The following is a 70,919-nucleotide window of genomic DNA, read 5'->3' as shown; positions in this document are numbered from 1 at the left end:
TGGAATACATTGGAAAGCATATTGTGGCAAAGAGTTTATCTTTATGGCGGTTTAAATGTCAGTTTATCAAACTTTATTTACCCCTTCTTTCCTGTTTGTGTACGAGTATCTCAGCACTATTTACTACCAAGTTGTATCCCCCGTTTTGTTTGGACTGCAATTAAAAATCAGCCAATTGGAACAGCCGGAAGGAGGGCTCGTGCGCCCGGAGCAAGGCTGGCGAGACCTGCCAATCACGCCCCGGGTAACCAATCAATGGGGACGCACGGGGTAAACACCGCGTCCTCTGGCTGGGAGATGGGGGCGGGACTACGCGGGGCTGTCAGGGAGAGAGAGAGCGAGAGAGAGATATAGAGAGAGAGAGGTGGAGAGAGAGAGAACAAGCGAATGAGAGAAGAGGCTCGCAAGCAGCGCCGTACACTGTTATACTGGATTGTACTTCAACGGGAGTTTGCGGTTTGGCAGGTTTATATACATCAAAACAGAACAAAGAGATAGGCTCTACAGTGCTATAAAAGAAGAGAGAGAAAAGAATAAAGCGAGGGAGAAATCTCGGCGACTGAATTACAAAAGAACTGAGGACACTCTGCTAATGTTTTTCACATCCAAAGGGGACATAAAGTGGGACTTTGTACATTGTGGAGAATTTGCAAGGCTTTTTTGTTTATTGCGGCCACCAAAAGTTTGTTTGGGACAGCGTGTTTTTTCGCCTGTATATTTGAATTTTTAATGTTCGCAATCTCATCTCCCAGCGCAAAACTTTCAAACCGGACTGCACATGGTTTCAAAGGGCTTTTGAAAACCTGGATTTTTTATTCGTCGATATCCATGCACAAGTGTCTGAAGTAGAATGTTGTAAATACATGCGGATTTTATTCAGTTTCTTGAGGCCGTTTTTTAAGCTTTTTTCTTTTCTTTTTTGGCGTTTTTACGCACGTCGATGGTATTTGCCAAAAAACTACCCATACTTTTAAAGTTTGAATAATTCATGAGATACAATTTGCCTGCTCGAAAGAAGTGACTGTAAAAAGGGAGGGGGGTTATCCACAAACATATTCATAAGGGTTGACGGAATGGCCACCGCGGCTTCCAATCCTTATCTACCCAGCAATAGCATCTTATCGTCCGGCTCCATCGTGCACTCTGACTCCGGAGGTGGTGGCATGCAGCCGGGCAGCGCTGCAGTTACCTCGGGGTCTGGGGGCTACAGGGGGGACCCCACAGTCAAGATGGTTCAGAGTGACTTTATGCAAGGCGCAATGGCAGCGAGCAACGGGGGACACATGCTGAGCCATGCCCATCAGTGGGTGACATCCCTCCCGCACGCCGCTGCTGCTGCGGCCGCAGCGGCGGTTGCTGCAGCTGAAGCCGGATCGCCTTGGTCGTCGAGTCCCGTCGGGATGACGGGCAGCCCGCAGCAGCAGGACGTCAAAAACTCCGGCAGAGACGATCTGCACACGGGCACCGCGCTGCACCACAGGCCCCCTCACTTAGCTCCCCATCAGACTCACGCCGGGAGTTGGGGGAGCACGACTGCGGCGCACATTAACTCCATATCCGGGGGGCAGCAGCAGCAGCAGTCGCTCATCTACTCCCAGCCGGGAGGCTTCACTGTGAACGGGATGTTGAGTCCGGGGAGCCAGAGCCTGGTGCACCCGGGGCTGGTGAGGGGAAACACCCCGGATCTGGACCACGGCAGCCACCACCATCACCATCACCACCAGCATCCGCATCACCAGCACCACGGCGGCGTCAACAGCCACGACCCGCACTCGGACGACGACACGCCGACCTCGGACGACCTGGAGCAGTTCGCCAAACAGTTCAAGCAGCGGAGGATCAAATTGGGCTTTACGCAGGCGGACGTCGGCTTGGCTCTGGGCACCCTGTACGGGAACGTTTTCTCTCAGACAACCATCTGCAGATTCGAGGCTCTGCAGCTCAGCTTCAAAAACATGTGCAAGCTCAAGCCTTTGTTAAACAAGTGGCTCGAGGAGGCCGACTCGTCCACCGGTAGCCCCACCAGCATCGACAAGATCGCGGCGCAGGGGAGGAAGCGAAAGAAGCGCACGTCCATCGAAGTGAGCGTCAAGGGGGCTCTGGAGAGCCACTTCCTAAAATGCCCTAAACCCTCGGCCCAGGAGATCAGCAGCTTGGCGGACAACTTGCAGCTGGAGAAAGAGGTGGTTAGAGTGTGGTTTTGCAATAGGAGACAGAAGGAAAAACGGATGACGCCCCCAGGAGTGTCACAGACGCCGGAGGATGTGTACTCTCAGGTCGGCAATGTGAGTGCAGAAACACCGCCCCCCTCCATGGACTGCAAAAGAATGTTCAGTGAAACATAGAACAGCACAGCAGAATATTTTATATGAAATTAAACTGTTTAAAAAAGCAAAAGCATACAGACTATCGCCAAGATAGCCAAATTTTTTTGATACTGTGATTGTGAGGGAATATGAATGAGACTGCAAATGTGTTATCTATTTTTCACCAGAAAACAGAACAAAAAGAAAGAGAAAAAAAAAAACAAACAAAACAAACAGCAACCTTCCCCCCTTTTTCCTCCCCTCAGAAAACGCACTTCTTCCAGGCCCTAAAAATGTCTTTACCTAAAAGGTTCCTTCTGCTTTTTTCTTTCAGGGGCATTTTTTAGTAGATTACTTAAAAGATGATGCAAGTGAAGCGAGCGACCAGAGGGTGACAACCACAAGTTCATTCCACCAGGTAATTTTGGCGCATTGAGACACACCAAGAGGAAACCAAGTATTTTTTATTCTTCTTCTTTTTTTTTTTAATTCTCTCCCCCTCTTCCACCAAAAAATTAAAAAATACAGTAAAAAAAAAAAGCATCACCCCTCATTATCCTGTGTTTGATTGAAGAAACAAAGGAGCAGGCATTTTTTTTGTATATTTAGAAATGGGACTGAACCGCCCCTTTCTCCTTCTCCATGCCCAACAATAACAAGAGGGGGGAAAAAACTGCACCAATATGAAGAAGAGTGACATCCACGAAGCTTCCTTTATGATTTACAGCAATTCTCTCTTTTTTTTTTCTGAGCTGGACTGCGTGGTTTCACATATGGAGGATTTGGGATTTTTCTTGTTTTTTTCCTCTCTTTTTTTTGCCATCTTGAGGCCCTCATGAGAAAGAAAAGACAAGCAGGACCAGGACTGTCCACGCCTGATCTGAAAAAAAAAAATAATAATATTTTCCTTCACGTGGGTTCCTTCATTCTAGCTATTATTATTATTTAATGGACACCACGAGTGGATTTTCTTCTTCATTTTTTTTTCTGCCCCAACAAATAGAGACATTTGCAAAGACTTCAGCTGCACTTATTTGAGAAAAGAAATCTGAAAATCTGTTGCCAAGTGTGACTGAGTGGGTGCTGTGGATATCCTATTAATGCTGCCCTTTGTAAGCAGCATTCTTTGGTAGGTTTTAATAAACAAAAACTCTGTAAAGCCGGCAATATAGATCACTAGATCAGATACTGATCTGAGTTATTTACTTTATATTTTTCATCCAAATGACTTGTTTTAATATTTTATTCGGAATACATATGAATTATTCCACACGGTAATTTATTTTCCCCCCCTCCCCTAAGGAACTTGTGTAAGATGCTTTCCCCTCTCTTGTTTTTATTGTTTGTTTGTTTTTGGGTTTTTTTCTTATATTTTGTTTTCTAAAGGAGCACAAATCACCATAAGCTGACCGTTGTTAGGTAATAAGGGTATATTTTGATGTGATCATTTGATTGTAATTTAATTTCAGTAGTGGTTCCGTACGAGCTGATTGAGACACAATAAATTTGTTAGAATGAAATGCAGTCATGTTGTGTTTTGAAATTTATATTTTTATTCGTATATTGGGGCTTTTAAAAAAAAAATCCTGTGTGCTATTATTTGTATGCACAGCATAATAATAATAATAATAATAATCTCCAATGCACGAACAACGGCTATTTTATCACTAAAACGCAGGCCTAATTTACTTAAACGTAAAATAAATAAAAAATAAATAAATAAAACAGGGCGTATTATTGGAATATTTGACATATTAAGAGTGCGTAAAGATTAAATAAACGTGCACTGGCGTTATCACCGCCATCATCACCACCACCACCATCATCATCATCATCATCCCATAACTGTGTTACCATTTAAATGAAACATTGCGGTCAGCTGCAGGCCTGCACAATGCATGCGCTCTATGGTTTGTTTACATCTGCTGCCTCTCCAGGCCCTGAAAAAAAAAGCAGGAAAATGAGTGTGCAGGATGGGAAATATGTTGTATTTAGAATTTAGATTTAAAAAGTTGGATTTTTTTTAAAGGCGTGTCCCTATGCTGTAATATATATATATATATATATATATATATATATATATATATATATATATATTGAGCTGGGTCATTGAGCTGTATTTTTTAATAATACAGTAGAATACTGTAGGTTCCTCTTGCTGATGTATGGAGCCTCCTGATGTTCTGGTTGTATGTTATGTAATATTTAAGCTCGCGGTCCAGATAAACACATATTTAGCATAATTTTTGTCCTGCTTTAATTCTCCTCAGTGCTGCGAACACAACACGGGGCTAATCCGCAGAATAATTTACTTAAATTAGAATTTATAAGCTGGCTCTGCTTTGCTCTCCTCTGCTTCATCTGCTGCTCACAAACACACGCAAACACCGATACCTCTCTCTCTCTCTATGTGTGTGTGTGTGTATTCGTGTGTCACACACACTCACTCACACACATATACTGTCCAGGTGTGTTTGGGTGCAGAGGCTCCATAAACTCGGTGGGGCTGACATGTTGTTTTAGGATCCGGGGCACCGGGTCACGGAGCTTTATATTGATTGAGTGTGTGCGCAGGCTGCAGCGCGTAGCTACCACTGTTTGCTGAGGATGAAACTCCCAGACGGTGCTGCTTGACAGGGAAATATAATTCAAACAATAATGCTGAGCGCGCCTGCGCAGCCAAAAGCAACTTGTCATGTGTATCCTCCTATAGTAAATCTACATTTTTATTATTATTTTTATTATGATGGGGGGATTTTGCTACTAATTTTCATCACGAGTAAAACGTACCCCCCCCCCCCCCCGCCCCCGCCCTTCAAACTTTTTCTTTGATTCACTTATTGATTGATTTACTTATTTATTTATTTTGTCTGGAGTTGTCTCGCTCGCCTATTCAGCAAAAACTCGCCAAACGTGTCTTCGCGCTGCAGGATTTGAATTTCGCGGATGATTTCCCATACTAGTTGCTTAGCAACTGAATTCAATGATATAGAGAAGTGGGCATCATTTTTCTTTGTCTCCATTAGTAAAAGTGGCAGCAGAGGCACGCTGTTACACGCGAACCCTGCAAAAACTTTACATTCCCGCGTGGATTTACACCTGTCCGGATGGCACGCGTGTGGCTTTTTTTTTTTAAAAACGTGGTGAAAAAAAAGAAAAGAAAAAAGAATGTGTGTTCATTGTGTTTAAAACAGGCTGGACTGCTTGTTTTGACTGTGTTTGAATGAAGTATCTGTGGGGCACGCTTGCGAAACGATGAGCCTTAAAAATATAAATGCATACGAAAAACAAATGAATAAAATAAATAAAGCGCACATGCTGTGAGGCTCTACTTTGGCCTACCTATGCATGCTCTCATTATGCATGCAGTTCCTGTGCTCCTCTGTATAAAATCCAATGCAAAGTCACATGACGCGCCGAGATAAGCCCAACGCACAAGACATTGAGCACAGACAGGAACACTCGAGGTTCCCTCTATGACAAATCCTGTACTTGTGAGTTTACGTTGCATTTACGGAGTCCACAAAAATAAAATAAAAATAAAATGAAATGAAACAACAACAAAAAGCTTTCAGAGCAGCCAACAGTTTGCGCGTCTCGTGCAGAAATATCCCAATCTGTTGAGAGATTTTTTTTTTTTTTTTTATACCAAAGGGCGACACAAAAAGAGTTTCAAATCTCATAATGGGTTTTGATCCGCCTATTCTCCAACAGCTTTGCCTTTTTCATGGGTCTTCAAAACCATGTTGGCAGCAGCAGCAGCAGCAGCGGCGGCGGCAGCATGGGTGTGCGTGCGTGTAGGTGTGTGTGCGCGCACCGGTAGGCCCTGGGAGCTGGGAGCACTTTGCTTTCCCTGCTATTGATTTAGGACGCCAGTGGCCCAACAGGCTCGTCGCGCCCATTCGCACTAATTAAAGCTGCTCGTTGTCACAGCGCTGCGCTCTTTAAAACAGGACTTCAGCGGGGGGAAAGTGGAGGGACTCCAGATTTTTCCTATAAATCCAAACTTTTGATGCCTGGTTGTTATTAATATTTCATGTGGCAGCCAACGGGGCCCTTCAATCAGTCACTGGCGCACACATAAAATCCGCTGTAAGCGCATAAATCTAATTAAAAAAAATAATTTAATTGCGCAGATTTATATCAGGTATCTGCACCTGAGTAAATACTAGTATTATAATAAAAAAATATATGTGTTTATTTTATTGCAGCGTTCACACTAAATGGAAGTGTGCAGACTTAGAGGTGTCAGAAAAAAAGGCGCAGTGTACTCTGGTTTGATAATATTTTCCCTTTTTAATTATACACAAACCTTCATACGATTTAAATCATATTTATTACCCGTGCAAATGGCTGTTTGGAGGTTAAGGCGCTTTTAAACGCGGGGGTTTCTACTTTTAACAAGGCGCAGTGATACACGTCTGCACAACTTAAGTTTTCAGCGCCACTTCTCTGCCACCTAAAAGGACTAAACCCACCTATGGTAGGCGGGTGCCAGTCTCGCCCTGACCTGGTGAAAATGTTGGTATGCACAAGTTGGTTTTGCCCCCCCACCCACCCACTACCACCACCTTCATATTTACTCCACGTGTCGAGCGCATGAATATGGATTATTCAGAGCTGTTCTCCGCAGGGAGCCTTCCGCTTCCACGTCTACATGGATTTATGTGTGCCGCAGAAAAGAGAGACGCTCAGAAAAATATCCCTCTGTCTGCTTCTGACTGCTGACTTTTGATCATCATTAACAGTGGTGTGGTTCCAGTGAGTATACTGGTTTACTGGTTTATTTCACTTCGTTCATGTCTGAGTTACCGGACTGTCACTGTGGTCATATTGCGAGAAATTTTGGAGTTATTGGAGGGTCAGTTTCACTTTTTAAAAAAAATATACTTTCCAACTTTTTTAAAAATATGATTATATTTATAATTTAATATACACCCCGCATAATAATAATAATAATAATAATAATAATAATAATAATAATAATAATAATAATAAATGTTTTATATTATTTTTAATTTAATTAGTTGATTTTGATTTTATTTATAATTTTGCTTATTTTTAAAATAATCTATAAAACTATTCTAGTTATTATTATTATTATTATTATTATTATTATTATTATTATTATTATTATTATTATTATTGTGCAGATTTCTATATAAATATCAAAGACTGTGTCGTGCTCGACATTTCCAGGAGACTTTTTTCCTCTCCTCTCGACATCAGAATATTTATCAGAGTCAAACAAAAGCAGAAGATCATAACAGGCCTCCGTGTAAATACAGCTTATCAAGTCTCTATTGTGGCAGCAGGAAGAGAAAGAGAAGAAGAAGGAGAAGAAGAAGAAGAAGAAGAAGAAGAAGAAGAAGAAGAAGAAGAAGGAGGACGTTTTAAAATATGACGTGACTCTCGGGGGTTTCCTCTCTATAAATTGTGAAGGTCATGGTTTTGTGAGCAGGCAGGATGGATAGGTAGAGGAGGAGGAGGAGGGGGGATGGAGTCTGAAGGCAGCTCAGCTCACACAGAGGTAAATGTGCTTCAGCATCTCATCTGCCTGCGTGCATTTCAAAAAGCACAGAAAGCCTGAATGCTGCAGTCCAGTGTTTTTCCCCCACTTCCTCTTTATAAATCTCGCGTTTAATTCAGCAACATGAGAGCTTTGATTAACAGCTCAAATACACGCAGCACTGACTAAATGCTCCTTTTTCTTACGATTATTGATTATTTAGATACGGATTTTCAAAATAAATTCACGCGTACGTCACCTCAAACACTCTTACATATCCCTGGGATTGTTTCTCGTTTTAACAATGTTGTAGTTCGGGTTTAAAACACCTCTTAAAGTTTTCTTTAAATTATTATTATTTTTTTGTAATGACCGTTAAATCCATACAATAATCACGACATTCCTGTAAGTGCGTTGTGGGATTTTATTTTCTTAATATAAACTCGGTAATTAAACATCATTACAGGGACTTTCTGGGATTATATGGAAAGTTGATTAGCAGTGAAATGCATTCCTTTTTTATTTCATAAACACGGACACACACACACACACGGACACACACTGCAGGATTGCAATAAGTTGTGTTTTCTAAGGGAAGTTTTTTTTTTTTTTCCTTGTTGCAGGTCAGTGAGCAGACTACAAATCTCACACACGCCTCACGAAGTATTATATTATATAATATATGAAAATAAATCAGCTTTTTATGTGTGTGCGTGTGTGTAAATGTAATCCGCAGCTTGTGTGTGGCTCACCCGTTTCTCTCACTGAGAGAGAAAAGTTGCAGCAGTAATATAGAAAAAGCCCAGAAACTGAAACTACATTTCGACTTCCACTTCCTTCACGTTTAAACTCATAACGCTGAAATGTGGATCATTTGTTTTTTTTTACACTTAAAAACAAGCTTGAATAAAACCACCCAATCCAGTTCACCTGTCATTTCCAGCCATATTTACCTGCATTAAATTGACTTAAACAACAACTCCTTCACGTTTTCATGAGTATTTTTCCACAATCAAAGCCTAATCTAATCCAGACATCTTCTCCACAACCCACCCCCCCCCCCTTCTTTTCTTTTTTTTATGGCAGCCTCTCCTCTCCAGCTTCCCTGACCTTACAGCGCCACCCAGTGGCAGCTCAGGCTGATTCCATGTTTGATTTTCAATCTCCCCTGTCATTATCTGCAGCAGAATCAACAGCCTTAATCAGAGTTAATTAATAAACCTGACATTTTGATTTAGCTCGTGGAGGTTTAGACTGTGTACAGGTTTGCAAAGATTTTGTCACTTTGTGTCATTTTATAGAATTTATGCTGGAGAGGTGGGCATGCACACAGGAAACAGGGTTTCAATTCTTTCAAAAAAGGCTTAAAGATTAAAAATGTTGTCTATGACTTGTTGGACTTTTTATGGCTTTTTATGAGGGGGGATTACAATCATTAGTAACTGATGAACTGTGTTTTGTGTGTTTATGTGAGCTGCTGGCCTGTCAAAATCTCTGTTTCAGCTTTTCATCAATTTTCATCAATTAAGAAACACGTCCCTCACAATGTCACATCACTCTTTAAAGAAGAAGCAGGAGAACTAGTTGGGATCCTTTGTGAGTCCCTTGATTAACTTGCTGTTTTGGTTTTTTTTTTGCTTGTTTCTGTTTGTTTTTTGCACATTTGCACACTTTGAATCCATTCTGTGGTGCATTTCTTTAGGCCATCCGAGTTAACGCCGGCTTCTTAAGCATTTAAAGCAAACAATTTGAGAATGTGACGGATGCTATAAGAGGGAAAACGAGGTGTGCTCTTCTGTTTCTTCCAGATGCATCCTGGCAGGTTCGGCAATAAATGTAACCATGTAAGTATCTATTCAATATTAATCCACCCATTCAGCCATCAGTTTTAATAACTGGTAATGATATTTTCTGAGAGGGCACATTTCCTATTGAATATTTTTACTTTATTTATGCCATAGTGTTTGGGTATTGTGAATGGCTGTGAGACTATTGCCTCCCCCTGTTTAAGATGAATAATAGTCACTAACCATTTGCCAGGCAAACCATAAATATATTTTTTCAAGTTACACAGAGTTTGCAACACCTAAAAAGTAGTCGCTTTTATCGTGCTTATTTTGAAATTTTATCACCACCTTAAAGGGTTTCCTGTAGGCATCTGTTGTGCAGTTTTTTCAGTCCTGATGCAGTTTTTTTTTTTAGAGATCTTGTTTTGCAGCATCCTTGGTTAAACACGCGCTTCACCCGTGCTCATGATGCCACATAAAAGACAGCCACCCCTGCTTTATTTGTAACCATGGGAACCAGGAAGCTAGTTAGTGATCTTTCACATTTTCTCCTGCTGTAGATTCGTGTGACATGACAGACACTAGCTTTTCAGTCTGTGCACGTGTTTGGAAAAGCTGCATTAGGCTACTTTGTGGCGTTGTTGTTGTTCCCACTAAGGCTAGGCTGTTGGTGCATTATCATTAATGTGGTGGTTCTTTTTGTTGTGAAGTGCGAGTTTTTGGTTTTATTTAGTGTTGGTAAAAGTAGAGGAAATGGTTTTCATGAACACTTTGTGTTCCCTTTCAGTAATCCGAGTATTTTTTATTCACTTAATATATTGGTTTCCAACCTTTTTCATCTGAGGGTGGTGGAGGAAAAAGGTTTGTCAGACTGGCTAAAATCATCTCTAATATTCACACGAGTTTAACAAGACTCATTTTAAAGTGGATCTTGATTACTTTTGTCTCATTTTCAGTTAGCCTATGTTAGCTAACTGTTCTAACTTTTTATGACTACTTTAGCATTTCATCCAATCATCCACTAATCTCCCTTAGCAGCTGTTCATTGCTTTGTGGACCATTTTCACACCGCTAAGCCCATGTGTAGCTAACTGGTTTGTTTTTATGGTTAGCTAACAAGTTCAGCTGTTTCCCCATGCTTATGTTCTTTCAGCTGGTACAAGTAGATATATATTTTTTAGCAAAATAATTAATATTTTGCCACCCTTTTAGCTGTCTACTGTATTTCACATGCTTATCAATACTTTTACATTGCTAGTTCAACTCTTAAAGCATTGCTAGCTAAAAAAAAAAATTAACTGTTAGCCATGTTTTGTAGCAAAATAATTTACATGTTATCTGTGTTTTTAGCTTTCACATGCTTATCGATACTTTTATCTGGCTAGTTCAAGTCCTAACTCAGTGTGTTGGTAAATTATTTGCTAATTATTTAGCAAATTAATGAAGCTACAAGTTTTTATTCAGAGTATTTGTTTGTCTAATTATTTCTAGTAAATGTGATCTTTTCTTTTAGCAAGGTATGTCAGTCATTTATCCCTTCAGACTGCAGCTGACCTATCCGAATCTCTGTATTCATTCCCTTTCACTTCTATTTTTGTGACCTTATCAATTTCATATTTATTAATCTTTCTTCTTTTACTTCTTCAAATCCACCCATTTGTTCTATCCTTTGAATTGGAGCTAATATTTCTAGTTTTAAGGTATCAGAGTTGTATAAAGGCTGGAAATCTTACTTTTAAAATAAAGGGGGCAAAGTTTAAAAAAGAACTACTACTCAGAATAATACGCCTACAGGGACTTTCTGACACACATGGCATGTGTGCCATCTCTCTAAAGTTATTGAACCAAGCTCGACCTTTGACTCCCTGCAACAGCGTGCTCACTTCTAAAATATCGTGTCAAGAACTTCATTTTTGAAATGCTCGCAGCTTTTGTGGACGCCTACTGACCGGCTGCTGCCAAAAACTTTTATTTATGTTGGCTCAGAAAAGCAGCTGTACAGAGAGGGGGATTCAGAAAGTGCCAAGTTATGACTTGGTAACGTCAAAAACCAGAAAAGACGTGGTTCTCCGAAGACGCGCCAAAAACTTTCTGCTTATGAGCACAAACATCACATGGGGACGAGTTCTCTCGAACAGAGATGGATTTGGAAGCAGATGTTTTTGTAGTTCAGGGTTTGAAGACATGGTTCTGGAAACATTTTGGGTTTAATGTGATATCAAGATAGCCAAGATCAGCATGCGGTTTAACTTTTTGGGACAGTTGCAGTGCATCTACATATAAATATGTGAACAGAAGTGTACAATATTGTCCCTCATTGTATGCCTGCACATTAGATTTTATCTGTGTCCTATCCCAGGGAGCGTCCCGGGGCGGTGACGGATCTGCACGCCAGACGGATCGATGGCTGGGGGACAGAGAAAGGGGTCGGTCAGTCCTCAGGGGTGTGCCGGTGACATCTCCTGCTGCAGCTCGCCGGCCGGCCGCCAGCTCAGGTCAGCCGTCCCAGCAGGCCCGTTCGCTCTGGCAGCAGTTACCAAGGTGACAGCATGTCAGCGCGGCCCCACAGCGCCGCTGAGGGCAGTAGGGTGAGGCGGAGGGGAGCGAGCAGGGAGCCCGATGCATCACCAGCTCTGATGGGTTTGTCAATACTGCTTAGATCCGGGGGGAGCCGAGCCCGCCGTGACACACGCTGGGCCTCTCCAGAGAGCCAACACATACACACACACACACACACACACACACACTCGCACACACACAATGCTGTAGGTGCAGTTTGAAGTTTTATACACTGAAATAGCCTGAATTCATTTTCTTAAGACATAAACCATAACAAAAAAAATAAAAAATCAAGATCTCCTGCTAAAGTTTTGGGGTTTGCCTTGTTGTGTAGTCTTATTGAAACTACTTTATGTCTCTAAGTGAATCCTCATTGCGAGATATTGTCTCGTCCCTATTAATGCAAACATCTCTGGAAACACACAGGCCACTCTTTACAGTGTGATGCATATAGATAAGTATTCACGCGGGTTTGTATGAGCCAATTAGATCTCCAATGAGCTCCAGTATCCCTTCACTGACTCCACCTATTATGTTCCAGTCTTTAGGCTCGTTTGATAAACCTTTATTCATACTAATGTTTAGAGGAAACCCCAAACCTCTACATGCTTCCACCATGAATCCAGTAAATGAGTGTTTAACTGAATTTTCTTTGCCTGTGGTTATTCCCATTATTTTAGCTATTTCTTTCATCTTTACCCTACTTGAGTTCTGTACTGCTAATCTAATCTTCGTGATTTATTTGATAGCTATATATTTTACATTTTTAGCTGTTGCTTTTAGCTAGCTATATGTATTGCTTTTAGTTAATTTCTGCACTTTTAGCATTTTATAATACTTAAGCACACTTCTCTCACTGTAAGAGGGCCCTGGATTTGAACCCATGCATATATATCAGCCCTTCTAGGTGGATTTTGCATGTTCACCCTGTGCTTTCACAGGTTTTCTCCTGGAGCTCCATTTTTTTTCCCCCACCATCAAAAACATCCCAGGTTAACACTACCCATCTGGGCCCAGGACACTCTCACAACATGGATTCCTAATCTGGTCAAATTAAGGTGAACAGTTCAGTTGACTGTTTGGTACATTTGGCACTCTATTTTAGCCATTTAGCAACTACTTTTAGCTGATAAATTAGTTGCTAATCTTTGGCTCTTGGGAACTGCATAACTCATTAACAGGTACAGGCGTACAAACTTGTACCAATCTATCTGTCTATCTATCTATCTGAAAACAGGTAAACTCTACCTTCAGTGCCTATTTTAACACAGTAAAGTGAGAGTGGGAGAATGGGAGTGAATAAATAGCCAAGTTGCTTGGGTGCCATCAGCACTAAGTCCTTGGTTGAATTCCCAGATAGCTGGATCCTAACTACATGTTGTTACCCTGCGCACTCTTGTTGTCACTCTGCTCACTGCCTTAAGCAGGCAATATTAAAAAAATAAATAAAGGTCCTGTTCAGTGAAACTCACACTGCCCCACTGAGCTTTATCAAGAGAGACACAACTCAACACAATATTTTAACCACAGTCATGGTAAACAAAAAAAAAAAGAATACACCATATTTTTTTTACATATCAGAATATAATCATGCCCAGAAATTAATTAAATACAACCTCAGATGAACAACAACACATGACATATTACATCATGCCATTATTTATTTAACAAAAAATAAGTCCACCCCATGATTCAGCAGCTTGTAGAACCACCTTAACTTGGGCCGTTGCAGCACTTTCATTGTTTTCTGTTGCAGAGTTGCTGCTGTGCCTGGGATCATTGTCCTGATGCATGACTCAGATTGAGCCAAGCTTTAGATTTCAGACAAATATTATTAAGTCCTGATATGTAAAGACTTAGACTTGAATTTCTTTTCACCATGACTGCATATCATCAAGTTATTGCTATGAACAAAGCATTACCAAACCCCACACCCTTCAAAATAAGAGCAAATAGTTGTATAATGTCTTGCGACATGTCAGGTAGCTCTACCCCATTTCTTTAGCATGTTAGCTGATGAAATGAGGTATTCTTGGTAAATCAAACTTATCCAACAACTTGAATAGGTTCTGTGTGGATTGTTGTTGTAAAGAGAAGGAGATTAAACTATAGACACTACAAGCCTGATGCTGCCATAACCAACATTTAACATAGGCCTAACGATAACCCAATACCAATACCAATACCAATACGCATACTGCATGCTTAATCTAACCAGATGTCACACTGTAAATGAATAAAAATGGAAAGAAACATTAAAACTTGTTTTGGCTTGGAAATTCACCTTTCCACCTGCCCACATGCAGGATGCAGCACATATTTTGTTGTATTCTTATATACACAGTGATATTTAGTATGGAAACACATAACAGGGCAAAGCACTCCAGACTGAATGATTATATGAGGATTAAGCTGTTGGTGCAGGACTCAAGCCGACAGATAAAAATTACAGTAGTGTGTGCAGCAGGACCAAAGAGAGCGAGGAAGAAAGAGAGAGGGAGAGCACGCCTGGGCCATCTGACTCTGTATCTCATTAACCAAAGCGGGGGGGGCTGGAAATGTAGCATCAGCCACGTTGGGCTCAGAGGAGCTCGCGGTGTAACCATTTCTAGGCTGTGGATTTAATAGATTACTAATGATCGGCCACAGGTTTTTCCAAGTTAGACATTAAAAGGCGGACGCCCAAAACGAGATCATTTGCTAATCCGTAGGTTTTCACCTCTCCTGAAGCCTCGCTTTGATATGTGAATAAGAGCAGCGTATACATGCTTGAATTCAAAGCTGTTAGTTTTTGGGGAAGGAGAGGTTTACGGCTAATCTAATGCTCCTATCTCAGTGTGGAGAGGTGTTGCAAAGGAGAAGGTGTGAGGATATGCAGAGCGCTCCTGATTCCACACAGGCTCTATATCCAATCTGACCAATCCTCTTAGCAAGAGAGAGCTGAGCTCTGCCCTCCCTCGAGAAGTCTCTTTTTCATTATGTCAATGTTTAATGCCTAACGAGGGAGAGGAGAGAGGTAAAAATATTGTAGCTCTGGCAGAGCTTGTTTGCAGCTAATGCCAAACTGCTACTGTCAATTTTGCACGGCTGTTTTACAGCCGCGCCGACGTCCGCATCCGCTCGTCCTTCCAGTAAATGCGAGCTCTCGGAGCAAAGTGAAAAACCCGATTTAAAGAGTTTACGTGTGTGGCGCCTTGACGCTCATCTCTGCAGCAACGCAACACGACTTTAGCAATTAGCAAACACAGAGGTTGCCTGCACTCAAACACCATTCGAATGGCTTCCGCTGCCATTTAAAAGCTTTGCTCGCTGAAATAAAAGTAATTAATTGGTGTTATACACCAAGGACATAATTATCTTTTCCAGTAACTGGCACATATTTAATTACCAGTAATTGTTCCCCGAGCCTTGTTCAAAAGTGTTGTGCACCAGACAGTTCTGATATATTATACACTAATCCTGCACTTGATACTCAGTCAATTAGGAAATGTGTGTCAAAGAGCAATCATGTAAACAGCACTGTGGAACATGCACATCCTTCTGAGACATGGGCCTTCATCGGTGTCCTCCCACACACACACACGCACACACACATCTGTCTGCACTTCCTCCTCAGGGTACAAATCCCTACCTATCCCATTCCTTCCCAAGGTGTTAATGCCTGCCAGATTGGAAGAAAGTAATGTGAGATCATTTCGCAACAAAGGCCACAGATACTGATTAACACGGGGGCCGCTTTCTCGCCAAGCGGTGCGGTCCCATTTAAAAAGCTAAATTTACTCCCCTGTGCCTTGGGGGTGTGTGGGGCCAGAGGCTGCAGTGGGGCCCTTGAACATGAGAACAGGGTTTAATAAGTAAACAGGAGAGGCAGAGAACAGCGCTTCTGATCAGGGCTTATTTGCCCAGCCGAGCCCCTGGTACGCGCTACTAGCTGATTAGCCCTGCCGATTGTACCTTGTAATTGCAGTGCCTTGACCCCCTCCAGGCAAATATTAGATTTTAGTGGTTTAACCTTTCCAGTCGTCAGAGCGGGGTAAATTGCCCAACCAGATGTTAAGGAGCCCAGCGGTAGTCCGCAGCCCTTCTGATCAGCAGGGAAAAAAGCTTACAGATTGAACCTTTTCTTTTTAATATTGTCTCAATTTCCTCTGGCCTTTCAAGCTGATTTTTCGCAGTGGTTTCCTTCCCCGAGAAACGCTCATAGTCCGATCCTTATCCCCTCCTCTGATGTCGGGTTACAAGCGAGACGTATTATTTAAAATCAGTCCAGTCACAGTCATTAGCAGGGGACAAATGATCAATGAAGAGATCAATGGCAGATATTAACCTAGCAATCAGTCCTTCATTTGAGTCCCGCCAACAATTTGTCAGCTGGTGAGGTGCAACACATCCACTGGGACGTCACGGGGAGGAAATGATATCTGTTTTCCTTCTTTTTTTTTTTTTTTGCCAAAAAACTGCTACAGTACTTTTCCTTATAGCAGCACAGAGAGAGGATACCTTTGTAAGTATGCTGCAGCCAAGCGAGAGAGAGAGACGAAGCTGCACAGCCTCACATTTCAACTCCGAGCTGAGGGCAAACAAGCAGCCATTACTTGATCCCATTCTTTGCATAAAAAGCTTTATTTTCCACTCGAATCTCTCCCTCTTTCTAACAGCAAGGCAGTGATTGATGTGCGACTGCTTGCGAGAACTCACTCAAAGCGTCCATCCAGATGAAACAAAGTGAAAACATTACTGCAAAAGCTGGAATTTCCCCTCGACTCTTCTGATCCAACCCGGCATTTGAAAAATTCACCCAAATATGCAAATCTGCCCCGACCGGAGGCCTGGTTTCGATCAGTCTTTGGAAGCCTGAAGAGGTGAGCGCAGCCAAGGCATAACTTTGAAAAGGTCAAAGACACCACCTCATTCTTTTGTTTATGATCTTAGATGTGCTACAACCTCTGTGTTCTCATGCTTTTGCTTGTGCGCACAGGCCTTTGGGGAAACCATTATGGGATGCAACAGGATGAGGATGAGGATGGCGTAGGGGCGGCGGAAGTTTTTCTTAGGTCATTCCCAGCCGTTTCCAGAAATATCAGGTTTCCCCACCATCTAGATCCAGATCCTCTTCCTCCCCACCAGGACGGGGCTGAGGAGACTGGCAGCTGCGTCTCCAGGCCCCGCTTCACCCTTCATCTAATAGTTTCCTTCCTCCCTGTGCCTCTCACCTGAAAAAAGACTGGGATGGAAGAAGGGCAGGAGAAATAGTCATCTTTTCATCCAAGCGATGGACTGAAGTAACCCTTCAGCTGGAGAGGTAACCCAATACTGCCTCCTGCTCGCTGTCTGAGCGGACAGAAAGGAGAGGGCAAGAGGAGAGGGGGACACCCAAAGTGGTTCCATGTGAGAAATGGAAGTGAAGTCTGGGAAAGATGGGGATTGACACCCTTAATGCCCCTCCACCCCCCTCCCTGCCTATCGACTCAAATCACCTTACTGATCTTTGTCTTCCAGTGGCGATGTGTCATTACCCATGTGAGAATGTTAGACAGTGTTATTTAGCAGAAGGTGGGGTCATTTCAGTGCAAAGAAAACATCTTTGACTGAATCTGAACATCATCACCTCCAACTTTGGGCCCAGTATTTTTCACCCGTTTTCTACCATCACGGTGTCCCCACTGGTGTGTAGCCAGTTCTGCCTTGGTATCTCTTTGAGAACCAGGTTTGAGAGCTGATTTTTGAGTAGCATTGCCAGCAGACGTTGGAGTAAATAATTAGGAAGAAGATCAGTCATTGGTGAATTTCTCCCATTGCCAATGACATCAGGGTTTCCAGTTCTGGCTCCAGGGGTTCTGTTGTGACACGCTCATGCCAGCAACAAGGGGAAATAGCATGGAACCGGTTACTGAGTAGGCACCAGCAATAAACAAACACGAGTTGGATTCTTTTCCTCTCTATTAATGTTCAATAAAAAATGACAGGGAGTTGGGCGTGGACCTTTTCTGCCTTCTGACGTGGGGTATACCACATAACTTTTAAGAAACATTAGCCGAGAAACTTTAAAATGCTGGTTTTTAGATCTAATCTGAGGACATTTGCTTGTGCAAGCTGGAGGAGAATAAAACCATTAAGTCTCTTAGATCTTAGGGACACAGTTAATTAGTACTTCCTAGAATCACTAACAAGACCACTAAAGATGTGTCTCATTGCTACACATGCATGCAATTTATCAGGTATCCTGAAGCAGCCCCACTCTAAATTAAACACCCTTTATAAATCAATTTTTAAGTAAACAAGGAGGCAAAGTGTTTTAAGTGCTCAGAAATGGAGAAATATTCTATATCGTATATCTTCCCAAGGAGTGGATGTCCCAGCAAATTCACCCCAAGGTCCGACCGTGCAATGCTCAGAGAACCTACAAAAACCTGAAGAACTACATTTCAGACTCTACAGGCCTCAGTGAGCATGTTAAATATTGAAGTTCATGACAGTAAAATTAGAAAAAGACTGAACAGATATGGCTTGTTGGCAGCACAGCTTAGGTTCACAAAGTTACATCTGAACAAGCCACAAGACTTCTGGAACAATGTCCTTTGGGCAGAGGAGACCAAAGTGGAGATGTTTGGGCATAATGCACAAAATCAAACACAGCATATCAGCACAAACACCTCATACTAACTGTCAGCACGGTGGTGGAGGGGTCATGATCTGGGCTTGTTTTGCAGCCACAGGACCTGGGCGCCTTGCAGACATTGAGTCGACCATGAACTCCTCTGTATACCAAAGTATTGAAGAGTCAAATGTGAGGCCGTCTGTCTGAAAGCTAAAACTTTGCTAAATGAGCAAAGCTAAAATGAGTCATGCAGCAGGACAATGATCCCAAGCACAGCAGCAACTCTACAACAGAATGGCTGAAAAAGAAAAGAATCAAAGTCCAGACTTCAACCTGACTGTGGTGGGAACTTAAGAGAGCTGTGCATAAAACTCAATGAACTGAATCAACTTTGTAAAGAAGAGTGGGTTAAAGTTCCTTCACAATGACAAGACCGATAAAGTCATACAGGAAACAATGACTTCAAGTTATTGCTGCTAAAAGTGGTTCTACAAACTGATGGGGTGTGCTTAGTTTTTCACAGGACTGTATGTACATATATGTCTGATTGCACAATCTATTTTATTCTAATTCTGTGCTCTTTTTTACTTTATTCCTGAGTGTGCTTTTCTGTTACATTCAGTTCACTTCTCTTCTAACTGCCTTCTGAACCTGCTGCTGCAGCAGTAGCTCCAGTCTGTTCAGGTAGCTTTCAACCGCTGCGGAGCCACACTGAGGAGGAAGCCTAATATCTGCAGACATCTATGGCCACCGCCCAATCTGTTGTACGCTCCATTCATTTCACGCACTGCCAGAAGTGCTTTGTAATTATCCTGATATTGATGAAGGCTGATTCCAGCAGGTAATCGCTGGCAGTTCAGCTGTTTTTACGCATCTCAGCAAAATGTCTCTATCCATTACCAGTGGCAAATTTATTTCCACTCAATGACCATACTTGTTGATAATCTACGAATCGGTGCGTGTGTGTGTGTGTGTGTGTGTGTGTGTGTGTGTGTGTGTGTGTGTGTGTGTGTGTGTGTGTGTGTTAGCCCGACACTACACAGTACACTCTGAGTTTTACTATCTGTGTGTATTCACTGTTGGTTTTTGAATGTAGCAGTGGATACTGTAATGATGGCAGCAAGGGTGGAAATGTTAATTTTCTTTACAATAGCACAATTGCACAATTTAAACAGTATGTTATTATTAATAACCAAGTACAAGGAAGATTGGCCTTAGAATGGAAATAGAAATTGATACAGGAACTGGAAATGGGAATAAGAATAGCAGTGGGATTTGGAATATAAATGGGCATGGAGAAATTGGAATAAATTGGAATGATAATGGCATAAATGGAAAAAGGAGTAAACCAACTGGGAGTAAGGACAGAAAAGACAGGAATATAAATGGATTAGAGATAGGAAAATACACTCACTGGTCAGTTTATTAGGTACACCTCGCTGGTACCAGTTTGGATTCTTTATGGCACAGATTCACACAAGGTGCTGAGATTTTGGTCCATGTTGACATAACAGTATCACACAGTTGCTGGAGATTTTTCGGCTGCATATCCATGATGAGAATCTCCTGTTCTACCACATCCCAAAGCTGCTCTACTGGACTGAGATCTGTGGAGGACATTTGCCTACAGTGAACTCATGGTCATGTTCAAGAAACCAGTTTGAGATTACCTGATCTTTGTGACATGGTGTAATGTTGTATTTCTGAGATGGGCAACAATACATGAGGAGATATATTGAGTATTTCTCATCAGATGATGGGCAGCAATACTCAGATAGGCTGTGATGTTTAAATGATGCTCAGTTGGTGATAAGAGGCCCAAAGTGTGCCAAAAAAATATCCCCCACACCAAATTCTGACCCTAGCATCTGAATGTCGCAGCAGAAATTGAGACTCATCAGAGCAGGCAGCAGTTTTCCAGTCTTCTATTATCCATTGTTGGTGAGCTTGTGTGAATTGTAGCCTCAGTTTCCTGTTCTTAGCTGACACCCAGTGTGCTCTTCTGCTGCTGTAGCCCATCTGCTTCAAGATTCAAATGTGTTGTACAATTAGAGATGCTCTTCTGCATATCTTGTTTGTAACAAGTGGTTATTTGAAATTTTAGGATTCAGACCCTTCATTTCCTGCACCCTGCTTTTCATGCACATAATTGTATGTATTCTGCATCACGTTGAAGATACAATATATTTATATCAATTAAAAAAAAAACCCCACACAAAGTCAGGCACCAGTTGACAATGCAGCACATACTGAAAAATAACACAGTGAGGGTCTCAGAAAATTATTCTCAACTTTTCTCATTTCAGCCACCCCCCGCTGAGCCCCTCTCGTGTCCATTTCTGCTTGCTTGGTCCCACACATGAGAGCAGTCAGTTTGCTGCTCTGTCTGATGCTGAGCTTTTGTGTTTTCCTTGAGAAAGTAACATGCTTCAGTGTGCACAAGTTCACACCAGATTTATCAGCCCCTGGATTTAACTGACTCACATGTATTTCAGTGTGACTTCTGCTCGTGTCAAAAAGTTTCTGCACATTCAACACGTGTCTGTGGTTGGGGTGATTTTTCTTTTTAGGAATGATGCGTATCTCAGCTATGTGTCTGAGGTGTACTGAAAAAAGAAAAAAAGAAGCACAAGCAACATTTCCTTAAGATTTATTATCTAGCAACACCTCTAAATTCGAAAAATAGTGGCTCACATTTTTGGGGGGTTTCAGATGTGTTTTTTTAGAGGAATGTCCTGATATCTGACCTTCTCCTCCTTTTTCTTTCTGGCTCCTCAGCATGCCAGAGGACAAGAGGCTGTGCAGCAGCTCAATAAAAAAAAAAAAAAAAAAGACCAGTTGCTCAAGAAAGAAATCTATTAAAGTGCCTAAAACTAATGTAATGATTTAGCCCTCTGTGTCCCCCTGAAATCTGCACTTCGAGTCATGTGAATGGGGAAAGAAAGAAGAAATGGAGAATTTCATGACTGTTGAATTAACACATTTTATTAAATGCGAGGTTTTAGCATTAGGGCACCAAGGTTATGAACGCTTTAACCCAGGAGTGTCAAACAAGTGCGCCAAAGGGATCGATGTGGCACGCTGGGGGGATTTGCACAGTGTGAAAGTTGCTGATAAATTCATAGATAATTTAAATTTTTCAGTAACATAAGCAGATGTGGTGAAGCCTCAAAGGAGTGCAGCTGCGGGGTAAGCTGGAGCTACTTCTAGACTGTAAACAAGTAAAATGCTTCCAAAAATTTGCTGCCTATGAAAATTCACTGTCTGTAAATTTTTGCTGAATGAGACGTGTTCTTGAGCGTGCACTTATTTTGGTGAAGATATGTTCAGGATGCCGGTATCATTTGTTTTTGTAAATTTATGGATAAGTGAAAGCTAATGCTTTGCACAGTATCAGCAGAGCCATCATACAGTGAGCTGGTGTCAGTAGTGCCTTGCAGGGAAAATTCTTTCTGCCAGTGAGGAAAAAAAAAAAAAAACTTTTTTTTTTTTTGCCATTTATAAGTCAAAATTTGGGGTTATTATCTCAAATTTTGGGGTCATTTTCTCAGAAGCTTGGGTTTGTAAGTCAAAATTTTGAATGAGAAAACTGACTGACTGAGCTGCATTCTACTACAAAATAAATTATCTGCCCATTTCCTCTTTTTGTCCATTGACAGCACATACACATTACAGCATGTGCCGTATCCCACTGCTTGTGCAGCACAGGATCAGGATGTGCATTATAGGCTCAGTACATTAAGTGTAATATGTGTGATTCATGGTGTAAATGACCACTTAGACTTAAATACAGCCTGCTGTGATGTATTGTGGTGTACTGGAGATCCCCTCCACCGCCAGCAGTAGGGGTAAATAAATACGCCTTAAAAGAGTAAATGAGCTTGAGCAAAGTGGCCCTTTGAGTCCCCGTGTTTGTGGAGCAGCCATAATGGATTCTTTAGAGCCGTGAACGGTTTATAGGCATGACAGCCATGTTTCGGCACGATGGGCTTATCCCTACGCAAGGCGCTAAGGATATTAGGGAATCAGCGTAAAGCAGCATGGAAATGATGACTGGAGCAAAGCCTCAACTCGCTGGTATTATAAGCCCTCGATTCTCCAGCACTCCATCCTTGGGAAAGAGGGGGGGAAGGAGCGGACTTGGCAAAGCTCCACAGTGTGATATCCTCCATTATTTCTTGCTCCATCGCTGTTTTAGCTCTACAATTAAAAGGATGTCACTCAATCTGGGGGATCGGGCAAATTGAGAGGAGGTCAATGTCGCCCATTGTGGTGTTTCCTTTTCAAGACGGTGCTGGAATCCCTGTTGTCCATATGGAAGAGCTGGATGAGAGCCAGCCCTCTAATGCCTTGGCACTGAGTTGCAGCCTCATATGAAGCATCAGTGGCACATGCCACGCATGAAAACAGACACCCATAAGGTTCCCTAAATTAAATCCTTCTACTGTAGTTTCAGGGCAAATTTTTCACAGCAACTGTTAATATTTGGTTTTTATTAACAAAGTGAAATGGATATAGTCTCCAGATTTCAGAGTGTTGCATGGTTTACCTGAGTCCACTGTGAGCTCACCAAACGAATATCTCCACCCAATCCACCCACGGTGGCTCGCTTGTCAAAGGCAGGCCACAGCAGAAGGATGATTAATGTCCCACCTCTCACGCCCCACTGTGAATTAGAGACCACAGGTCGAAACTATTTTTCTTGGTGAGCAGGAGCATGCTCGTGGCGAAAAAATGGGGCAAACACTGTTTATCATCTGCCTGACGACAGCCCTCCTCCGGGCAAATTAACCATGCGGCCATATCGACTGGCACGAGCCGGGAGTCGGTGCCCCTTCACTTTGATTAATCTCCCCGTGTTCCTGTTCCAACTCTATCAAAGTAATCTAAGTGAAGACACACAGCATTGATCTGTAAACACAGCATAGTACTGTACTGAAAACACACACACACACAGACACACACACACAGAGGAAAGGCGATCAAAATTACTGCAGGTGTGATTAAAGGAAGGATTTTGTCTTATTTTGAATAAATATATAAAATTATGAAGTGTTATCACCAGCATCTGAGGTAAGTTTTTTTACTTATACATACATGGCTCCAAAATGTACAGTTTTCATGAGCTAATACATCAGCTTTTATTGTATTGAATGAGCTCCTCCTCTTTGGGATTTTCTTTGGATGACAGCAAATGGGTAGGGTGAGGAGTGCAGCCTTTTGGGAGGGGCTCAGAGTAGAGCCGCTGCTCCTCCACATTGAGAGGAGCCAGTTGAGGTGGCTTGGGCATATGACTCCTGGGCGCCTCTTGGGTGAGGTGTTCCGGGCATGCCCCACCGGGAGGAGGCCCCAGGGTAGACCCAGGACACGCTGGAGAGATGATATCTCTCGGCTGGCCTGGGAACGCCTTGGGGTCCCTCCAGATGAGCTGATGGAGATGGCTGAGGAGAGGGAAGCCTGGGCTTCTCTGCTTAGGCTGTTGCCCCTGCAATCCGGCCCCGGATAAGCAGAAGAGAATGGATGGATGGATGGATGGATGGATGGATGGATGGATGGATGGATGGATGGACAGCAAATGGGCTTATCAATCTGAAATAAAGTAAAGTACATAGTCAAAAAAGATTGATATTTCAATGGCTAGTAAGTTACATTTGTGGGTCTGGCAGCAAGAGCCTCATACAGAACAGAGCAGGTATCACTGACAACAGATATCTCATTGATGAAGTCAAAAATAGCATGAAGAGGAGCTGGGTCGAGGCGGGTTGCAAAGTAGTTTGCAGAGGCATCTTGTATGATGCAGACTGGCACTGAAATCACCTGCTGTGCCAGGACAATGATCCCAAGCACAGCAGCAAATCTACAACAGAATGGCTGAAAAAGAAAAGAAACTGAAATGTTGTGGTGAGACCTTAAGAGAGCTGAACTGAAGCAATGTTGTAAAGAATAGTGGGTCAAAACTCCTCCACAGTGACGTGAGAGACTGATGAAGTCATATAAAAAGCTGCTACAAGCTGCTGAATCGTGGGGTTTACTTATTTTCCCCTCAGGTCTGTGCAAGGAAGAGCAAATTCGGTAAATAACTGAACATAAAGTACAATAATTTAAAAGAAAACTAACAAAATAAAACAAACTTTCAAGTGAAGCCTAAACAGGCTGGTCAGGCAAAACTGGGCCTGTTGATGTGCTGTTGAGCCAGGCAGTCGACCACCTGCTGCTCAGCAGTCGCAACAGAAAAGCTGCAGTTGAACACATGTTGCTATTTGTGATGCACATAAAAACCATCAGTCAACACTCCCTGGAGGAAAGTTTATTTTCATCTCGATCTATAAAGTTTGTCCACAAACTTGTGAGTCAGGAATCCACACAAAATGTTGTGTTAATCCATCTCTGCTCCGACTGCACCACATATGCAAAACAATCTGCTTTACGTGTAGCCATGCCAGCATGTTTGGCAGGCTCTGACTGAGCTTTTTTTTTTTTTTTTTTATATATTTTGTTATTTCTGATAACTCGTGCGGATCTGCCGCTTTAAATCCTGTGGCGTGACATCGACAGCGCAGCACTCCATTTGGCAGATGGCGCTCACATGGAGTTAAACCGGACGGGGCGTGGGAACGAGCGCAACATCACTGGCCCTCCGGGGGTCACAGAAATCATCTAGCACACATGTGACCTGTAGGCAAAAGCGAAGCTGGCACCAGATATGTGGGGTCAGAGTCTGAACCATTAAGTCCAAAACACAGAAACAAATTTTCAGTGTCCAAAAGAGATGAAACCAAGTTTGTCATTTTTTAAAATCTGTACACAAACAAGTTTGGCATTTACGGCTATGTCAGTGGCTGCTGTTAATTTATAACCTGAAATTGTGCCATACTGCTGCAGATTGTAGCTGCGCCATGTGGCCGGCATGCTTTGAGTCCTCTCCCCAATCACGCTGCACAACACAAGCTTTCAGTGAGCTGTGACTTATGGGACGCGATGCAGACTGCTGCTTGGGAGAGAGTTTAGAAAGTGGCGTAATAGAAGCAGCCTTTTTTAAATTGTTTTAAAATGTTCTGCTCTCGCTGGAATGCACCCCTTTTTTTCTTCTTCTTCTTTTTTAATTCGCCTCATTTGTCATTTTGGGCAGATTATGCAGCTCTGTGGTTTTGCTGTCATGCAGCTTGGATTATCCTGTTCATGCTCTTCTTTTGCTTTTTGTGTTGATCTTAAAAAAAAAAAAAAAAGCTTTTCTTTTTTTTACTTCACCATCACACATGTCGAGATTTATTTAGTACAAAAACAAAGTGTGTGGTAAGAACATGGTACCATGGTTTCACAGACACAAACAAGGCCTTTAAAGTAAAATTTTAGCTTAATAAAAGAGTACATTGTAAAGGCATTTGCCAGAAGATATACTTAAGGAGAACAGTTTGTGAGGAGTGTTTTTGTTTGTTTTTTTACCAGACACTTCATATTCCTGTTAATGAAACAAAGCCTTTAAATGGGGGTGTGGCCATGGAAACACTATATAAAACAGGGAAATATTTTATATGTATACACAGTTAAATTTGGGCTGCTACCAACATAAACTTTGGACAATCCTAACATGAACTAATAAGTAATAGAAAAAGGTGTTTCTAAGAAGTGCTGCCCACATTCCCAGGAAGTACACTGAATGAACCAACCTAAAAGAGTCACAACTGCAAGGTTGAGTTGATGGGCAATACTGGAGGTTTTCTTTGTGTTTCATCTGTATTTTCTCTGTAATTACCGTCACATATATGTGTAACTTGCTGTATCTTACTATGTTTTCACTGGATAAGCTGTCATGAACCGGCTCAAAATTCAGACAGAACTGAGAGACCACACGGATGATGGCGTTTAAAAGAACCAAGCTGAACATGAATATACAGTTGCTGAATCTTTATAAGAAAGATGCCACATTCTTGCCTGATGGAGAGAAGATCCTTTTTAAACAATTAGCCCACTGGCAACAGGTGTGTTTCCTCCTAGGACCCGCCTCTCATACTAGACCTGTTTCCTACACAACCCAGAAGGAGGGAGGAGCAAGCAGACAGAGTGGGAGGGGTCATCACATAAGTACTTAAGAATTTGGGAAGTTTTACCAATCAATAATAAATATATGTAGTTTTATCAGTAAGTTCTTTGATTTTTGGTGTCAGTGTGCTTTCTTTAGGTACAACAACCTCATTAACTGTGTCTTTATCGCCAAGAAACTCAGTTAGAGGCAACCTCTTATTATGTGCTTAGTATTTGCCCTCCTTGTTAAATGATGAATTAACTGTGAATAACCACTTTTTTTTTTTTTTTTTGGGAAAGATGAGTTCAGTGTCACTCAGGCCTGATTACTGCCAGATCTGCTGAATCAAGAAATCACTTAAATAGAACCTGTCTGGCAAAGTGAAGCAGGCTAAAAGATCTCAAAAAGCAACACATCATGCCACCATCTAAAGAAACAGCTGAGAAACAAAATCACAAAATTGATTTTGGTTCTATCAGTCTGGAAAGGGTTACAGAGCCATTTCTGAGGCTTTGGGACTCCAGTGAACCACAGTGAGAGCCGTTATCTACAAATGGAGAAAACTTGGAACAGTGGTGACCCTTCCCAGGAGTGGCCGGCCTTCCAAAATTACTCCAAGAGCTCATCGACAACTCAACCAGGAGGTCACAGAAGAACCCAGAACAACATCTAAAGAACTGCAGGCCTCAGTTTCCTCAGTTAAGGTCAGAGTTCATGATTCAACAGTAAGATAGAGACTGGGCAAAAATGGCATCCATGGGAGAGTTCAAGGAGAAAACCACTGCTGACCAAAAAGAACACAAAGGCTCGTCTCACATTTGCCAAAAAAAGAAAAATCTTGATGATCCCTGAGACTTTGGGGGAAATATTCTGTTGCATCTGCCATAAAACTAACACAACATTTCATAAAAAGAAAAACATCACACCAACAGTCAAACATGGTGGTGGTAGTGTGATGGTCTGGGGCTGCTTTGCTGCTTCAGAACAAATTGCTGTAATTGATGAGCCTTTGTGCAGTTCCTTAGCTCACCACTGAACTGATGATCTGCACAAAGGCTCTTTTTAAGATAAACAGGGATTACTTTGAAGTACTTATGAAGAGCTACTCTGGTATAGTTTAAGGATAAAAACATGGAACTGGAAATGTCCCCTTTAGAGACACATTATGATCATCCAACAGTGACATTGAGGACGTTGATGAGGAAAAGGAGAAGGTAGAAAAAAAAGCTAATAATAATGCATTGAATGCTTTCTTTACAGTCAAACAAGTGATTATGATGTGAATGATTATTCAGTAGTTTGGCACAATTTTCAATTCCATGTTCTATTCTCTTTGCAGAATTATTTTATATTATGTCTCACTCATGCAATCAACATGTTAAAATTGTTATTTTACAGGATGTGTATAATCCCAGATTTTCAGGAGCAATTCTTTAATTTTTTTCCGTATCTTAAAGCGCAAACTGTAAAGACACCAGTAACAAAACAGGACATGGTGTCAAGCAGGAAAGAAAGAACACAAGATGATGATGATGACCAAGACTTTTTAAAAAGGAAGTGTTTAAATCAGACGAAAAAGCATCAAAATATTAGAGAATTAGTGATGAATTAGTTATTAGTGTTTTATGTCCGCTGAGAAATTCTTTATTTTATTTTATTTTATTTTAACAGCTTAACGCGTAGACGTAGACAACTTCCGCCTCGGACGTCACCGCTGTCAGCAAAGATGGCGGCGTCCTGTGTGCGAACCGTGGGCTCGTTTCTGGGAAAATGTGCGAAATGCAGTTCGAGTATAAACACAGTCACCACGCAGGTGAGCCTGCAGGTAGAAATAACGTATCGTGTGATACATTAACCTGTCATTTCACCTTTTAATGCACGCGAGTATGTTTAATTGACAGCTAAATCACCGTCGTCCTTGAGTTAGCGGCTTCTAGCAGAGCCTGTTAACCAAACTCTACTGACGGATATTTAAATTCAGGGCCAGTCACGTCGCCTTTACTTTCATGGTGATGTCACGGCCTTTGAGGTGTTTCGCATTAGTTTATTGAACTCCTAACTGTAATTCGGCTGTTCTCTAATGCTGCTCCGGATATTTATCTGACAGTAATAGCTCCTTTAACCTGTCTTCAGGTGCTGCTGAGCAGGCAGGTATGTGTGAGCTCTGCCCTCCGCAGGAAGAACCTGGCGGCCACAGGACCGGAGAAATTCACTCTGAAGTACATCCAGAAACAGGTGGAGGAGTTTGAAATCGGGAAACGCCACCTGGCCAACATGATGGGAGAAGATCCCGAGAACTTCACCCAGGAGGACATCGATGTAAGTGAGCTTTAAGTAGAGAAGCTGTCTGACATCTTAACCCAAACTGGAAGCTGCTTCCACAGGAGAAACTCAAGTAAGCCAGGGATACTGTGGTATGATGGGAAGATTTTGATTCAGGGACTTACTAGGGGAAGCTAATCTGGCCAAAATATGATCCTTTAGTGTCTGTCAGCACTCGCATGGACTAGTTTACAGCATCACACTGAGACAGGATGCTCCAAGCTGCTTTGATGCATTGTTCAGCCTTTCCTAGAGACATGTTTTATATGGGAGTTAAAGGAATAAAAAGGAGGGAGAGGCTGGGTTTTTCCTGGCTTAAAGTGGGCCTTTAATGGGCAGCTATGCGTATTACCACAGTTGGTTCACATGTAGTTATAGCAAAGAGTCTGTGTTACCAAAGGGAACAGGTGTCTGTGCATTTTCCTGTGATTCTTGGCAACTTTAGGATTTAAACTCTTCGGATCACAGATCTGGGGATTTTCAACACTTCTTCTGTGGGTCCTAAGTACTTGACTCAAAGAGTTTTGCTGAGGCATCTGTGGTTGCACAATTTGCCTAATCGTGACCCATTCTTTCACAAGTGCTTGTAGAAGCAGCCTGCATGCCATAGGTGGTTGGTTTATACACCTGTGGCCATGGAAGTGAGTAGAACACCTGAATTCAATGATTTGGGTGGGTGAATACGTTTGGGAAAACAGTGTATGTTGCAGCAGTGTTTGAGTAGTATCTGAGTGAACACCGCTATCCGTGACAATTTCACACATAGAAAATCCACACTTATTCATTTTTAAATTTAGCCACAGACCCCCCCTTTTTTTTTTCTCTCTCTCTCTCTCTTCCGTGTTTCTCTTGCTACCGTGGTGCTCCTCAAGCTCATCCAGCCACTTCTTCATTGTCTCATCTGTCAGACCTTTCCCTTTTGTGTGGCTGCTGGCAATGATCGCACTTAAACTGCACAGCAGAATGATGACCATTGTTGCCAGCTGCCACCAAAGACGGAGTCTACCTGCAGGCTAAGAGATTCACTGCAGAGGCAGCTGATTATATTAATGTTTGGTTTTTTCACAAAGAGAAGCTCATAAGTTATTTGCATGGACGGTATAAAAGATGGACACAGCATTAAGTGCCTTAAATCTACATTTTTTGATTAAGATTTCTGGTCATCTATATGTCTGTGGAAAAACAGGCCTCGGTAAATCTCTGTAAACAATTTCCTGATGAGTTTACAGGCTCAGCCACTTGTTTCAGGTCATACTGAATAAAACAAACATTGAGTCTGTTTTGTAAATTTTGGTGTCGGAAAAGGAGGATTGCCAAAGGTATGCTCATTGGCTAACAACTGGTGATTGACAAGTTGTTAGCCAATGATCGTGCCGTTTCTCAGTCAGATCCACCCCTCACTCACACCACAGTGGTGATGGACAGCTACATAACGGACTTCACTAAACAGTGGGTGACGTCACAATGGCTGTGCCTATCCATTATTTTGTATATATGCATGTTTCATAGTTTATAGTGAATGCAGGCATGCGCTGGAAGATGTAGGTGGCCCTAGACAAAAGGCCAATCTTTCCATCTAAAATTGCATCATCCACCCTGCGGTACTCCAACCTGGCAGCAGAAGCAAAGGCTGGAAGGTGATGGTGCGCCCAGTTGACTACATCAGGGGGCTGGCCCACAGAAGAATTATGAAAGAGCAGGCCAACATTTCTGAAAGGAGCAGCCATTGGTTACAGACGAAAAGGACACTGGCTGAGCGCAGGACACTCACCCAGGCCTGATCCACCTGTGATGGGCCACTTCAGCAGAGGGTGTATTGTGATAAAAGGCCAAAACACTCTGTGATGCTGAGGTACACTACCGATGTGTCTTCGTACTAGCTGCATCTCCTGTCGCCATCTCCAAGGAAGCCAAAGTAATCTCCACTGTAAACAGTTGTGGTGCAGAAACACCGGAGGTGATCACACCCGTACCCAGGAGCCACAGCCGATTGGCCGGTTGAGGCCTTCTCCAATCTGCCATCGCGTTCAGTATATTAATTTAAAATGCAAAGTCTGTTTTTCTTTTGTTTTTTCCTTCCCAGGCATTAAAATGCCCACATCTACTAAGCAGATGACATATTTATATCACCTCACAGTCATATAGTTAATAGAACCTGTCAATCCCAAATACTCACAAACGCTCTAAATGCGGATTAATCCGCCACTAAAAATAGTCCCAAACAAATAAGCGTTTTACTCCTGTTCGAGTGTGTTTCCTAAAAGAAAATATAGTGCTGAGCTTTTTAAGAACAGAGTCTCTGAAATGCTGAGTCTGTGCACCAGTGTAGCTGTCCGGGTTGAACAGGCGATCCAAGGTGAGATTCCTTAATGCAGCATCGTAGGTTTGAATCCAGTGTAGGCCGTTTTTTGCATGTCATTCCCGCTTACACTTCCCTGTCTGCTCTACACCATTCTCTCTAATAAGGGCAAAGAGAAATGTTGAGTTTCTATGGTCCCGTGATGATGCTGAGTTGGATCTGTAGCTGTTATCTTGTATTGGCGGCACGCCAACGCGTGACATCTCCTGAGCCGTTGCTGTTGTTGCAGGCAGAAGTTTGTTTCATGTTTGGCTGATCTGTTTAAAGCCTCCCCTCTTTGTCAGCATCATTAGCATCGGTTGGCTCCACATGCAGCAGGCAGGTGGGGCCGCGTCTGTCTAATCCACTGCATCATTGATATTAGCAACGCCCTTAAACACACACCCGAAACTTGGCAATACATTAGCCCTCGCTTCTCCAAACATTTAGCTCAATTTGCCACTCATCCCTCGCCCGGTCCCCAGTGTCCCTCACAAATAATGAAGAGAGCTGTTTGCGCCAGGCTGTGAAAGCCGAAGCGACGGCTAGCAGCCCAAACTTGGATGTGTGGAGGGAAAGGGGAAAATTTGGGAGGACTGGAGAGGTGCAAAAGTGGGGCACCTGAGAAATCCCTGCGCATTGGTTTGGAGTCCAGACTCTTCAGGTGTGACGGTGATAAAGACCCGGGGAAAATCAAAAGGATGTTTACAGCCAGGAGGAGGAATTAACACAGCTCACAGACCCACAAAGACCCAAAAAATCTTTTGTGACTGTTAAAAGCAAAACTGAAATATCTGGACTTCTAGTACCCCACAAGATATTAAAAATATTTATTTTTCTCTTTTTCTGGGACTCGGGTCAAAGTTAGACACGTTATCTGCCAATAAAGTGCTGAAACACGCATTATTTGTAAGACTAATAATGAATAAATTAAAAAAAAAAAAACTATTTCTGTGCACCTTTTTTGTAAAGCATTAAGCCATAAAAGTATCAGGATAAATGAAGACAAATAAAATCAGATTTCTGTGTTTCTTAAAAATAGGATTTTCTTAAAGGTAATAAAAGGTATTTCAAAGGAAATTTAGTAGCTCAAAGATAAAGAAGGTAATCAGGAGTTTGGTAAAGGGCAGTGACATCTAAACGAGGAGGAAACCGCTGAACTTGCTTTTCTAATTATTTAACCTGATGTTATTATTTATCAGTTTGTTTGTTTTTTTAATGTATGAAATCTCAAAAATAAAAAATACTATTTAATCCTAAACAGTATTTAATGTTTTTTATTTAATTTTTTGTCTTCAAGCAGGACTTAAAACTTTAAAATGTTCATAGGAAAGCAAATCTTTACTTCTCAGAAGCTGGAAGTTGAAGATATTCAGGATTTTTCCAGGCTCTTAACACTGTCCTCCTTTCACAAAATAGTCAGTTTCCTCTTCTTTTTTTTTTCTGTTTTTTTTTTTAGTCCATTTTTTAAATAAAAATGTCTATTATGCACAGCTGAATGAAACTGCAATCACGAAAGCTAGTTTTATCACAGAAGTGATACACTGCTGGTCATTTTCCTTTGGTTTGTACCAAGCGGTAACCTCCAAGGCCAGCAGAAGTGCCAGAAACTGCAGTTCCTCTAATGTCCACTTGAGGCTTCCTCTAAAACGAGGCAATCCCTATAGACTCCCAGCAGAAATAGACATGTTTACAACTTGTTTTAAAAAGTAATTTTGGCCTGAGTGGCTCGTTTCTCCCTTCATAAGAACTGTATCAGTGTGAATTGTTCTTATAACTCATACATATGAGTACAGGTAAAGCTTAATGTTGGGCGTATGGCCATTTTGACTTCTTAGGGATGAACACAATTTTTGACTATGAATTGTATGTAAACTGGTTGTGCAGCTATTCATGATTTTGAAATCATATTTTGCTTATTTTTAACTGGATTCTGGTAGAATGTAACTCACTGCTATAGCCCAAAGGTGCTGGTAATGTACCTTCAAGTGCTTGCCAGTGATTATTGAACAACAGTATATCAAACAATGAGCTGCTAATGACCAGTAAAGTGTCTACTATTGTACAAATAATATTTCAAAAGATAAAGGGAAATGAGGTCCAGTGCAAACTCCACCAGGTGAAGCTAGCATGTCATAGTGCTGCTACAGTTGCACACAGTCATTTAAGAGCAGTGTAGGTTTGGGCGGCAATCGTTGAAAAATAGGCAAACAGCTCCCTGTGCGTGAAGCGCCCACCCCTGCTCTCTGTGTCTTTGTGTTGCACCCTTACAGTTTAGCTAACCAAGCTGGTTCCTCTTCTAAATATGGTCACTTCTGGCTCCCAAAAACACCCAACACTGGTGATGTTATGCAGTCCATCTTTTGTATACAGTCTATGGTTCAAAAATGGATATTTTGAGATCAAAGAGGTCTAAAACAAATAAAAAGGGCCACATCTTCACTTTTCAGAAACTGCAACTTGCAAATGTTCTTATTTAAAAAAAAGTGTTTAAAATACATAAATCTGATTGCAGCTCTGACTAAAGCCTCTGCCCTCTAAGCAGGAAAAACCCTGTAACAGTTTCAGCACTCTCAGAAATTTGGAAGTTTTGAATTTCTGCCTCGTGGTTTTGTAGGTTTAAAATAACTTGACTCAGCTTCACTGTTCTTTTTTTTTTTTTTTTTTTTTTTTTTGCCCTGCTGTAGTCTCCTGTCCTGTTACAGCTTCTTATTTCGCTGTGAAATTTGTAAAGGAAAAAAAAAATCTCTGTGCACCATGGCTCTGTTAGGCTGCCTTTTCCCCTCCGTCACTCCATCTTGTCCCCTCAGGGATCTCTTCCATATTCTGTCAACTCTCCGGGGATGCACAGGTGCGTCTTCATCTGTTCCCCGTCTTTCCCTTTTTCCTCCTTTCTTTTTTGTTACCCTTTTACTTTTCCTCAGTTGTCTTCCTCTTCCTGCCTCTCACACCCTTCACGCAGACATTTCTCTCGACCGGCCCCCTTTTTCTTCCTGCTTTCCGTCGTTTTGACAACCTTAAAGGCAGCAACCTGCTCCCTCCCTGCAGCACCTGCTGCCTCACTAATTGAACCGACAGAGAGAGCAGGAGAGGAGGAAGAGGAGTGGAGAGATGGTGGGATGAAGAGGGAGAGAGATGAGCAGGCTGTCTTGATGAGGATGGCGGGCCTTTCTTCCCTCATACACACATTTCCAGTGCCATCTGTAGCCCTGCTAATAACACCAACACGTGCACACACACACACACACACACACACACACACACACACACACAGAGCAGGGGATGAACTCGGAGTGAACTGTTAGACGTCCACAGTGTCCTCTGCTCGCTGTCAAGAAAGCCTGGAACTTGTGCCTTTTTCTGCTTGTTTTCTCCTCTAACTCCCCACACACACACACACACACACACACACACACACACACACACACACACACACACACACACACACACACACACACACACACAGATCTCGCTCGCCTTTCCTTGAACCCGCAAGCAGCTTGCGCCTCTGTCACTTTGTTGGTGTGACCTCTGTTGTGCGGACATGTCAGCATTGTCATAATCTGCCATCATCTCTCAAACTGCCATCTTTATTTATTTATTAATATTCTCTCTCTCTCTCTCTCTCTCTCGCTCTCTCTCTCTCTCTCTCTCTCTCTCTCTCTCTCGTCCACAGAAAAGCATCGCCTACCTCTTCCCATCCGGCCTATTTGAGAAGAAAGCTCGGCCCCTCATGAAGGTAAGACTTCATGACTCAGTCTCAAAGGTTCAATCTGCAAAAGTTTAGGCCTCAGATTATTGACTCCTATTACAATCTTCCATTAAACATCAACAAAGATTTAAAAAGGTCATGACCCAAAAACACTGGCAGCTGCTGTCCTAACGTATACTCTCGACCCCGCCTGATCTACCATCATACAGAGCTCTTTTTTATTTTTGAGAAGTCAGTAGTTCCTGCTGGATTTTTGGAACATGATGATGTTTTCCACCACAGGAAAAATGGACCCACCACCATGGGAGACCCCAACATGTATTTATATCAGGGCAGATTTTTAGGGAGAAGTACTCACTGTGTAAATGGTAAATGGACTGGTTCTTTTAAAGCACTTTTCTGCTCCACTTGAGCACTCAAAGTGCTTTATGCAACATGCCTCATTCACACATTCACATCCATTCACACAAGAACTTGTTTCTACACCGAAGTGCTTTCTGTCTAGCACTCACACACATTCAAACCTCCATCGGAGAGCGACTCTGGGATTCGGTATCTCTTCCAAGGATACTTTGGCAGGCAGACTGGAGCAGCCAGGGGTCGAACCGCCAACCTTCCGATTAGCAGACGACCCGCTCTACCTCCTGTGTTACCTCTGTGATCACTAATAGAGTAAAAATAGGCTGACAACCTTCATGCAGATAGGGAAAAATCAGTGTTTGCACGGTGATTGCACTGAATTGTCACATTCAGCGATTGATTTTGACTTTCAGTCGCATGGCGATCTGTCACCATAGAAAAGAATTGTGGTCCAATTCGGATCAGTGAAGTTTGCCGGCACGTTGCATTCAGTCTGAGTCATGCCGAGTTTAGACGCCTGCGGTGAAGCTTTGTAGAGGCTACGACATAAACTACGCAAGTGACCGACGCTGCTGCCAGCATTCACTGTACATTACCTCACATCCATTCCAGCAGATTTGCAATTCCTTTCAGGAATTTGTTGACATCTGAGAGTCCGTACACTGATGCCAGATTAGTTATTTAGCTGCATTCCTGAACAGGAAAATTTGTTTTAGTGGTTGATAGTTGTGCTTCTCAGAGAAGTCCAGTATGTCAGCTCAAACTGAAACATGCTAATGCTAAAATAGACATGCACGTCAGGGTTCTTGTGTGTGCTTAATTTGGTTAATTTAAGTCATGTTTTCAGTTTACACTTTTATGTTTGATATGTTAAACATCAGCCTCTGATTGGATGATGAAATTTGATGTGAGAGGTTCAGTTTTAAACAAATCTGTTTTTATTTCCAGCATCCTGATGAAATATTTCCCAAGCAGAGAGGTATGTGAAATGTGCTCCTGATTGCAGTTTTTTTTTAACTGAGTGTTTCCAGAGCTGATTTGCTTTCCTCTCCATAAAGCTGTCCAGTGGGGAGCAGACAGGCGGCCCTTTCACTTCCTGTTTTACACCGGCAAACAGTCCTACTACTCCCTCATGCATGTGAGTACAGCTGTACAGCTGGAGCAGTGAGCAGTGCTGTCAGGTAAACCTTCATCCCAGCTCAAATCCCCAGCTCTTCCTCACCTGCTCCTTCCCCTGCCTCCTGCACCCTCGGGTCATATCCTATTCAGACAGAGTGAGTTGAAAGAAGACGGCGCCGTCCCCGAGGAGCGGCGGAGTCAGATCCTCTTTTTCACGCAGCGGGGTGAGGGAGAGGTGGGAGATTAGAGGGAGGTGAGACGAGCAGGAGGTCAGAGGTAGTCCAGCTTAACGTGCGGATCTCGGGGGAGAACCTGCTGCAGAGATGGAGGCTTATTTTCACCTGCTCCACCCATCCTTCATCTCTCATACAGAAGGTTTATCTGTATAACATGAAATTGCATATATAAACATATTACCATCAGTTTTTTTTTTTTATGTTTTTGCTTTGGCATAGAAACCAATCTGCTTCCTGTGCTCCCAGTTCAAGATCTCGGTTCTGTGGGGGCTAAACCGTCTCCTACAGTACCTCCTGTTCTTCTTGTAGCTGAAGATCTTTTTTTAATGACTCTGCATGAATGTTTTTTGGCTTTTCAAGCTGCATAAAAAAGGTAGTTTTAATGTTTTACCAGGCTCTTTGCTTCTAATGGCTCAAAACCCTGCAGGACTGGATAAGGACAAAAAAAACCCTCAATTCTTCTAGGCCATATTGCAATGCACAATATAGAGCATATCATGCTATGAGATGTAGTTTTATAGGCTAAATGCAGTTGGCTTCTTGTCAGCTGATGCAGTTGTTGGGGAAACTTTGTCAACTTAAGTATTTTCTCCAAGCTTTTTTTTTTAATATTTAGAACATTTTTCCTGCTCTGCCTGCCATCGGATGGCGTTTTCCAGCAAGGAAGTACAGCTGTTAATTCCCCCAGGTGCCACCTCACAAAACAAGGGAGTTGTTTGCGTACTGCTGTCTCGATTGGTTGGTTAGTTTGAGTTTTATGTGGAATTTCCCAGTATTTTGGTAATCGTGGTAACGTTTTTTCCATCATTTTGTCCTTTCGCCCACATGTAAATGCCGTTTTTGGATCACTCAGAACTGAGATTTTGAAAAACTCACAGTGTCAACGACGCACACCTTTATCTCCTTTGGTTGGTGTCAGACTGTGCACTGTGTTGTTTGTGGGCTCTTGAATAACCAACATTTCTTCACAGTTAGGGTTATATCATGACCTGTTGCTTTGGCGCACTCTTGATAGCGCTTCAAATCTTTTTTTTTTTTTTTTGCATCTTTATGTGGACAGAGATATGTTTCAAAATGAACTCGGAAAAATCCGTGTTTTAAAAAATACCCGGGAATGTATGGACATAGCCCCCATCTGAAAGGTGAAGCCAGCAGGGATGTTCCTTAAATCTGTATTCTTTCTGATAGCCACTAGGGGGCGACTTGCGTGGTTTCAAAAAAGACGGGGCTGTGGGACGACAGCCATCGGCTCCCTCACCCTGCGACCTCAGTAAACACTTTCCTGGTAGCTTTATGGGGCTGGTTTTGGATTATAGTGAAACGTTAGGCCTGTTTTGTGCGTTTTGAAGAGAAGCATTATTGTCTAATGACTTGCCAATCACAAGTTGTTAGCCAATTAGTGTGCAGTGTGCTCGGTTTCATAGTCAGATCTGTCCCTCACTCACCACAGTTCACGCCTGTGAAATCTCTGAGGTTGAGGCGTCACAGTAGGACTTCGCCAACCAATGGGTGATGTCACTGTGGCTACTTCTATCTGGACTGCCCATACTCTGTCTTAGTGTGTCGATTCTGTATGTTAATAAAGTTTGTCATCAGTTGACATGCATGCTTTTCTAACATGGTGTCGCAATCTGGCCACGGCAAAAAGGGTGGCAGCTGTTTTGGCTGAAAGTAAGTTATTAAGCAAACTTAGAGCTAATGAGGTGTTCATATCAGTAAGGTCAGTGGTGTAGGGTGTGTGCGAGTGTGGAGGTGTGGTAATTGCAGAAAACAACATAAAGAAAGTTGACATTTGGCGTGGTTGCAACTTCAAGTTATTATTGAATTGTTCCACCACCACTGTTTGAGACAGAGAGCAATAATTCCACTCAGGTAATCGATATAAGACCAAATCACAGCATTAGATGCCCCAATCTGCTTTTTACTGTAAGGGAAAGACCCCACAGTATTAGAATTAATAAATTGTTAAATTGCCAATATGTCTTGTTTCTTCAGACTTCAATCATCCAATCCAATAAACGACGCCAAACAAGAGCAGAATAAGCTGTTTGGCATTGGTGGCGATTTTGCAAGTTTTTTATGGGCGCAACCCACATACTCAGCTCTGCTGCTCAACCCACAAATGCATTTTCCTGACCATAATCTGAAAGTAATGAATGTATATCTGTCTCTATAGATGGATATCACCCGGCTGTAAAACCTCAAAAACAAAAGCATCTTCAAAAATAAAAAACATGAGGTGGAGGAGTTTATTTTTATTAAAGCTGGTGAACCGCAGTTACCTGTTATTCCTGCTGGCTCCAACAGTAACTTTGCAAAAGTGGTTGTTTGTACTTTCACACCCCTTTGGAGATTTTTTTTACCCCTCTTTGACACCCCCCCCCCCCCCCCCCCCCCCCCCAAAAAAAGAAAAAAAAGAGGCTGCGCTCTGTGTGAGAAAAGAAAAGTAAAAGACCTTTTGTTGTGCCTAACTTTGTATCTCAGTGATTATTTTACATTTAAATACAGCCAAAATCACAGCACAGACAGACATTATCTTTAATTCAAGTCTGTGGTGATTTCCTTACACGAAGTCGCAGTTATGTAATCAGACACAAGCCCACCCGCAGCGGTTTATTGTTTAAGGTAATTACAGACTCTATTTTCTTCATGCGGAGATGTTTATCATTTCACTTCTGCAACTTGACATCGTGCTGGAGTTCACCTCGTTGTTGCAAACTTGGCAAATTCATCACTGGGTTTTGCAACTTTTCGTATCTTTTTAGCAGCTTTCCTTTGAATAAGCGCATAGGTGCACAGTTCAGCGAGCAGCAGCACCCAGTCACTGTAAACAGAAGGCAGTCGGGTCTCTGATCCTGAGCGCCTCAGTGTTGCCTTTCAGACCCTTGATCTTAAAGCTTTTGTCACCATTTAGCACTTACATATGTACTGATAGTCTTCCCCCTCGTCCTCTCGTGTGTCTGTATAAATGAGATGCTCAGATGGTGGTTTGGGATCGGCTTAACCTCCCCAGGCCTGCTGTCTGGATTGGTACAGAAACACTTAATAAACACACCAGACTGGACTTATTTTATTCGTTTAACGAGAGAAACTTTATCACAGCCATTATTTTTAACTTTTGCGTATTATTTTGTCAGATTATTAAAAGCTGCTTTCGGCCACTCCCTTGTCACAAGGCGTCCCCTATAGCGGGCGGCTCCACATGTTTGATTTGGCAGAGTTTTTCTTTTTAGCCTTCCTGACGTAACCCCAGAGGGGATTTGTGTCTCTGGCTGGAATTGAACCAGCAACCTTCCACTTGCCGAGCGACTGTGGAGGCCCTAGATTTTGTTAGATCTGATCGTGAGTGTCGTAGTAGATAAAGATCCTGCATTAAGAGAGTGAATGTTCAGTGATGCATTTTGTCCTGTGCAACAGCAACACAGCCGTTTGAGATACAAACACGGTTTTAAAACTGGGGAGGAATAAATGGTGTGGGGGGGTTTTCTGTGTCCAGGTTTGGAATCCCATTTGAGGTCTGGTTGTCAGGCTTTGTCCCGCCACGGGGAGGAACTCCTCCTCAGGGATTTGGAGGGAAGCGGGGCGGGGCGATGAGGGGAGGGATGAAGAGGAAGATGAGGGGGCGATGAGTCCCTCCAGGGAGGGCTGGGGAGCAACCACACCATTCACACTTCTCCTTCTGTCTGTTTGTATCTGCAACACAGTGAAGGAGAGAGAGGGGGATGGATATTATGTGAATATTGGTCGTCCCCCCCAACACACACACACACACACACACACACACACACCCACACCATTGTGCCCTGCAGCTGTAATCTGCACCTCCTGCTGTGGGTTTAAATAGGTATGTCAGACATGTCTGAGAGCTCGAGCTGCCTGTCTGCATGATCGCAGTCACTCGTCGTCTTTCTCCTTCTTTTCTTTCCTGTCCTTCCCATCCCGTGCCCTTTCCAAGATTTTTTTTTCTTCCTTTTCCTTTTGTGTTTGTTACTCACAGTCTTTCTGTCTCACGAGGCCCAGGAGTGTCGCCAGGAGGGGGCAGTGGCGTGTAAAGCAGCCTTCCTGCTCGGCTGCTCTCCTCTCAGCGCGTTTAACCTGCCCGCTGCTCCACTGAACCCTTTATGGCCACAACTCCAGGGATCCCAAAAACCACACATTTTCCTCTTCCACATGAAACCGGATAAATACTCGGTGTTAACGCTTCACCGTAGGCCTCATCCTCATAGCCAGGGCTCCGAACGTGCATTTAAAGAGCGTTTATTGACTAGAAAGAGTGGAGTTCTAGCTGTGTGTTTCTGTAACATCCTCCACTTAAATGTATCCAGATACTGGCCCTCTCCTCCTCTCCTTTCATCCCGCCAATCCATGCGAATTATTCCTCGCCATTGTAGCAGCCGGTGTTTGCACACATGTAACTCAAGCCGCCCTCTCTTCCCACCTTCTTTTTTCCTGATTTTTCTATTACACTATTTTTTTTTTTCACAAATTGGTTTTTGCTTGATGTTTGCTTTATTTTTTTCTCTCCTCCTCCTCCTCCTGTACCCCTCTGTCGCTGGTCAGAGTGGCAGCGGATTAGGCACACTCTATCAAGAAGGAATTAAACAAACATCTGGTGAATAATTGACGGGGAAATGAGTTCTCACCCAGGCGCTGGGTGGCTAAGGTGGGGGTGTCTGCCTCGGGGACGTGACCAGCATGCCCACCCTCTCCTGCTCCCCCTCAATCCCTCGTGTCTGTCTGTCTGTCTGTCTGTCTGTGTCCATTGCCATGACACACTCCCCTCAGGTTGATGCAGCGATGAGTGAAAGTGTCCTGTCACTTATTTAATGTTTTTTGCTCCAGGAGGTTTCCTTCCAGCTTTGCTTGAACCGTGTACAGTACAGGTACCGAGGTCCGTGTACCACAGAGTACATGAACGAATTACTTCACAGCTGACTGAAGCTAAACTGAAAACAGAAATTGAAAAGCCAGAGTGGTTTCGCTCGTTTTTAGTTTATCTTTTTTAAACTGTTTAGTTTTAATCTATTTGTCGTTATTTTTAGTTTTCAGTTTTTCAGTTTTAGTTCATTTGTAGTTGCCTAAAGATGTCAGCCTTCACATTCAGTTTGTGAAGTGTTGCCAAAAAATAAATAAGCACAACCAAAAATCTTGAACCTTTATGGTCTTCAACAAAATCCTTAACTGACATTACACTGGCCAGACACTTTATTAGGTACACCTTAATACTATTGGGTTGGACCCCTTTTACCTTCAGAGCTGCTTTAATTCTTCATGGCACAGATTCGAGGTGCTGGAAACATTTCTCTGAGAGTTTGGTCCATGTTGACATGACGGCATCACACAGCAAATCCATGATGTGAATCTCTCATTCCACCACATCTCAAAGGTGCTCTATTGGACTGAGATCTGGTGACTGTGGAGGTCGTCTGAGTGCAGTGACCTCATTGCCACGTTTAAGAAACCAGTTTGAGATCATTTGAGTTTTGTGACATGGTGTGTTGTCCTGTTGAAAGCAGCCATCAGAAGATCAGTACACTGTGGGCATAAAGGGATGGGTCAGCAACAATATATTCAGGCATAGAGTTCTAGACACAAAAAAACTTCCAGCCCGGCACGTTAGCTAATGCTAAACCCTAAATGCAGTGCTAGCTTGCTAATTCAGTGACATGAACAGTTGGATAATATTATGTATTTAATATTCTGTGATAATGGTTGGTCCTACGGGTCATTGAAGGCACCTGAATGTGATTGGACCGTGTGATTTGATGCCGATAGGGAGTGTGAATCCTTCTGGTCTGTGTTAAGCTGCTCTAAAATAAGATGCACGGGTGCGAAACTGCAAGATTTGGTATCAATCCGATACCAAGTAAATACAGGGCCAGTATCACCGATACTGATACCAATACTTTTTAATAATTATGAAGAATTTCCGTGATGTTTAAGTGTTTTGTGATTTGTTTTTTTTGTTTTTTTCCCCCCTTTGGCTCATTAATTAGTTAAAACCCAGGATAGAATTGGGCACAGTTTATAGGTAAACAGAAAATATTTTATCAAAATAAAAGTTTTTGTTCTGAAACATTAGAACAGTAACAAAACTATTTTCCCCATACATTATGATGTCTGGATTTTTTTTTTCTTTAATAAAGTGTACAAAATGGTCACTCAAGAACAAATTAAAAAAATATTTTCAGGTAGAGTATTCAGAAAGTATAATACAAAATGTAATAAAAAATATACCTTCATTGACTAATTTTCTGGATTTTTTCTTAAATAAACAAGCTGTACAAAATTATCACTCCAGAACATTATAAAAGCAGATTCCTTTTATTCCCAAGTAAAATATGTTATGTGTCACGTGATGGTATAACGTTCAAACACTGTGGGGAGGGGGAGGAGCAAAGTGTGCGTGCTCTGTGCTGTGACAGGAGCAGCACTTAAACAGTCAGCTCGCATCTTTAATGAAACCGCAGCACTGCATACAGGAGAGAAACTGAAGCTAAAGTATCGATCTCATTACACTGGTATTGATCGATATCAATACCAACATTGGTATCGATATTATCGGTATTTGGATCGATCAGCCCACAACTAGTGCTCGCCCGCTTGCTAATTGCAACGATAAAACAACAAACCAGTGAAATTCTCAGCCCAGCGCAAGACGACCTCAGCATGGCGCATCACCAGGCGTTCAGCCGCTGGTTAGAACCCTGGAGTAAATGATGCTCAGTTGGTATTAAGGGGCCCAATCCCCGACACCACTACACCACCAGCAACCTGAATCGTTGATAAAAGGCAGATGGATCTACATTTTCACGTTGTTTCCATCAAATTCTTACCCTGCCTAAATGTTGCATCATAAATTGAGACTAATAGATCAGGCGATGTTTTTCCAGTCTTTAATTGTTCAGTTTTAGTGAGCCAGTGGCACCTAGTGTGGTCTTCTGCTGCTGTAACCCATCTGCTTCAAGGTTTGACTTGCTGTGCATTCAGAGGTGCTCTTCTGCATATCGTTGCATTTAACAACCGGTCATTTCAGTTGCTGTTGCCTTCCTGTCAGCTTGAAGCAGTCTGGCCATTCAACAAGGCATTTTCTCCCAAAAAACTGCTGCTCACTGGATATTTTGTGAGATGGTTGTGTGGGAAAATCCCAGCAGATCAGCAGTTTCTGAAACACTCAGACCTGCCCATCTGGCACCAACAACTATGCCACATTCAAAGTCACTTAACGACAACGTGCAGTTTGATGCTGAAGTGTCTTAAACCTGCATTCTTTTTAATCATCAGCAAAGGATGGCGACTCTGGTTGTGTGAAAATGAGCCTGCTTCTCACTTCAGTTATGACCTCAGTAGATGCTTTCCTAATGAATTTATCTCAATTGTTGGTTTCAAGTTTCATTTAATGCAGTATGATGTTTATTTTGAAAATTAGAGTCCTCAGAGTCAGAAAGGAGGAAGAATCGGAGTGTAGGTCAAGTCAGCTAAGATGGTGACACCAAAATGCTGACCTCAGGGCTTCAGGGTGGAACTTATCAAACCAGTGGGTGATGTCAAGGTAGCTAGAGCCATCTTTTTAAAACAGCCTGTGGGTTTAGTGCAGAAACTATCAGTAACCATAAACCAAAAGAGCAGCAAATAAGAGGAATCAAATGGGATTTTATGAATGAACGCTGACACCTCTGACAGAAGATGCAGCATTTCCAAAATCTGTGTGGATTCAGCCAAACAGTAAAGTTTGTCCTGTCGTCTGTGGCCACAGAGAAGAGACAGACCGGCAGCTATATTCAATAACATCCTGCGCTCGTTTTCCTAATCCTTCTGGCTCTTTAGACTTTACCACAAGGAATAAAAACAACTGTGACTGGAGGAGAAAAGGGTTCCTGGAAATGAAAGTTCTGGGTTCTTTTCGCCTCGTTAGAGAAGATCAAAACGGCAAAGCCGATTGATTCATTTACTTCTAAAACAGAAGAAAGGGCTTGGAGGCAGATTACTCCGTTTCCATCACTCATTAGCTGTTCAGACTATAAAATGGATAACAAAAGTGTTTCAAAACTATGTACTGTGCTCACTGAGTTTCTGGTCTACTAGAAAACAGATCCATTTACCATACCCCAGTTTTTATCCAAACTCCCCCTTCTGTTTCTCCTCTTCTGTTGACAGTTGTTGGCCATTTCCTCTCACTGAATATACATGTTGTCAAGAGCTTTGGTTGGATTTTTAAACCCCACACCAGTGTTAATGTGGGCTGAATCTGACTGCGACGGGCCACACGTGGAAGATTTCTACCTCACAAGGCACAGGGGTAGCTCGCTGTGCATGGCAGCTCCTGCTCTAAGGAGGGGGGGGCAGAGTCATGTTCCCCTTTAAATCCTGTTCCCTGTCTCGATTTGTGTTCTATAAGATTGCGTTTCTTTTTGCAGCTTAAACAACTCACTCTGAATGCTTTCACGGTTTTAGGAACTGTACGGTAAAATCCTGAGCATAGAGAAGCACCAAGATCGTCTGAGGGCCAAAGGACTCTTCTCCCAGGACGCCAAGCTGATGTAAGCAGAGGAAGAGTGCAAAGAAAGTCTTTCAAGTTATTTTGATTGTTTATTTTAGAGCCTTTCCTGTTTCCATCAGCTCTCTTGGCGCGAGCAGGTGGCTGACAAAGGACGAGCTGGAGCTGTTATTGGTGGAGACCATCTCTGCTCATGATGTAGGTTTCATTGATCTTCCTCTAACCCCACCCTGCACATCCTCCGCACGCAGGAGTTTGATTTGAGCAGAATGTGACACGTGTATGTGTTTGCCTTCAGTACGACCGTTTCATCAAACTGATGGAGCGCATGCTCGCCATGCCGTGCAGCAACACGGAGGAGCAGTTCGTCCTGCGATACCGTCGGCAGCTGGAGGCTCAGTCCATGAAGCAGATGGTGCCGCCGCTGGAGAAGGATGAAAACGGCGTGGCCTTCAGCACTGCAGAGGGTAGGGTCACAGGCAGCGGTGCATTTAGATAAAATGTCTTTAAGTGGTACTTATCATGTAACCTGTCTGAGCTCCCTCAGCTGGGCTCTAGGGAGAAATGCAGTAGATCACCGTAATGTGGCTTTTTTGGATCTGTGGGTGGGGCAACTTCTAAAGGTCATTCTAAAGGTCACCATGCATGTACTGTATGTTGCTTTCTTGTCTCAGTGAATCTTCAGTGTTGGTGTTTTTAGCTGCCGCCATGTTGGGGATTCTGATGAGAGGGTCAAGTGCCAAATTATCAGCTTAGTTTAGTAATCTTGATTGGTAAGAAACTGTACTGGTGCAACGCACAGGCACCTGCTGATTAATGCTAATTAGCTGACTGATAAATCACTAGATTCACTCAAACTTCTTGAATGGTCTGTACCGCACAGCAAGCCATAATTTTAGTCAGATGATCCAATAAAAGTGGACCAAGAGGCACCAACAGCACAAATATGGTGGAGAGCTCCAGTTCAGTGATGCAGATTAGCTGCTTATTTTGGGACATCCGTCGCTCTAAGCAGCCACAGTGCTCACTGTGAGCCTTAATAATATTCAAGTGGGTACCTCTGTAGAGCTGTTATGAGGGGGTAAAATAGCTGCAGAGGCCAAAACTGTTTTTTGTAGCAGGCTGTAAACATGTTAATATGTAATATGAAGTTATAAAGTTAACATGGGAGTGTATGGAGGCAAGTGGTCCTGAAATTACAAATATCTGACCACCTCCTGCAGTTCTGACTTCCTGGAGTTCAACTGTAACATAAAAAACTTGATCAATGGCTAATTAGACACTCATTCATTCTCAGGTCGGAGAAAGACATCGAACTCATCGGTCATCCTTCGAGACTGCGGCTCAGGATGCGTCACCATCAACGGCAAGGACTACGTCCACTACTTCCCCGTGTTACAGGACAGGTAGGAGAGCAGCACGAGTGTTTCCACTCGGAGCAAATAAACTTTTCCAGCTCACAGCCTCTCTGCTGCTTCATTCACAGATACCGTTTTCCTTAAAATGCAGGACGTGATGTGTTTTACTCTGCATGCCGCCCCCTCACCCACCCACCCCAAGAAAAAAAAAAAAATTAAAAAGCAGCTTTTTCACTCTTCACAGCATCGCCTCGTTTTTTATTTATCTCCTTGTAGTAAGTTAATTACACAGTTGAGTGATTGTGTGTCAGTATAAGTGTGTGTGTGTGTGTGTGTGTGTGTGTGTGTGTGTGTGTGTGTGTGTGTGTGTGTGTGTGTGTGTGTGTGTGTGTGTGTGAATGTCCAGAGCTGGTGTTGTCACGCAGTGTGAGGACGGGGCTGTAATTGGAGCAGAGAGGTGACAATTGACTTTGTCAGCAGCCATGGGCCATTCAGCCTGAGACGCCATCCAGAACACAGACACTTTCTTTTTCTCACACACACACACTCACACCCTTATCCTCTTCCTGCTGAGTCAGAAGTTACTCTGTTATATGTGGTGGTGAGATTGTAAAAGAAAGCATTTCACAGCGCCGGGATCCTCTACGCTTGTCTGAAAAGTCACCCAACCAGACATTAAATTAGCTAAGCCTCCGCCGTTGATACCGCTATCTGTTAAATAGTGCACACCCCTGGTCTGCCCATTCAGCCACGTTTCATTCTTTCACCTTATTATCTCTTGGTCATTTTCTTCTCTCTCTCTCCTCCTTTCTCTCTTTTTTTTTTTTTTTTTTTTTTTTTTTTTTTAAAAATACCTCTCAGAGAGCAGCTGATGTTCCCGCTTCAGTTCTTGGGCACGCTGGGCCGCTTCAACTTGGAGTGTACGGTGAGCGGCGGGGGCAGGTCGAGCCAGGCGGGGGCGCTCAGACTCGCCATTTCTCGTGCGCTGCTCAGCTTCCTGTCTGAGGGAGAGAGGGAGGCGATGAGACAAGGTGGGTCGTCTTGTTTTGTTGTATTTTTGTTTGTTTTTTTTAATCTCCTGACATCAGCCTGTCCAAAAGCCACAACTGCTGACATACTTTTACAATTACATGTAGAATGAAGTCACACAGATTGGTGATGAAAGGCTGTTTAAGTCATTGGAGTTACAACCAAGTGATAGAGGTAGCAGAGGGCCTGAGATTTAAAAAAAAAAAAGAGCTCATTCCTCAGGTTGTGCAGCTGGTGTTAAGGTTTGAACTCACCTTAAAAATTACAAATCAAAAATGTTGAGGAGAGTCAGCCTCTCGTTTCTTTATATTCAGCCTCATTTTAAAAGCTGTCTTGTAAAATAGTCCTGGAGCTTTTTTATTCTTCTTTGGATGCATGTCAGCGTGGTGTGCAGTGTTTCCTTAAAATTCTGAGGAAATTAGAGAAGTGCGGGACAAAAGAAGAAGAGAAAGGCCTAAAAAAGTACATCAGATGAACAGAATCTGAAAGTCATGTCCTTAAAAGGAGAAATTCTAGCAAAGACCTGAGAGATGCATCAGAAATGGTCTCAGTGGAAGGAAAGACGCCATTCTGAACCAAGTGTATCATATTTAATACGTGAGTTTTTGAGACCTCTGCATCAGAAGTGTTTTTTTTCCCCTGAGAAACCTAAATAAATTGTGCAGCATGTGGTATTTTTGCTTAGAACTTAACATGATCGTCCAGCCTCTCCAACCATACATGTATCAGTTTTGTTATGACTGCCATAAACAAATGTACTAACAGAGATATAAATATATATATTTGTTACAGCAAAATAATATCTGCAAATCTGGCCGACCTGTATGTTCAGTCATTTTTGTTTTTTCCTCCCAGCTGGTCTGCTGACCCCTGACCCGAGAGTGAGGGAGAGGAAGAAGCCCGGCCAGGAGGGAGCCCGGCGGAAATTCACCTGGAAGAAACGCTGAGGGGCAGATGAGTCCCAGCTGAGCTCACACAGGAAACGTTCACACTGACCTCCAGCGTAAACTGGCTTCTTTTCTCTGCAGAGGCAATGCCACACGTGTCCTCTTTGTTTAAGCTCTCGGTACCAAGTGAACGTCTCCATGCTGCGCGTTCTCACGCAGCCACCATGTTTTCAAGATGCACCTGCTGCAGTGAGCTCCCTCGGCCACCAGATGGAGGCATGTTATAAGAAATTAGTAGTTTGTATTGTTTATCTGTACATCAATGAATAAATTAAATGTTTTCTATAAAATACAAATAATGGTTGTGATTTTTTGTTTTTTTCCAAACCTGAACTATTTTACATTTATTGTTGTACTTTCTTAGGTAGTTAAGTAGGCCTCAAAGTTCACCATGGTGTGAGATTGTTCAAAACCAAAAACATCAGCAGGAGGAGGAATGATTTAACAAACCATGCTTTTTTTTTTTTCCCTCTTCTTTTTTGGGGGGAAGGAGCAAAAATATAAAATGATTTGAGATGTCATCAAATTAAATGTTACATGTTCAGTAAAGTTTTTCCTTAAATCAAATCAAAATAATTGAATAAAAGGCTGGCAAGGGGTTCAGTAGAACCAGATATTATTTTAAGCGTTTTCCTTCTTCGAACCCAGCGCCCACATTACCCATAATGCAACGCTCGAACAGCCTCTTCGTGTACTCGGGTCTTTTCGGAGCTTGTGCTAATAACGGTCAAAGGCATATTAGCTTGGAGCGACTATGATGATTTTTATCCAAAAATTGAGATTTTATTAATAAAGTCGATCGTCTAGTATTCGTTTAGTGTCTATAGAACGAAAAATATAAAGTGAGGTCGATGTATTTTAGTAATATCCGACCAGAGGTCAAAGGCAGAAGACGAAGCTGCTACAACCAGATGAGTGTAGGCTTTTAATGCTTGGTAAATTGGTGGTATTATTAATATATATATATATATATATATATATATATATATATATATATATATATATATATATATATATATATATATATAAAATTTGAGTATGTTAATTGAAATTTTGTGATTTTAATAATCACAAAATTTCACCATTTGATGCATTAACTGTCGTCAACCACTAGATGTCGCCAAAGTTCCACAAATCGCCGACAGGTGTGCGTGTGCTGCTAATTACAACTTCATCTCCTTATAAAATAACATCATTAATTGTTAATGGTTCATAATAAGTAAATAATATCCGAGGGAGCGTGTTTGTATTGAGTAAAGGAGCATGTAAAAATGTGTTTGGAATACTTGAATGGAATATGTTTACAGTGTCATAAAATCTTAACACAGGAACTGTGTTAGAAATTTTTGGACTGACAGGTGCACCCTTACCTGTAATCAGTGCCACCGCCGCTCAGGGAGGTGGAGGAAGAAGAAGGAGGGGTATACGTAAGTGTGGCGGAGGGGTGGAGTTATATAGTCTCCCATTGGGTGAGCGTCCAGACAGGCGTACTAGACAGATTACTACCGCTGCCGAATACAGAAAGGAGAGTAAGGGCGCAGCAGTAGCAGCAGCTTGTCCCTACCTGTCCTCCATTTCTGATCTAAATTGGATGTGGGAAGGCGGCTGGTATTGTAGTATTGGTTTGTGTGTTTTGCTCCAATGGAGGCGGCCGTGCTGAATCCCGCGATCATGCCGGAGGTGGACTGCAACAGCAACACCCTGAACGCCGAGCTGGAGGTGAAGAAGCTGCAGGAGCTGGTGCGCAAACTGGAGCGGCAGAACGAGCAGCTGCGCACCCGAGCCGGCGGAGTGCTGTCACCATCCCCGGTGTGCGTGCTCGGGAGCGCCGGTGGTTACTGCCTCCCCAGCCCGCTGCCCACCCTCCTCTGCGAGTCGTCCTTGGGGTCATTCGCCGCGTCGGAGGAGCCTTTTGACTATTTCCACCCGCACGGCGCCAGGGATGGAGCGGCGGCTGCTGCAGCAGCTAGTGCGGCTGCGGGGGAGGAGGAGGAGGAGGAAGACGCATCCGACCCGTCGGTTCTGGACGAGCTGGAGCTTCTGGATTTGAATTCCCTGAGCTGCTCAGATGAGTCTGATGAAACATGGTAACTATCCACTGCTTGTCTTTTTGTTTGTTTGTTTGTTTTTGTTTTGTTTTTAATTTCCAGCCATTTGTTGCTCAGTCATGATGCCTCTCATGTGATTTCTATTGAAACTCGGGATTTAAAGCTTTGTTTTCAGCCGCTGCAGTACCCAAACAAAGCCACACACACGTACCTTGAAGTTAATTGGGCTATCAGGCCTGTCTGCCAACCCCAATTCATGTAATGCCACTTACAAGATGCTATTACTTTGTGCTGAGCTCTACCTTTTAAACTCCAGGGCCAGAGTTGAGAAGTTTTGCTTGTTTTTTAGCATCTTTTCCATCTAAAAATGAGGCCAAATCAAATTCAGGAAGTGAAATTTTGCTGATTTTTGTCGCAACTTCTGAGATGTTGTGCAAACCCATCAACAGGAAGTCACTTACTTTGAATACTAGAGCATTTATGCCGGGAGGAAGGGCTGCAGTTAACAAAGTGATCACATTTTCAGGTGCAGCAGTTTGCTGACTGTTGATCAGTAGCCACTTATCAGCATAGGAAGCAGATTATTACCTGAATAATTTACCACTTTAATAAATTAAACACCACTGTTTGTGTTGAGCCACTTTTAGTAACAAACCATCCCTACGTTTATGAATTGCTTTTTATACTCTGTGATCTGTGAGAAACTCAGGAGATCAAACCCATCTTTGAAGTGCTGCACCTTCTCCTCAGACATCGAGGAATATACCAACTGAGGGGTGCATGCACGCTCAGGTCATGCTCTCACCTGATGTCAGCCGGGGTTTTTAATCTATAATTCAGCTCCTTCCATGCTGCCCGCGGAGCAGAATCGTTGGGGCTGTCAGAATAATCTGATCCACTCCATCTGATGAGCGTCGAGCCTCTTCCCCCGCTTCGATAAAGGTTCAGCGCCACCTTCGGCTGAGTGGGAGAGAGATTGCCTCTGACTCAGGAGGAGATGAGTTGGTGGCGCAAAGGAAAGTGTGATCTGCCAGGGACTGCATGCAGAGAGATTATAAATGTATGTCAGGGCCCTCAGTTGTCCAGTTTGAATTGGTTAACTTATCGCTGAAAGAAACACAAGCATTTCCATCGTACTAGAGTAGCTTTGCATGATTCACAGTTCAGAATAATCTTTATTTATCTTACACTGCTACCCCTCACTTCATCCTCTGTCTGTCATGAGCTGTTTGAGCTTCTTTTGAGCAAGTTTGGGGAGCAAGTGGGTGGAGCTTCGTATCATCTATATTACATCACAGCACCAACAGCAGAAAAAAACTGTTGGAAACCAAGTGATTGTTTAGGCCACAGGGAGTACTTGTACAAACAATAACCTCGTTGAGTATGACCATCCATCATTGTAATAGTGGTCAGAAGTTTCCATCCACTCATCATGGGCATGAATGTCTAATATTTTAAGCCTCCGGTACGGCCTTCCCAAAGCCCTGACCTCAACCGTATTGAAAATTTGTGGAATACGCTGAAAAGCCGGGTCTGTGCCAGGAAACCAATCAAACTAAATGAACTCTACCAATTCTGCCAAGAGGAGTGGTCAAATATCCAGGCAGAATGATGCCAGAAGCTTGTTGATGGCTACCAAAATCGTCTGCAACTTGCTAAGTGACATTTATGCAAATGTTTGAGCCTGTGTGGATCAGAGAAAATCCAAAATAAATTCAAACTTGTGCACCCAGCTCTTATATTGTTGTTTTTTTTGTTTTTTTTTTAATGTTGTTAAAGATGTCTGCTGTACAATCGTTCCATCCTGGAAAAAGAGCAGTTCAAAGAAATCATTGTGATGGTAATTTGGGGTTTCAGTCATGCCCATGAGTGGAAACTTGTGACCGCAGCTATAAATGGCACAAAACAAGGAAACGGTTAATTGGGCATCCTCAGGTATTGGTTTTGGACATCTTTCAAGCACAAAATTAGGTGCAAAATGCCAGTAATTCTGCATTTTCTAGTTCCACTTTTTCTTTTGGACTGTTAGTTGGGCAACATCATCATCTCTGGTCAAATATTTCACTCTTCCCCATCTTTCCAGGTTATACATGTCCTCAAAGGACAGCAGGTCGGAGACCACAAGCGACTCCCTCACACCGCTGCAGTGGTGCCGGCAGGCTCTGGACAGCCCCAAATCGGAGGTGGAGTCCGCCAGGAGGTCGCTGTCCCTCCGACTGGAACAAGGTGCGGGTCGACTAGTTTGTTAGTGTTTTGTGTGTCTGTGTCAAGCGGGGGGATTCTGATTGGTCCCCCGAGGGAGGTTGGTTTGCACACCCATACAACTGACTGTGCACATGGAGACACAAATGCTCAAACCAGACTTGAGCTACTGTTGAGAGTGCTGCTGTAGCACACAGCTCCAAGAAAGCAGCAGAAAACTCTTAAATGGAGCGGGCTGTGGGACTGAAAGAAGTCACACTGATCAAAAAATAAAATGTTGCAACTTGATGAGCATCTTTCTTTTGCTTCTTTTGGACATGCATGTTATACATTCACCAGACACTTTATTAGGTACACTTTAATACTTTAGCATTGGACCCTCTTTGTGTCTTCAGAGCTGCCTTAATTCTTTGTGGCGCAGATTCAACAAGGTGCTGGAAACATTCCTCAGATTTTGGTCCATGTTGACACAACAGCATCACACAGTTGCTGCAGATTTCTCAGCTGCACATCCATGATGTGGATCTCCCGTTCCTCCACATCCCAAAGGTGCTCCTCTGGACTAAGATCTGGTGACTGTGGAGGCCATTTGAGTAGAGACAACTCATTGTCATGTTCAAGAAACCAGCTTTGAGATGGTCTGAGGGTGTTGTCTAAAAATATGTTTGATAATAATAAGCTTTAAAAAAAAAAAAAAAAAAAAAAATGCATGTAAAGGTTAGTGTTACTTGGAATTGCGTACCGGGGCTTTACAGCTGGATCATACATAAAGTACAGTGAGGTGGATGCAGTATAGCTGCTGATTTAGCGGTGACAGCACAGTCTGATGTTTCTGTGTAGATTAGTGAAGAGTGGGAGTTTCCAGCTCATTAATTTGGAGTTCAGTCTGTGGGTGTTATGAGGAAAGATCTTTTTCTTTTTTCAATAAACTGTATTTCATGTTGGGAATATAAGTCCCCATCTCCTCACTACTTGTTTGTTCTGCTGTTCAGCGCACGCTGTACCAAAGGCTGAGGCAGCGGATTAGTTTGCAGGGTGCTGCTCGCCTCCAGGCTATTTTAAAACTGATGTACACAGCTTTTAGGTGTCTTGCCAAAAACACAAGCGCTCGCTACCTCGCACGCCCCTACTGTCTTGCACAACACAAATGTCGGCCAGGAGGAAGTGTTAGCGTTGTTCATCTGGATTTTTGCACACAGTGCAGCTGCTGGCTTGTTGTAAAGAAATCTGTTGAGCACAAATACGACGGATCGGATCGGTCACCGGGTTCAGCAGATAAGTTTGGACGAGTTCTTTAAAAGCTTGTTGATCTAGTTGTGGGAGGAGTTTAGCCTCGTTTGCCATGCCTCATTTTAATCTGCCACTTAATTTCTCAAGTAACTGAAAAGTGACACACTGACGGGTTTAAATCACTACATTTGTCACGCCAATATAATATGCACCACCCCTCCTTTTTTCTTTTTTAAATCTTAAGATACAGAAAACCTGCAAATGCTGACATTTAAAGAGCTGTAATCAAATATTTTCAGATGAGGTTGGTGCGCTTGAGTCAAAGGCTCAGGCTTTCAGACTGCTCTGAATGCTCTGTTAGTGAGCTTCTTGGATCTGATGTCACTGAGAGCAGTTATCTAAATATGGTCATCTCAGGCACAGAAGCCCCCACCCACCTGCTGCAAAATCTTCTGTTTGTGAGCAGCAGCCAATCAGAAGAAAGCACCTCTGCTTTTGTTACCTGTTGAATATGAAGAGTTGGCCGTTTGCTTGGGTTCTGAAGGCACTCAGCTTGAGCAGCTTGTGTCTTGTTCTAGCATATTTGTGTATAATAGAAGTGTTCTCAGTGGTGGGTTATGGTTTGTTCACGGAGCTCAGTTTGCTTTTTGTCATCATGTTCTTTTGCCTGCATACATTAAAGTGGGACTAATCACCCCTCAACAGTGGTCGATGTTTAGATATTTTCCCCACATTGTTCGTTTTTTTTTTTTTTTTTTTTTCTTTTGAAGGGCCATTTTAAAATTCTATTATCTAGAAAACTTCAGCTACAGTGCTGTGCAAAAGTCTTGAGCCTCCCCTCATTTCTTCATATTTTGTTAGGAAAATGGGAAATGGGTGCAGTGATTTATTGAAACACACATGGAAATACAGAATATTAGGGCAAAAAGAGAGTTTGCACAATTCTAACGAGCTTGAAAGTCAATATTTGGATCAGCTGATGGTCCAGATGCATCTCTCAGGTCCCGTGTTAGGTCCCTGCTGAATTTGTTTTTTTTTTTCTTGTTTCTTAAGGACATGAATTTAAGGTACTGTTCATCTGCTGTTGGCAGCTCTTTTTTTCTCTCTCTTTTAAGACCTGCTAAGTTGTATCTTATGTGTGGAAACAACACTGGGTCATCCCTTGAGTTAGGTGCCTCTTTAATGCTTGAATGATTCATAGGTCAGTGTTAAGTGGCTTAACAAACATTCCTGTGAAGATTGTCATGTACGACTGGACTGAAAATGAATGGAAAAAGTCCAACGAGAAACTTCAGAAAGCTGGAGAACTGTTGCTCAAGAGCACTCTAACAATTACAAGAACATCCGGCTGCTTGGAAGCAAAATATAAAGAAATGAGGGCTGGTGCATAATAAAAAGTGATCTCTCATTTTACCATTATGAAAGCTGATAAGTTAGGATGTGAAATTTAGCATTAATCCTGTTTTTTGTATCTCTCCCCTTGAACTTTTTCAGACAAATCTGTGATGGGTCAGATTGGAGGTGTTTTCAATGGAAAGACCCAACAGCAAAATTTTATGTAACACTGCATCTGTTTAATCAGCTTAAGAACTACAATAAATTTCAGCAAGTTCCTCCTTCCTCCTGGGGGGGGGGGGGGGGGGGGGGGGGGGGGGGGGGGTGTATCAGCAGGTCTGGAGATGAATGGAAGTGACTGGCAGGGCGCTCACTCACAGTCTTTTTAAGTGATTCACTTTATAAAGCCAGCTAATGATAGGCAGTAATGCTTCCTAAATACTTTGTGGTCACGGTGATCAGGCTGAGGTCAGATCACCTTCATCGGTGCACCGCAGGGCGCAGCAGACTGCAGTCTGTCCACACCTCATAGCATTAGGCAGATCAGACCTGGGTCAGCTGACCTGCGTGTCTGTCATAATTACAGCCGTCTCTTAGTGATAAAGAGCAACACTGAGGAGCAGGAGGAACAGATCTGAGGAAGTAAAACAGGAAGTTTGTCTAAATATATCAGCAGGTTAAGGCAGAGAGCAGACCAGCGAATCGATAGCTTGGCTTTGTGTTGTCATGGTTACCTCACGAGTCTGTTTATTTATATAAAAAAAAAAAAAAAAAAAAAAAAAAAAAGGGATTTCATGTCTGGAGTTTATCGACAGGTGACCTGGAAAAAGCAGATCAGTATCATCAGTCCAGATGTCTCTGTGCTTATGAGCCCTCATCAAATCGATGTTTCTTTGTAGTTTGGCGTGTGTGTGTGTGTGTGTGTGTGTGTGTGTGTGTGTGTGTGTGTGTGTGTGTGTGTGTGCGCGTGCGTGAGAGGAGGAAGGCAGGGCTGCTTGTGAAGTGCGAATTGAGGCGACAGCTCCCACGGCCTCAGCTGAACAGGCAGCTTAACACCCCGCAGCCTTTAATGAGGCGCGATGGAGCTCGACTCACCTGCGTGGGCGCGTTAGTCTGCGCACGATCCCGCTCAGCCTCCACATACTTAGAAAGTCAAGTAATTACGTGCTGTTTTAAAGTCAAGAAAATACTTGAGTTAGACTGTATCACTGCTTTCATCAAGAGCCAGCTGTTGGTGTAGGAAGTCTTATCACACAGCTTATAGAAAAAAAGCAGTCTCGTCAACACAGGATTTACTGTCAGTTATGTTTTTGTTTAAATTAATGAATACAGAAATGCACCAAGGAGGCCAAATTTAAACCCTGTGTTTATGTCTGTTCTTCCTGGAAAAGCATCCCCTCCCTCCTGATCCAGCTTCAGCAAGTCTCTAATGGCAGCATGGCTCATGTCTAGATAAACGTCCTCCAGCACCGTCCTCAAGTCAGAGTTTAGGTTCACCAACATTTCTGTCGTACTCAGCCTTGATTTAATGTTTAGTGCTAATGAAAAGTAATCTGAATTTGACGCAGTGACCCACCAGGGGTGACTCCTGGTTTCAAAAAGGAGTCCAGTCTAGATGTCCATAAGAAAATGGCCACATCCATCAGGTGATCTGCGATCTCAGTAAATACTTTTGCCACCAAATGTTACCAGAAATTCACAGTAACGTCTTGCATTCAGAGTTCAGCCAGAACCTCGTCGATCTGTAATGGAAACTCTTCCACATATAGTGATGTAGTTGCTACAGAATGGAGATTTATGTGCAGAATGACACAGGCACTCGGCAGCCTTGCTTTTATGTAGAAATATAACCAGTTGAGTCCTCCTATTGCACAAAGCTGCGTTGCACTCATTGGAGCAGACTGGCACAGATTGCCTACAAGTTGCAGTCAATCTGCGTTGATTTATTGGATGCCAATTATTTGCAAACCTCCACCAATCTGAAAGTGATTGCAGTCAGCTTGCATCAGTCTGCAGCTGTTTGGAGACAGGCTGCCTCCCAGTAGGCGACCTGTGCATTTTCATAGGAAAAATTCATCTAGATAATGTCACATTGCCACTCACATTTCCCTAAAGTCCAGTCTATTTACTATTTTCTTACATCTAAAAGAACAACTTGTGATTTTAATCAAGAAAAAATGGTATCCTGTGGCGTCCATTAAGAGTTTCCTCATTTTCTGTCATATCTATCCTGTTATGATGTGTCAGTTCATATTAAACATGGCCAGATGTTCAAGGGTCATCAAGAGGAAACATCAATTATATGGTCATCTGAGGCGTGGAAGCCACTTGGCTTTCTTTTTTTTTTTTTTTTTTTTTTTAAATAGTCGGTCGGAAGAGCAGCCAGCACGGCTTGTTTCTAACCCTAACCTGAGGAGCTGTCCAAAGGCCCAGTATCAGATAAATGAGCATTATTTTGAACTGTGAATCATGCAAAGCTGCTCTGTTTGAGTCTAGTGTTGCAGCCAGAATGTCATATTGTGAAATGTAAATTCAACACGTGCTTTCGTTCAGCGTAATTTTGAGTGAATATCAGTAGTGCGTCTTTTCGGCCACACTTGGCTTCACGAGAGCCACGCTGGAGGTCAGACGCGTTTTATGGTAACTCGACCTCGTTTTAGGTGAGTCGAGCATTGATGAGCAAATTTAAAGGAATAGCACGAGTACCTTGATGTCTATGGTGAAATGTCACTACTGCATTGAACTGTTGTATATTTATGCCTGATGTGTGCTCCTGCGCTTGCATGCTTTAAACTTTAAATTGCTGCTGCAGTCGGTCAGCATTTGGGTCACAGCGTTCGACCCCCTGACTCGGCTCCATCCTCTGAAGTTGCCCCGGCTGTGCAGCTTGTTGCATCAGAGGCGGTTAAACCTCCACCCAACACACACACTCACACACACACACACACTCACACACACTCACACTCTCTCTCTCTCTGGTGAAATGGAGAGCCGTTGCCATAGAAACGGTTTACATGAAAGGGTCTTGGCTAAGTGGCTTATATCCACGCTGACAGGTAACGGAGAGAAGTCCTTCCCTTGCATCTCTGCGTGGTCGCAGGCTTCACTCACACACTCGTGCACACCTTTTAAATAAGAGATGCAGCATTTTTTTTTTTTTTTTTTTTTTTTATTATTATTCACCCCCGTTCCCAAAATACTGCCTGTGCATGTGCGCGTGTGCATTAAGGCTGTCAAGTTTTCTATGAATAGTAACAGACGTGTGTGTGTGAGACGCTCAGCACCAGGTACAGCTGCATTGTATGAGCGTCTCTGTTGTGCTGAATCCTGCTTTGTCCTCGGCCGCTGAGCTGTTGAATAGAGCAGTCGGTGACAGACACTGCTGGTGAGGTAGCGGCTGCACGGTGCTGCCCTCCGCACACAAAGACGTCTGTGATGTCGAGCCTTGTGTGCTTATTGTCTTTTTGTCAGAGCCAGTCTTTTATTTTTAAGCTGTAAAGAAAAAGAATGGGACTAATGGTCACTTAGTGCTGTCAAGCATTCACTGATAGAATTTAAGGAGACGTGTGCTTATTTAGGGATGGGATGAGGTGGTTTTTGGTTGCTTGCTGATACAAAGTGCCACTCTGATGCCACTGATAAATTAATAAGCTGGATTGCTCACTGTGGAAGTGACTCAGAATCAATCACATCAGCTGCCGCAGATGGCTGTCATTTACAGGCTGGCTTCTCCTTTTGCTCCTCGCACGCCCACGCTGAGCTGTCGAGGCACAGGTGAAGTGAAATTGCATTAATCGAGCTGTCAGAGTCGTTATGCTTATGTAAGTGAAATAAAAGCTTCCCGTCTACGTCCTCCTAGCTTCTGCATCTACCTGGATCTGAAGGAGCTTAATGAGAGTGAAAGTAAACGAGGGAGAGCCTCTTTGGTTTCTGTCACGTCCACTCGCTCACTGCACGGTCTGCAGTAAAAAAATCATTTACAAATAAGCAGCTAAAAGCCGTTGGTGTGGCACTAAAATGCCTCCAAGCTGCTGCCGCTTTGCTGTCATGCTCGGTGAAGTAAACACAGAACAACACAAAGCTGAATTGTCACCAGTATCTGATTCGGCTTTGAGTCGGGATATCTGATCCAAACAACTGATCCATACTTCTGTTAATTACACTCAACTTTCTCCTGGATCAGGGCTTTAACGGTAAGTATGACTGGTCCAGGAACAGTGAGGGAAATCTATGAGTTTTCCAGTTATTTCAAAGTCTCCTTTTTAAATGGAAATCGCTGAACCAGTGACGTTACAGAACTGCCCGATCTATAGAAACAGCAACCTGCTGTTTTATTATATAATTCAATATGAGGTAGTTAATGGAATACTCCCTGTCCTTAAGCATTAGTTTAACTATACAACTAATCCCTGAGATGCATTAAGGAAAATAAGTGTAGTTTCAAGAATACATCTCAGCTTTTCAGTGTTGTAAAGAAATGCTGATGTATTAAATCAAGGCAGTCCACAAATTTACAATAAGATTGAGGTCGGTGCTTTGGGAACGCATTCCAGAAGCTTAATGTTAGCCTGCTTTATCCATTCCCAAAACCAGTTTTGATGTGTGTTTTTGGGATCTGTATGTAATTTTTCAATTTTCCCTTTTTTTTATTTTTATTTTTTATTAAAAGCAGTGGGCAGGCTCTGGTCCCTGGACTGTGTGTTTGACACCCTGCTGCAGATGGATGAATGGTGCACATGATAAGAACTAGTTTCACCTTTGTGTCATCAGTCACACCCTGCTGTCATTATGTGGGACCATAGCCTGTAAATAAGACATGTAATCACACCCAGTGTCATACCCTGGGACCAACATTTATAAAATAAACCTCATGTTTGGGGTGGCTGTGGCTCAGGAGGTAGAGGAAGTTGCCTACCAGTCGGAAGGTTGGCGGTTCGATCCATGTCTGCTCCAGTCTGCGCGCCTCAGCATCCTTGGGTGAGATACTGAACCCCAAGTTGCTCTCTGATGCGACCATCAGAGTATGAAAAGTATGAACGTTAGATAGAAAGCACTTAAACATAGAAGGAAGTGCTTGTGTGAATGAGGTTGTGTAATGCACTTCGAGTGCTCAAAGTAGAGCAGAAAAGCGCTGTATAAGAGCCAGTCTGTCTACCATATTGAATTAAATAAGATTTGAAACCAATGGATTAAACCCATCAAGAAATTGTTTTATTGAGGTTGTAAATTCAGTGAGAAGTACGGCCATTTTTTTTTTTTTTTCTTTTCCGTAGACTTCTGTACAATCTGACTTGTGTTTAGTATCTGAGGAGTCGCCCCCTGCTGGCCATTTTCCCTGCATTTTAGGCCCCGCAGAAAACCTCTCACAAACCACAAAATTTATGTTCAAAAGGGCAGAAATCTTATGAACATGTTTTCTTGTACAAGAGTGTAGCTCACTGATGTGTGTTTGGGAATTTTTCTTTCTTTATCCTCAACAAGAAGCCTTCAGCTCCCTACATGCCAACTACAAGCTGTGGGAGACTTTATTTATTTATTTTAATTATAAAATAAAATGTATGCATGCTAACTTCACGCTTGTTTCCCCCCCTCTCCTCTTCCTCCCTCTTCAGTCTCCAGGTGGCGTAGCTCCCTATCCAGCCCCTCTCCCTCCTCCTCTCCCGGCCCTCCTCTGAGTCGAGTTGCCGGAGTGTCTCCCATCAGTGCTTCCTCTCCGGCCAAACCCTGCTCCACTCCCCAGTCATCTGAAAGACACGGTACCCATGTTTGAGTTTTTCCTTTCCACTGTCGCCAAGTGCTGCTCATAGGGGGTCGTTTTGACTGTTGGGTTTTCTCTGTATTATTGTAGGGTCTTTACCCACAATACAAAGCGCCTTGAGGCGACAGTTTGTTGTGATTTGGCGCTATATAAATAAAATTGAATTGAATTGAATTGATCTTATTATTTTTTCTTTCTTTTTCTTTTTTTAAAAGCCCCATAGTCAGCTGGCCATAACTTGAATTTCCTCTTTATTACAGTACAAATTTTAATATAATATAATGTGTATACTTTAACATTATAGTATAAATACAACAGCTTAAATACCTTCATCTCTGCAAATGTAGATGAGCTAAATTAGAACTTTATCAGCTCTCTGAAACATGCTTTTCTTCTAAAAAATCTGATTGTTTTACCCTCCATCCGTGCCTCAGTTCCTTCCATCTCCTCCTCGCTCCACCCGGTCCTCCATCGGACTCTCAGTCCCATCGGGAAGGAGCTCTCCCCTGTAGCTGAGAGGACCCCCACGTTCCTTCCTCACCCAGCCACCCGAAGTAAGGCTGCCTTCGCTTCTCTTGTTTAAAAACGTGTCGATTTTCCTTACAAATGTTAAAAATTTAACATGTATCGCAGCCAGAATATGAATGTGCCGGGGAGAAAAACTGGGTCATCCACAAGCTTTTTATACATTATTCCAATCATTCTCCCGAGTAAGTGGTGAAGTTGGAGAATATATTTTCATTGAGATGTCGTTTCCCTCACATTTATTTTATTTTTTTTTCTTTCTTAAAAGTGCAGCCCTCCTTGTTCCTCATTATGAGACTACGTTTCGCTGCTGCATATGAATGTGGTTTGAGGGCAAAGAGGAATCGAGTGCATTATTAGTGATGGGGAGGGGAAAAAAAAAACAATGTTCCAGACACGGCAGAGGGCGAGGCTGCAGGGAATAAAACTGCTCAGCCCTGAAGGGAGGGAGCTCACATCCTGAGCAACATGTAGCAGCTCAAAATAACTGCCGCGGGGGCTCAGTGGTGGGTGTTTGCCCAAAGCTTATTTCCATGGCAGTGGCGCTGAAGAGCCTTTACGCATGCTCTTCCAAACACGAGCCTCGCTGCCTCTTCTGTGTCACCGATATGACTTCATGCTGTTCGGGGCCGTCGACCGGGCCTTGCTTTATGAACCGGGATGCGTTTCTGTTACCGGCGTTCATTTTTCTCTGGCAGGAAGGTGGTTGCCAACTCAGTAAGTCACCCCAGGGTTTGTCAAACTTAACTACAAGCCTGTTGTGATGAAAGAAGTAGTGTTGGCAGCATCTGACCAATAAAACATGGAAGATGAGCTCCTGTAGGCGGCCCAGCCCATATTCGGCCTTTTATTGAGGCTCTCAGCATCTCTGATTATAAATTTAATGATAGTCCTAAAAGCTGGCAACACTTTTAATGAGGCTGCTTCTCTTTATTCATAGAGCACTTGACTAAACACATGTTATAAGATTAAATTCATCTGCCTGAAAAGGGGGAAACAACCTTCACAGGGTTTGTTTTACCTGATGATGCTGACCTGAGCTTTTTTCCTCCATTGGAAATGAATTTCATTTGTGCTGATCTCAGAACTGAAAAGTCTCTTTGCAGAGACTGATTTTAGTCGGCATAACCCACAGATGTTTTTAATACTCTACTTTTTTTAGTGATAGGAGTTTTTTTTTTTTTTTTTTTAAATTTCAGAGTCAGCCTGAGTTAAAGATTTCCCCCAAAAGAAGCTCATGAAGAAATGGGAATAATGCCACTAATGGAAGGGATTATTTTAGAGCGCAGTCACAGGGAGCACATATCAGGCAGATCATTAACTGTGGAGAGGTTTTTGTAACCTCTCTCATAATATTTCTGCCTCTCTGCTGCTTAATGGGCTCTAATTCCGCGAGCCGAGCATCACCCTCCATTAGTTTGGATCCTTCATCTTTATGTGGAGGACACTCTGAAGACTGAAGGGTGCTTCTCTCATTAGAGCTGCCAAAACTTGAGCTGTCTCGTTTGTTTAACTCTGCAGCGTGAAGTGAGTCACGAGGGAAGAAAGTCTGACTTCTCGGTTCTCGTTTTTGTTTTAAGGTCGCAGCCTGCGGCGTTCCGCCCTCAGCCCGCAGTCATCCCTGGACAGCGACCTCGGCGCGTCGGAGGCGGAGGACGACTCCATCGCTCTGGGATACAAGCTGCAGGACCTCACCGATGTCCAGGTTATGGCCCGGCTGCAGGAGGAGAGTAAGTAGCAGGACTTTCATCTGCACACTGGCTGTATTGTTCCTGATTTTTGGTTTGAGCAGTAGATTGATGCTAGTAGTTTGTTCGACCTGCAAGGGTGTGTAAAAATAACCTATAAATATGAATCTTTATAAAGAAAAAGGTGCTATCAGGACATTGGTGTGAAAATAGATTTCATATTTGGCTGTTATGTCAGTTTTTTGTGATTGTCTGTGTGTCATTTGAGCCAACTCACTTCTCCTGCTGTCCATCTGTCTCTATTGTTCCCTCCTCTAATAATTTAACATATGGCACCAGATCTCAGAGCCCATCGCTACTTCAGCTTCATTAACCCCAGGAGGTGATGAGTGTGTGTGTGTGTGTGTGTGTGTGTGTGTGTGTGTGTGTGTGTGTGTGTGTGTGTGTTTGTTTGTTTTGCACGCTGGTCCTCATATCTCGCTCCCCCAGGTCTAAGGCAGGACCTCGCCAGCACGTCGTCCGTCCTGGCCAACCGCCGCAGCCAGAGCTTCACCTTCCAGCTCAGCCAGCTCAGCACCGGCCCCGACCTGGAGGAGGAAGACGAGGAGGACGACGAAGACTACGGTCTCCTGCCGCCACCGCAGCCGCGCCTCACCCGCCTGCCCCACTCCCACACCTTCTCCAGCATCCGAGACTGGCGAAGAAGCACCAGCTCTCTGTGCACCCCTCCTTCCACCCCCTCCACCCCTCCGTACCCTTCCGCTGGGTTCGCCGTTCAACCTGCGCTCCAGGCCCAGCCTCAGGGGGGTTTGGGGCTGGGGCTGGGCAGTACCTGCGCAGCCGAGCAGCAGGGCTTCAGACCAGGATCAGGTGAGGAAAGGTGGAATTTGATCTAAAACTAAGAAACAAAGCTGTTTAGTGTGGAAGTTGTCAAAGAGCAGGAAAAAGTAGCCTTAAATCTGCACTGATCAGTTTCCCTTTCAGCTCATTCTTCCAGCCTTCTTCTGAAGTTGCAGATCTTATTTTTCCAGCAGCGGCAGTAGGCATTTGTCTAGCATAGCATGGTTGCTAGGTAAAAGTACTGAGGAAAAAATAATTAAAATTATCTTTTTTTTGTTTTTTTTGTTTTTTTTTAATCTTCAGGAAACTTATAAGAGAACTATTTGGGTGGAAGAACAGGCAGAGGAATATTTATTTATTTATTTGGAGCTTTTTTTTTTTCTCCTCTTTTCTCTAATTGAATAGTGGAGCTGTGACAGGAAAGGGGGGAGAGAGCAAAGGGCAGTGGATCAGACTCGAACCCGCAGCCACTGCCTGTTCATGTATTGGTGCAAACCAGCATATTTGACTTTCAGGTGCAGAAGGAAAGTTATTTCCATCTGTCAGCAGATGTGGATTAAAACTGTTCAGAATCAGTGTAGTTCTGGTTCTTACCCATTAATGCTTTGAATATAGCACTAATTAAAAATTTTTTGTGTCCATGTTTTGTGTGTGATATTTGTGTGTATTACTGTGTGCGTGTATGATGTTGGACATGTTTTGGGAAAACGTCGTCATGGCGTCCAGCCGAATATGAGAGTAAGTCAAAATATGGTTCAATACTTTTAACCTCATCCATAAAAATTTTAGCTCTGAACATTAAAATATGAGGTTTTTTGGGGGGGTTTTTATGTGGGGGTTTTCTTCTCATTCAAACTGTCATAATGTCCGGGTCCTGACCTCGCTGATGCTCTACCTGCTTCATAAACTCTGTTTAATCCTCTTGTACAACCGCTCCTAAAGCTCTCAGGCTGCAGCGTGTTTCCATTTCAAGGCGGAGACCCGGGAGTTGGATGGGATTAGTGTTAGTGTATATCTGACTGAGGGGGCTGGAAACTGTTGGCTCATAAAGCTGCCTCTGATCTTCTTTCCTGTGCTATCTTAAAAATAGTTCAACCTATGATGGTTTTTGTTTCTGTGTTTTGTTTTGAACCCTTTCTGTTTGCAGACTCTAAAGATAAGTATATTAATCTGGCCTGGCGCAGCTCTGAACATCTTAAATCTGTCGGCTGGTTCTGTCTCTGTTAGATAAGCTGCGGAGGAGTATGCCCAACCTCGTCAGAGCTCCCAGCATGCCCAGTGTGCCCATACCAGCCAATCCCAGTGCTTCCCCTTCTTTGCTTCGTAACAGCCAGAGCTTTGATTCGTCCAGCGGGCTGGCTCGACTGCAGTCCTCCAGTAAGACACCGCTTTGCTTCTGTTATTAAAGGGACAGTCCACACAAAAATTAATTTGGAGAAAAGGCACTAAAGTTTTCTAATTTCAGTTTGTCTCTGCTCGCCTTCAGTCCCTTCTCCAGGCCAACTCCAAAACAGGGTCCAGAGCGTTGGGAACTTCTCCTCATTGTCCCGGCCGCCTCTGAAGGCCACCGCCTACGTCAGTCCCACTATCAAAGGCTCACCGTCCATGCCCACCTCCATCAGCCTCCAGTCTCTGAACAGCAGCAGCAGCGGTGGGAGTAACAGCGGGATCCCTTTGCTCAGTAAACCTGCAGGTGGAGCGGGGACACCCACCGCCTCCACCTCAAGCACTGCACGCAGCGGCCTGCCCCGCCCCGCCTCCTTTGTTGGTACCACAAGCTCCGCCCCCCGCAGCAAGGTGGCCCAACCAGCACGAAGGTAAACCTTAAAAGGAAATGTATTCTGTGCTCTTCTGTGAAGCCCAACATTGTGCTCTGTGTGAGAGACCATACTCCTGGGATCACTAGGGCACACCAACCCCTCCACCACAGTAAGGTTGGAGGGATTTGAAGGATTGTTTGAGATTTTAAGTGATGTTTTTATATGAAACATTTTAGGGAAAAATGTGCACTCCTGTGTGCCGTAGAAGGAACAGCATTTTGGGGAGGTTCCAGTCAGGGTTTCATGGGTACCACAGCACTGAGACTGCACTACTCGATCACCAGTGAACTCTTAATGGCTGCTGATGATGCCGTGTGCTCAGTCCTGGTGCTGTGAGACCTTTAGCATTGCCTTCACTGCAATCGCAGCATGTTATTGGACAGACTGGGGTACTGAGTGGGAATATCTGGTGCAATTTCAGCATGATTTCTGTCCTATTTTTCAAATAGGAGGTTCCGTGTTTTCACTTGTTAGATTTGGTGTTGCACAGGGGTCAGTCTTGGGCCTGATCTTCTTCTCCTTGCATATTTTCCCACTTGGGCATATGATTGAGACACATGGAGCATCTGTTCATTTATGATACAGATATAAAGGCCGCTTAGACAATCAGTCCCTGGTGCATTGATTTCTCTTAATGACTCCTGTCGTATGGTGCAAAACTAGATAAAATAATTTCCTCCACCTAAATTCTGGCAGAACCAACATTCATGTCATTGGGTCGCAGCTTATGATTCAATGCTGGTAAATTCCAGTCTGGTTGTAAAAAGTCTGGGGCTCTGGTTTGATAAAAGCTAAATTTGAATCACCGTATTAACTAGAACGAAATGGTGGGAACTTGTAAAATACTTCTTAATGCAGATTTTGAAAAGTGCTACATAAATAAGCTCACTGCTATGGTCGATGGTGTCTGCAGCTTACCGGTGGGGTTTCTGAGATGTATGGATCTAGTTGATGTCTTTACCTGGTATGAGAGCCACATCATTGACTGTCCTGTCAGTCTTTGTCTGGCTTTAATGCAGCTGTCTGACAATATGTCAGTAAACTGAGACACTGTGGGATCTCCTGTCTGTCCTCTGACTTTACTCCTCCTTCTGTTCCCTCAGTTTACTGACTCCTCCAAAGAGCTTGTCCACCCTGAGTGCCCTACGCGACAGCACGTGGCGAGACGGCTGCTACTGACGAACAGACGCGGCGGTGCGGTAGTGCAGTGGCGCCCCGCTGGCTGGGGTGACTCGCTGCTCCTCAACATCACGTTTTCCGTGGAGACACTGAAAGGTTTTTGACCAAAAAGTAACTGTTGATGACCTTAAACCTGAGATCCTGCATAGAATAGTTGGACGGCGGCCGAGGGTCTTCATGAACCCATCCCTCAGATTCTATGCAGAATTTCTTCGGGGAAGTCGGGTTTTCTTTATCTGCGTTTGACCGTTTGCACGTCAGCCCCTAAATTCGCTGACTGCTACACAATCGACGAGTTTGGTCTGTGCCAACGGGGAGCTGTTCCCTGCTGCTCTTGTGCAATAAACTGCTGACTGTTGGGTACCAGTAATACTAACCCACTAAAGAGGGCTGCCAGTTTTTTCTTTAAATGAGCCTTGTGATACTGTCTATCACATTTATTTATATCACATTTATTTTCAATAAATAAAAAGATTTGACTAATCAGGTAAAGGTTTTTTTTTTGGTTTGTTTTGCCCCCCATGGCAACAAGCACCTGTGATGCTGCTAAAGTTTAATCAGTCCCTGTTTGTTTGGGCATATTTGTTCCAATTTTTACAAGAAACATCTTAAACAATGTATTCATGTACAAATCTAACTATTAAGTGTGCATACATACATACATACATTATTAATTGATCCAATATTCAGTTTTAAATGTAAATCTTGACCAAAATATCTGAATGTTTACACAAGTTTTGTGCATATTAACACTTTAAAATTGTCTGACCGACGAGGGGGAACAGTTCTTGTTGCACTTTGTATAAAATCTCTTAATTTGTTTCTCTTTTTTTTTTTTTTGTTGTTTACTAACATTTGCACTTATTTGTACATTTGATCTTATGAATTTAAAGTGAGTAAACTGCTGTTAACATGTTCTGGGGACGTTTCGCAGTTGCATACGGCCTAATGTAGCACCGTCTGTAATATTCACCACGGCACATTTCACAAAACCCTGACACGTTTGTTACTGTGATGGACCGAATGAGTGAAACATTTTAATAAAATGTTCTAAATTAAAGATGTCTTTGTTTGTGCTTTTATAACGTTTCAGCCATGCAAACTGGACTTGAGTTTCTCCTCTAACAAACTGGAAATGGTAGCCAGCTGCCACCTAGAGGCTAAAGCTTTAATACCTCAGTTTGGTTTCAGCACTGGACCAAGAAGGCATTTCAACAGGAAACTAATGCACTGAAGGCAGGCTCAGAAGTAAAAACTGAAGGCAAAAAATGTATTTATTTTTTATTTTTCCCAAAAATCCATCATGTTTCTCTTCTGCACATCATCAGCTCATTGTGCAGTCTCTGCTTTTTGCCTGCGCTTGATCACACTTCATTCTGCGTAAAGCATGGAAGTTTATACATTAAATAAGCTAAATAAGCTATATTAAAATATGTTCCCAGTTTGTCATAACTCAGTTTGCAGTATTTCCAGTCATGGCCACTTCATTAGGTACACCTGTTTGACTGCTTTTTTAACACAAATCCACTCACATGGCTGTAACTGTGAATTTAGGGGAAAAAAAAAAAAACACCTGCAAAACATTTATTTGAAACACTTGTTTTATAGTTGCACCAATCTTCAACAAGAGAATAAAGACAAAAGCTGAATATGCAATTTGTGGGACAGTTGCTGGGATCAAAGACGAGATGCCATCATAGATGTGAAGTAAGACTTTTTGTTAACAAATGGAGTTGGGGCCAGTTTGTTATCGCATGGCATCACAATCCTTACACGCGTCATCACAGGAAATGCATGTAAATCACACATAAGAGCAATGTCGCCCTCTCCTGGTTCAACTAAAGCTGCACACAAACATTGGCGATGAGGTGATGAGGGCGCTATTATGACTTCAAACACAAATTTTATTTCAGTCCATTATGTTTATTAAATAAAGACATCCTTTTCTAACGGTTCAAAAACTGAGAGCTGCCCACCTTTGTAGAGTCTCGGTAGTGGCACAATTGTGAGAGCTGATAACAGGTGTGACACATGTGCTAACATTCTCCAACAGCCACATAAAACTCTCACATCGCTCACTCGGGCCCACATGTTGTAGGTGGCATTTTGTGTTTTATTTTCCAATGTGTGCACATTCAGAGAATCAGCTCGTGTTCTCACAGACATTTAATGAGCCATCTAGATTGTTTCCACATGCCTAAATGCGCTGAGTTGCTGCCATGTGATTGGCTGATCAGATATTCGTGTTAACACGCAGTTGTATAGTTGTACCTGTAGTAGTGATTGGTAACTAAAGCTTTTGTGAAGCACTGAATCTATGCAGCAAAATTGGGGCCATAAAGTTTGTTAAAAAAAAAAAATTTAAACTGAAAAATTATTTTGAACCCAAAAAAAAAATTTAAACAGGGAAAAAAAAAGTTTGAAACTGAGAAAAAGTTTTGCAACTGAAAAAAAAAATGTGAAACTGGAAAAAATATTCAAAACTACTTTTCAGATTCAAGTTTTGTTTTTTTTTTTGCAATTTCAGATTTTTTTTTTCTCGCAGTTTCAGCTTTTTTTTTTTTCGGGTTCAAACTTATGGCCCTGTTTTGGCGTGGGGGGCGGGGCCTCAGATGACGGGGGTGCGGAATCATGACTGACAGCTCAACAGTGGCTGAACAACATAGTCCCGTCGTTTGAGGCCCCGCCCCCCACGCCAAAACTGCGAGAAAAAAAATCTGAAAGTGCAAAAAAAAAAAAAAAAAAAAAAAAAAAAAAAAATACTTGAATCTGAAAAGTAGTTTTGAAATTTTTTTTCCAGTTTCATATCTTTTTTTTTTTTTCCAGTTGCAAAACTTTTTCTCAGTTACTTTTTTTTTCAGTTGCAAAATTTTGGGGGGGTTCAAAATAATTTTTCAGTTTAAAAAAATGTTTTTGAAGAAACTTTATGGCCCCAATTTAGCTCCATACAATTTAGCTCCATACAATTTAGCGCCATACAATTTAGCTCCATAGATATCATGTTCTATTTACAGATAAAGATGGATGAATGTGTGTGTTGTGTTATTAAGGAGAATTGGGTGTTCTTGTGAAACTATGGCAGGGCTGATTTTGTGGGAAGGGGAACACTCAGATTTTTTTTAATTGAAGTAAATTATTTTTGGATTGAACCGGTTTCTTTTTATGCTGAGATGTGGCGGTGTCAGTGGATTTGATGGGACCTCGAACAAGTCAGGTGATTTACTTCGAGAATCAAGCGGTTGCTGGTTCGGACGTCATACGTCACGTGATTTTGTTTCGCTCCCTAAAGCAGCTTCGAAGCAGCTGTTCTGTGGAGTTGATTGATTACCTGCCCACGATCTCCTTAAATCATTGTGACATAAGAAAACGCCACTCAACCACGAAGGGACTCGAACCCTCAATCTTCTGATCCGAAGTCAGACGCCTTATCCATTAGGCCACGTGGTCTCTTATGAGAACGTTTAATTTCACCGCGAGTGTTTAAAGATCACGCCGTCCACGTCCTGCTCCGTGTTCTTCACCATTGTGCCAGCAAACCTACAAAGACGCTCCTCCTTTATTCCCAGCATCCCCATCATTGCAATCAGAGCCTCC

At 42.8% G+C, this 70,919-nt stretch overlaps 3 protein-coding genes and 1 non-coding gene across 7 annotated transcripts; 3 read left to right on the top strand and 1 right to left on the bottom strand.

Annotated features, from left to right (window-relative positions):
- The first annotated feature begins 398 nt into the window (after nt 1-398).
- Nucleotides 399-2,833, top strand: pou3f3b (POU class 3 homeobox 3b). Its single transcript, XM_030744728.1, has 2 exons — nt 399-2,285; nt 2,641-2,833. The coding sequence occupies exons 1-2, from the start codon at nt 1,074-1,076 to the stop codon at nt 2,740-2,742; spliced, it is 1,314 nt and encodes a 437-aa protein (XP_030600588.1). The 5' UTR covers nt 399-1,073; the 3' UTR covers nt 2,743-2,833.
- Nucleotides 2,834-28,494: 25,661 nt separating this feature from the next.
- mrps9 (mitochondrial ribosomal protein S9) lies at nt 28,495-48,950 on the top strand. 2 transcript variants are annotated; one of them, XM_030750001.1, is made up of 11 exons: nt 28,495-28,595; nt 28,916-29,101; nt 35,119-35,181; nt 36,463-36,493; nt 36,573-36,652; nt 45,324-45,409; nt 45,489-45,564; nt 45,665-45,833; nt 46,664-46,772; nt 47,586-47,755; nt 48,609-48,949. In XM_030750001.1, the coding sequence occupies exons 1-11, from the start codon at nt 28,509-28,511 to the stop codon at nt 48,698-48,700; spliced, it is 1,149 nt and encodes a 382-aa protein (XP_030605861.1). In that variant the 5' UTR covers nt 28,495-28,508; the 3' UTR covers nt 48,701-48,949. The 2 variants fall into 2 exon arrangements, with proteins under 2 accessions (XP_030605861.1, XP_030605855.1); XM_030749995.1 differs by having other exon boundaries at nt 28,500-28,607; nt 48,609-48,950.
- Nucleotides 48,951-49,401: 451 nt separating this feature from the next.
- Nucleotides 49,402-68,385, top strand: LOC115795727 (SLAIN motif-containing protein 1-like). Of its 3 annotated transcripts, none has more exons than XM_030751777.1 (11): nt 49,402-49,617; nt 50,348-50,787; nt 52,832-52,974; nt 61,128-61,271; nt 61,708-61,827; nt 63,379-63,528; nt 63,976-64,356; nt 65,053-65,064; nt 65,554-65,703; nt 65,813-66,143; nt 67,250-68,385. In XM_030751777.1, exons 1-11 carry the CDS (start codon nt 49,552-49,554, stop codon nt 67,323-67,325), a joined length of 2,013 nt encoding a protein of 670 aa, XP_030607637.1. In that variant the 5' UTR covers nt 49,402-49,551; the 3' UTR covers nt 67,326-68,385. The 3 variants fall into 3 exon arrangements, with proteins under 3 accessions (XP_030607637.1, XP_030607653.1, XP_030607645.1); XM_030751793.1 differs by having other exon boundaries at nt 49,402-49,635; XM_030751785.1 differs by lacking the exon at nt 65,053-65,064.
- A 2,314-nt stretch (nt 68,386-70,699) lies between these two features.
- On the bottom strand, nt 70,700-70,772 carry trnar-ucg (transfer RNA arginine (anticodon UCG)). The gene has a single exon. It is a non-coding gene; the product is annotated as a tRNA-Arg (tRNA).
- Nucleotides 70,773-70,919: the final 147 nt, after the last annotated feature.

This window comes from Archocentrus centrarchus, chromosome 2 (genome assembly GCF_007364275.1).
Source record: "Archocentrus centrarchus isolate MPI-CPG fArcCen1 chromosome 2, fArcCen1, whole genome shotgun sequence".
Taxonomy (NCBI): domain Eukaryota; kingdom Metazoa; phylum Chordata; class Actinopteri; order Cichliformes; family Cichlidae; genus Archocentrus; species Archocentrus centrarchus.
Note: the sequence above shows the minus strand (reverse complement) of the source record. Positions and strands in the feature narration are given on the sequence as shown.

Excerpts from the sequence above, each read along its gene's own strand:
- pou3f3b (XM_030744728.1), top strand. The coding sequence starts at position 1,074 with ATGGCCACCGCGGCTTCCAATCCTTATCTACCCAGCAATAGCATCTTA. Across the intron at positions 2,286-2,640 it reads TGTACTCTCAGGTCGGCAAT|GGGCATTTTTTAGTAGATTA; the intron begins GTGAGTGCAGAA and ends TTTTTCTTTCAG.
- mrps9 (XM_030749995.1), top strand. The coding sequence starts at position 28,509 with ATGGCGGCGTCCTGTGTGCGAACCGTGGGCTCGTTTCTGGGAAAATGT. Across the intron at positions 35,182-36,462 it reads AAGCTCGGCCCCTCATGAAG|CATCCTGATGAAATATTTCC; the intron begins GTAAGACTTCAT and ends TTTTATTTCCAG. Across the intron at positions 46,773-47,585 it reads TTCCCCGTGTTACAGGACAG|AGAGCAGCTGATGTTCCCGC; the intron begins GTAGGAGAGCAG and ends AATACCTCTCAG.
- LOC115795727 (XM_030751777.1), top strand. The coding sequence starts at position 49,552 with ATGTATTTTAGTAATATCCGACCAGAGGTCAAAGGCAGAAGACGAAGC. Across the intron at positions 63,529-63,975 it reads GGCCCGGCTGCAGGAGGAGA|GTCTAAGGCAGGACCTCGCC; the intron begins GTAAGTAGCAGG and ends TCGCTCCCCCAG. Across the intron at positions 65,704-65,812 it reads GGCTCGACTGCAGTCCTCCA|TCCCTTCTCCAGGCCAACTC; the intron begins GTAAGACACCGC and ends GCTCGCCTTCAG.